The 71,915-nt window shown below is 40.3% G+C and overlaps 2 protein-coding genes and 1 pseudogene across 5 annotated transcripts; all 3 read left to right on the top strand.

Moving 5' to 3' along the window:
• Positions 1–1,386: 1,386 nt before the first annotated feature.
• On the top strand, positions 1,387–16,630 carry LOC105485137 (schlafen family member 13). 3 transcript variants are annotated; one of them, XM_071082740.1, is made up of 6 exons: positions 1,387–1,446; positions 2,073–2,389; positions 5,775–6,853; positions 7,849–7,980; positions 9,478–10,201; positions 10,398–16,630. In XM_071082740.1, the coding sequence occupies exons 3-6, from the start codon at positions 5,788–5,790 to the stop codon at positions 11,167–11,169; spliced, it is 2,694 nt and encodes an 897-aa protein (XP_070938841.1). In that variant the 5' UTR covers positions 1,387–1,446; positions 2,073–2,389; positions 5,775–5,787; the 3' UTR covers positions 11,170–16,630. The 3 variants fall into 3 exon arrangements, with proteins under 3 accessions (XP_070938841.1, XP_011745644.2, XP_070938842.1); XM_011747342.3 differs by lacking the exon at positions 1,387–1,446 and having other exon boundaries at positions 1,958–2,389; XM_071082741.1 differs by lacking the exons at positions 1,387–1,446; positions 7,849–7,980 and having other exon boundaries at positions 1,958–2,389.
• A 1,663-nt stretch (positions 16,631–18,293) lies between these two features.
• LOC105485139 (schlafen family member 12) lies at positions 18,294–54,628 on the top strand. Of its 2 annotated transcripts, none has more exons than XM_011747343.3 (5): positions 18,294–18,588; positions 29,212–30,290; positions 31,555–31,662; positions 46,232–48,700; positions 49,089–54,628. In XM_011747343.3, the coding sequence occupies exons 2-4, from the start codon at positions 29,252–29,254 to the stop codon at positions 46,825–46,827; spliced, it is 1,743 nt and encodes a 580-aa protein (XP_011745645.2). In that variant the 5' UTR covers positions 18,294–18,588; positions 29,212–29,251; the 3' UTR covers positions 46,828–48,700; positions 49,089–54,628. The 2 variants fall into 2 exon arrangements, with proteins under 2 accessions (XP_011745645.2, XP_070938843.1); XM_071082742.1 differs by lacking the exon at positions 18,294–18,588 and adding an exon at positions 18,706–19,329.
• On the top strand, positions 50,228–54,628 carry LOC139359563 (tRNA-uridine aminocarboxypropyltransferase 2 pseudogene; annotated as a pseudogene).
• Positions 54,629–71,915: the final 17,287 nt, after the last annotated feature.

Raw genomic sequence — 71,915 nt, 5'->3', positions numbered from 1 at the left:
CATCATACAGGAAAAGGAAACAAGGAAAGTATGCAGATTACAAAGGAAGACATAAAACTCTCATTATGCACACTTAATATTATTGTGTTCTTAGATGACCTAAAAGAACATAAAGACTGATCGTCAAAATTAACTACAAAGTTTAGCAAAGTTGGTAAAAAAAAAAAAAAAAAAAAAAAAAGCATACAAAGTCAATTGCTCCTCATTCTTTTGTGTAGATCTGAGTTTCATCCTAGTATCATTTTCCTTCAAAATAAAGAACTTTATTAGGCGGGGGGCAGTGGCTCACGCCTGTACTCCTAGCACTTTGGGAGGCTGAGACAGGTGGATCACCTGATATCAGGAGTTCAAGACCAGCCTGGCCAACATGGTGAATCCCCGTCTCTACTAAAAAGGCAAAAATTAGCTGGGCCTGGTGGCGGGAGCCTGTAATCCCAGCTACTCATGAAGCTGAGGAAGGAGAATCGCTTGAACCTGGGAGGTGGAGGTTGCAGTGAACCGAGATCACGCCATTGCACTCCATCCTGGGCAACAAGAGCAAGACTCCGTCTCAAAAACAAACAAACAAACAAACAAACAAAAACCACGTTAATGGTTTTTGTAAAGATCTGCTGGTAATAAATTTCCTAAGTTTTTTTTTTTTGGGGGGGGGGTTCTGAATAGGTCATTATTTTGCCTCCATTTTGGAGGACTTGTTTTGGTTTTGGTGGTCATAGAATTCTAGATTGACAGTCTTTTTTTTCCAGCGCTTTACAGATGCATAGTTCTGGATTCAGCACAGGTTTGCACAACGTATAAATCACATTTTAAAGAAAAACGGAAAAACTGGAATATGATAATATGAAGATTTACTGAAATGGAAAGGTGGAAGTCATTGAAAAAAGCAGGTTAAAAACAGTATGTACAGTGTGACTTTAATAAAAATGTATTATATATACGTTTGTGTAATGTATATGTATGATCCGTGAAGATATATACAATAAGGTGTTAATAGCGATAAGTGGTAATCTCTGGGGCGGAGGGCGGGGGGATAGGAGTACGTTTTATTTTCTCACTTTAGCCTCCACTGGAGCTTATATTAATCAGCCTGGTGTTAACCGCCGCTTCCACTCTTGGGCTACTCCGCATCAGTGAGAACTGTGCCGGTGCGCGGTGCTTGGTCAACCCCGGTAACCGTCACGCTGCTCGCGTTACAAGAAAACCAGCCAGGGTTCTGCTGGTTCTGTGCCTTTAGCACCTGCCGGAGTCCGGAGTATTTGGATTTCGTAGTCCTCCTCTCCAAGGGGTTGACCGAGCGCAGCGCACCGGCCGCCGCCACATCCCACTCTGGCGCCGGGTCTGCGGAGCCACAAATCCAGCCAGGAACCGAGCGCCGCCCGATCCGCGCATCCGTCGCATTTTGACCTTGGGTTCCCGGGTCTCAAGGCCCACTTTCTGGGGCAGACGGTGGGGAGAGAAGCCCAGGTTGGGGTCTGGGCAATTCCAGTGCGGTGGAAGGGGAAAACCCGGGCGAAAGCTTGGCTGGACCCTCAGAGGAGAGATCCGGGGAAGGCGGGACCTCAGGCTGCGGGAGAGGAGAGAGAGATAGGGACGGAGCCGGGCGGAGTGGGAGTAAGAAAGAACTAAGAACCACCGAAAGCATCAGAAAACTGGGCGCTTCCGGACAATTTCTTTCTTTCTCTTTCTCTTTCTCTCTTTCTTTCTTTCTTTCTTTCTTTCTTTCTTTCTTTCTTTCTTTCTTTCTTTCTTTCTTTCTTTCTTTCTTTCTTTCTTTCTTTCTTTCTCTCTTTCTCTCTTTCTCTCTTTCTCTCTTTCTCTCTTTCTCTCTTTCTCTCTCTTTCTCTCTCTCTCTCTTTCTTTCTTTTCTTTTCTTTTCTTTTTTTTTGTGACAGGCGCTCACTCCGTCGCCCAAGCTGGAGTGCAGTGGTGCGATCTCGTCTCACTTTATCCTCTACCTCCTCGGGCTCAAGTGATCCTCCCGCCTCAGCCTTCCGGGCATTTGAGACTACATTTGAGCCCACAGACGCGCGCCACTAAGCCCGAGTAATTTGTTGTTGTTGTTGTTGTTGTAGAAACGGGGGTCCCACTGTGCTGCCCAGGCTGGTCTCGAACTTCTTGGCTTAAGCCATCAACCCGCTTAGGACTCCCAAAGTGCTGGAATTTCATAGGCCCGAGCCACCCACCAGGCCTTCTAGGCAGCGTGGTAAAGTGTTGCCGGACTTTGCAGACACTCCCATTGGCGCCTCCATGCCCTGCGTGGGACCCACTGGTTCGTTCATCCCCTGAGTGGGGTGTGCTCAGGGAGGAGCCAACCATTGGTTATAAGGACCGGACCTTGGTGCCTCCAGGGAAACGCGGTGTGGCCTTCCGACGCGTTGGAGCTTGAGAGGTAAGAGACCGTCCCTGCTCCTACCGGGGCTGCTGTGCTCCCGCTTGTACCCACGCCCCAGGGTATGGTCCAGCAGGACCCTGGACTGGCGATGACTCGGATGGGGAGCAAGCTAGGAGAGCCACCCCCGCCCCCCAGCTCCAGCCCAGGTGGGGAAATGGGGGCATTTGTGTGCTGCTCCCCTGCCTTTGGAGTCCAGCTAGTTTGCTGAGCAAATTCCCTAAAAGGCTGACTATGAGGACTTGATCGCGGCGCGGGTGGAGGCGGGGCGGTGGGGAGGGACGGTGCGGGGAGCGAAAGGGGTTGGAAGGCGTCGCCGGCGGCTTGGCTGGCCTTACCTGTGTTCCTGTCCGGGCTGCAAAACAGAAAGCCCCTGCCCAGCGAGCAGTGGTTTCCTTGGGGGCGGAGCAAACAGGCAGAGCCGAGTGCGTCCTGGAGGCTTCCACCGTCGCGAAGTTGGGCCCTTTGTTTCAGGGTTCTTGGCATTGACTCACTAACCACCGTAAATTATTGTTCTTAATCTAAGAGTTAAAAAACAGAATTAGGCCTGGTGCGGTGGCTCATGCCTGTAGTCTCAGCACTTTGAAAGGCCAAGTGGGAGGATTACTTGAGCCCCGGATTTCGAGACCAGCCTGGGCAATGTAGGGAGACCCTATCGCTGTGAATAATAATAATAATAATAATAATAATAATAAATTAACCGGGCCTGGTGGCGCGCACCTGTGGTTCCAGCTTCTCCAGAGGCTGAGGTAAAAATCGTCTGAGCCTGTGATCGCGCCACTGCACTCCAGCCTGGGCAACACAAGAAGACATTGTATCAAAACAAAAACAAAACAAAACAAAACAACAAAACAGAATTAGAATTGCCATTATCCTGTACCGCTGGCAATTAGAATTGCCAAAACCCATTACCCTGTGATTACCCTGTAATCTAGACAGGGGACAAATGAGAAAAATGAGAAAAATGTCTCCTTCCCAACAAAGTCTGTAAAATACAGAGACGCTATCTGAGAAGGACAAAGAGCTCCGTGTTTTAGTTTCCCAAGAGGGGGCTTCTGTCGCAACTGTTTCCTTCAGTTTCGTTTCTGCCTGAGACTAGCCAGTTCCCACCCAGTTTTCCTCAGTGGACTGGGGGGGGAGGGGCTTGGGAGTGGATGGGAGGATTTATGTTGTTCTGATTTTACCTACAGTATACCTGTGTAGGAAGTGAAACTGTTCATCAATTTCCACAGAGAAGCAAGGGCAAGAATTATCTCGAATTACTCCGATCGGTGCATGTGTGCAGGCTGTTACCCAACAGCCATCCATTGCCCCCAGGGGCTTCTCATAGGACCCTCTCCACCTCCATCCTCCCCCTACCTCCTGTTTCCTGGATTCTAGGGTATTATTTCTACGTTTAACTAACCAACTGTAGTACTGTATGTTTACTTTGTGTCAAGTAGCATTTTAAATGCTGTACATATACTACCTCATTTACTTCTCACTATAACTCTGTGAGGCAGCTTTTATGGCTATCACTGTTTTGCTTAGGTACAGAGAGGTCAAGTAAATATCCCCAAACCACACAGCTAATAAATGGCAGAGCCGGTATTTGAACTGAGGGGGTTCAAAGAAGTCTGAATCGACCCCTGAACTGTGCTGCCTCTCTCTACATGTTTCTGCACACAGGTCCTTCATTCAGGACTGATTTTGGTGGAAGAAGACAGCAGGTGGCGGGCATTCACTGTGCTGGTGGGAAGTCTGGTTATATTAAGAAAGGGATTCTGGCAAAGTTATTCTGTAAATAAAACAGAATCAGTTGTTTTTGTTAAATATATTGGTAAACTTCCTGATTTTTTTTTCCCCCTGAATTCTCAATTTGTTATTGAATAGTTCAATTTTATTTAGGGTTTCAATTTTATTTAGGAAACAATATCTCTACCTTACAAAGAATCTGCCAGTGGCACTGATTATAATACCTTTATACCCAAAGGAAGAGCTGGGATAGAGTTCCCTAAGACTTTTCTGCCTGCAAAAGATATGGGTGGGGTTGCCATTTGAATACAGTTACCAATGAAAAACTATCAGCGTATCTAGGCTTTAACAATAAAGTTCATGGGGGTAAAGAGAAAAGATTTAACTTTGAAGTCCCCATATATCAAAAAGAATATTTTACAAGTAACTTGACAAAGATGTTTCGGTGGTCTTGGAATGCAAGACAGAATCCTGGCAGTAGAAATTTCTAGACAAGGGTCTAAATTAGGCAAAGTGGTAAGATTGTGAATGTCCCAGCCTTTATTTCTGAATCTTGACCTCTGAACTCTGCTGCCTCTCTCTACACATGTTTCTGTGTACAGGTACTTCAGGACTGATTTTGGTGTAAGAAGACAGCAGGTGTATACTTAATGCTATTTCCTTACCTCTCATTCATTCCTCAACCCATTGTAAAATAATGTCAATTAATGTAGATTACCTTACTGAACACCTGTGAACCAAAGCATAGTTTTAAATGCTTGTTGTAAATTATCTGAGTTAATCTTCATAGTAACAGTCACAGGTGGCTGCACCATGTTTTATAGTAAGAAAATAGAGTTAGAAAGAGTAAATATCTAGATTAATAACAGCACTAAATGACAGAACTGGAATTCAAGCCATCTTCATTGACTCTATTCTCCAAGACCTTAGCCCCTGGTTTATTGTCTCCTGATGCCCATTTCCCAGGTGTCTGAACAGCATTTTTCAAAGTTACTGTTAACCTTAATTTTACTAAACCTAATAACACTTTCCAGTCGTTACCTAGCTGTATCTGTCAGCAGTATTAGACATCTTAAAACCTCAGCAGGTGACCTTGTTCCAGGCTTTGTTAATACCAAATACCCTTGATTTTTCTCCTACTTCTTTGATTTCTCATACTCAGACCTTTCTACAGTCTCCTTTTCAATGTGTTCTTCTTTTACTTATCTTCTAAAGTTGATGTTCATGGAGAATCTGTTCCAAACCTAGATGTTCTCATGCCGTGGTACACATGCCCCTCAGGTGATCCACTACCTCCATGTTTCAATGCTGATGACTTCACCTGGCCAGTTCTAGTGCATCCTTTAGGTCTTGGCTTAAATGGAACCTACTTCCAGAAGTCTTACTGAACCATGGTCTCCAGATTAGTTCAGATACCCTATTCAATGTGTTTTCCCTCTTAGAGGCCATATCACACATGATGGTAAAGGCTAATTTCATTAGTTCCCTTCCCTGCCAGCCAGTCAGATCCTGAAGAGACTACACCTGTCTTTCTTGCTATTGTCTTCTACCAGCATATATTAGACAGGTTTTAAATATTTTCTAGTAAGTGAATTGCAGGCCTGTAACAATTTTTTAATCAAAAATGAAACAACTTTTCTAATACTTTAAGGTGCAAGTTCAACATGGAGGCAAATCACTGCTCCCTGGGTGTGGATCTATCTTACCCAGACCTGGTCATCGATGTCGGAGAAGTGACTCTTGGAGAAGAAAACAGAAAAAAGTTGCAGAAAACTCAGAGAAACCAAGAGAAGGCGAGAGTTATACGGGCTGCATGTGCTTTATTAAACTCAGGAGGAGGAGTGATTCGGATGGAAATGGCCAACAAGGATGAGCGTCCCGTAGAGATGGGACTGGATTTAGAAGAATCCTTGAGAAATCTTATTCAGTATCGATATTTGCAGGCTTTCTTTGAGACTAAGCAACAAGGAAGGCGTTTTTACATTTTTGTTAAATCTTGGAGCGGTGACCCTTTCCCTAAAGATGGTTCTTTCAATTCCCGCATTTGCAGCCTTAGTACTTCATTATACTGTAGATCTGGCACCTCTGTGCTTCCCATGAATTCAAGACAGGCATTCGATTTCCTGAAGACCAGAGAAAGACCGTCCAAATATAATCTGATTAATGAAGGGTCTCCACCTACTAAAATTATGCAAACTGTATACCAGAACATATCTGACCCAAATCCTGCGTATAAAGTTTTCCAAACCGACACTATTGAATATGGTGAAATCCTATCTTTTCCTGAGTCTCTATCCATCGAGTTTAAACAGTTCTCTACAGACCACATCCAACAATATGTAGAAGATACAATTCTAGAGTACATCCCTGCATTTGCAAACACTGAGGGAGGCTATCTTTTCTTTGGAGTGGAAGATAAGAGTAGGAAAGTCCTGGGATGTGCCAAAAACAACGTTGACCCTAACTCTTTGAAAAATGTAATTGCAAGAGCAATTTCTAAGTTGCCCATTGTCCATTTTTGCTCTTCCAAACCTCCGGTAGAGTGCAGCACAAAAATCATAGAAGTGTTTCGCGGGAAAGAGTTGTATGGTTATCTCTGTGTGATTAAAGTGAAGGCATTCTGTTGTGTGGTGTTCTCGAAAGCTCCCAGGTCATGGATGGTGAAGGAGAAGTATGTCTGTCCCCTGACAACTGAGGAATGGGTAGAGAAAATGATGGACACAGATCCAGGTAAGAGGGAAGCAGATTCTCCCTCCCTAACCTTTCTACCTCTTCCCCAATATCACTTCCTTCTTTATTCTCTAAGCTTGACCTTCTCACACCCACTGAAATTTACTTTCTCTAAATCTCCATGCTTTTCATAGATGGTAAGTTTTATTGCGTGAGAAAAAACCAAAATGAGATATTTTGTGAATGGTGATTTCCCACAAAGGAAGAAGTAAAGGAAAACCCTGGAAATTGGTTCCTATAATAAAATCATTGAATTGGAATTTGCTGGAGCCTCATAATAATGATTAGCTCATACCTCAATTTAGCATAAAGTCAACTCTGGGAGACAAGGGCTAGTGTTGGTTGAGGTTTGTTTAAGTGGGATTAGTGGAGGTGCATGCACAGGGATATAAAAACCTGATGATTAGGACTTAAAGAGAGTGTTTTTTTTTTCACTGCAATTCAAGCAAAGAACTATTCAAACATGGAAGAGGGAGCATTATATTGCATGGGGAAACATCACTCAAAGTTCAAAAAAGGGCTTTTAATGATGAGTCTTTGGGAACCTGGACATAGAGTCAAGAAAGAGTAAAGCGCCAGGCACGGTGGCTCAAGCCTGTAATCCCAGCACTTTGGGAGGCCGAGGCGGGTGGATCATGAGGTTAGGAGATCGAGACCATCCTGGCTAACCTGGTGAAACCCCGTCTCTACTAAAAAATACAAAAAAACTAGCCGGGCGAGGTAGCGGGGGCCTGTAGTCCCAGCTGCTCCGGAGGCTGAGGCAGGAGAATGGCATGAACCCGGGAGGCGGAGCTTGCAGTGAGCTGAGATCCGGCCACTGCACTCTAGCCTGGGCGACAGAGCGAGAAAAAAAAAAAAAAAGAAAGAGTAAAGCATCTGACTTCGTGGCCTGACTTGTACCATGTTAGATGCAATTTAGACACAGCCTTGAACAGACTATTGCAGTAGTGAGACATGAAATCAAGTAGTGTAAATTAAAATGTTCTTTCTTTCAGAGTTTCCTCCAGACTTTCCTGAGGCCTTTGAGTCTCAGTTGAGTCTATCTGACAGTCCTTCACTTTGCAGACCCGTGTATTCTAAGAAAGGTCTGGAACACAAAGCAGATCTACAACGACATTTATTTCCAGGTACTAACTGCCAGTTTTTACATCAGGACAGAGGGAAGTCATTTAATACATTTCGTGGAAAACAAATCCATGAAAGATTGTGTCCTGCAGATCCAGGTGTATACAGTGACAATGTCACAAGCCTCTCGGGGATGAGTTTCAGGTACCTTTAGAAATCATCAGGCCCATTGGTTACCACATCTGGCTGATTATTAGAAATGCCATAGGAGGTAGTTAAACATGCAGATGTCCAGGCCCACACCAAGAACTTATAAATGCTTAATTTCCAGAGATAAGGCCTGGCCATGTGCATTTGTGCAAGCTTCCCAAATTATTCTGATGCCCTGCTGGGTTTGGAAACCAGTGATCTAGTACAACTACAGGGGCACAATGGAATAATCAGCCACTTCTGGTCTACTTTTCTAGGATGGAGGAATTATGTCTGTAAAAGGAATAAAAATGTTCACCTGGTAGAATATAAGAATACAGAAAAACCACAAATAATTTTCCTTTGGAAGAGGCTAGAGGAAACAGCTCACTAATGCTTCAGAGGTAGCACCAAATAATAATTCAAGTCCATAGACAATGTTAGGTAACCCCTCTCCCTGCTGCCCAAACATTGTTTTAGCAAGGTTTTTTTTCTCAGAGTTCCTACTTACAAAATGAAACTTAAATTTCTCAAGGAGGGAAATGGCTTAACTTCACATATTGAATATATTAAGTATAAGATTTGACAGAAGAATATGATACACAAATATCCTATGTATGTCCAAACATTTATCAAGGGCAAGGTAATTCATATATTAGACCTGCCTTAGGTCTGTTTACCACCAAATAGTTTCTTTACTTACCTGAGATCTTTATAGTCATTAGCTTATCAGAAAGGTTTTTAAACATTCCACATAAGAATCCAAGATGCAAGAGTAATTGAATATACGGCTTTCACTTTCTCAGGCTCAGTAAATTACATTTCAGTTGACATGCTCCACTGTCCATGAGATACATAGAAGGGTGACATCATTTGTTTTACCAGATTTGTAGGGTGTGGGTTAAAGAGAGATGCACCAGGCCGGGCGCGGTGGCTCACACCTGTAATCCCAGCACTTCTGGAGGCCGAGGTGGGTGGATCATGAGGTCAGGACATCGAGACCATCCTGGCCAACATGGCGAAACCCTGTCTCTACTAAAAATACAAATAACAGCTGGGCGTGGTGGTGGGTGCCTGTAGTCCCAGCTACTCAGGAGGCTGAGGCAGGAGAATGGCGTGAACCCAGGAGGTGGAGCTTGCAGTGAGCCGAGATTGCGCCACTGTACTCCTGCCTGGGTGACAGAGTGAGACTCCGTCTCAAAAAAAAAAAAAAAAAAAAAAAAAAAAAAAAAAGAGATGCACCAGAAGGAATTTCTGTTAAAGTGTACGATTCTTTGGGGGGCTTTCCTCTCCCTTTTAAACATAACATGTGATTCATACAAAATCACACAAACACAGTGAAAACATCTTTCTGTTTTCTTCATGTCTAGTCCCACCAGGACATTTGCGATATACTCCAGAGTCCCTCTGGAAGGAACTGTCCTCACAGCATGAAGGACTAGAGGAGTTAATAAACATGCAAGTGCAACCTTTCTCCCAGGGAATTGTGATCCTCTCTAGAAGCTGGGCTGTGGACCTGAACTTGCAGGAGAAGCCAGGAGTCATCTGTGATGCTCTGCTGATAGCACGGAACAGCACCCCCATTCTCTACACCGTTCTCAGGGAGCAGGATGCAGAGGGCCAGGACTACTGCACTCGCACCGCCTTTACTTTGAAGCAGAACCTGGTGAATGTGGGGGGCTACACCGGGAAGGTGTGTGTCAGGGCCAAGGTCCTCTGCCTGAGTCCTGAGAACAGTGCAGAGGCCTTGGAGGCTGCAGTGTCTCCGATGGATTACCCCGCGTCCTATAGCCTTGCAGGCACCCGGCACATGGAAGCCCTGCTGCAGTCCCTCGTGATTGTCTTGCTCGGCTTCAGGTCTCTCTTGAGTGACCAGCTCGGCTGTGAGGTTTTAAATCTGCTCACAGCCCAGCAGTATGAGATATTCTCCAAAAACCTCCGCAAGAACAGAGAATTGTTTGTCCACGGCTTACCTGGCTCAGGGAAAACCATCATGGCCATGAAGATCGTGGAGAAGATCAGGAATGTGTTTCACTGTGAGGCAGAGAGAATTCTCTATGTTTGCGAAAACCAGCCTCTGAGGAACTTTATCAGGTAAGCAGCTGGATCTTCCGTCTTTAAGTATTGTTTAATCTGGATTTAATATTCTCTGCTAAGTCACCTTCTTCTTTGATAATTGAGTGGTTAAATGATCTGTGATAACATACTGTGCTCAGAGGAACATGATACAATCATTTTCTCCCCTTGTTTTTTTAGAGAAAACCTGAGTGTGTTCTTTTAATTTTTACAGTGATAAAAAAATCTGCCAAGCAGAGACCCGGAAAACTTTCATGAGAGGATACTTTGATCACATTCAACACATCATCATTGACGAAGCTCAGAATTTCCGTACTGAAGATGGTTACTGGTATGAGAAGGCAAAAACTATCACTCAGAGAGAAAAGGATTGTCCAGGAGTTCTCTGGATCTTTCTGGACTACTTTCAGACCAGCCACTTAGGTCATAGTGGCCTTCCCCTTCTCTCAGCACAGTATCCAAGGGAAGAGCTCACCAGAGTAGTCCGCAATGCAGATGAAATAGCCGAGTACATACAACAAGAAATGCAACGAATCATAGAAAATCCTCCAGTTAATATCCCCCATGGGTATCTGGCAATTCTCAGTGAAGCTAAATGGGCTCCAGGTGTTTCAGGCAACAAAAAGATTATTAAAAACTGGACTATGGAGCAAATAGTGACCTTTGTGGCAGACACCTGCAGGTTCTTCTTTGAAAGGGGCTATTCTCCGAAGGATGTTGCTGTGCTTGTCAGCACCACGAGAGAAGTGGAGCACTATTGGCATGAGCTCTCGAAAGCACTGAGGAAGAAAAGGGTTGTGGGTCTCAGTGATGCGTCTGATATGTCGGGTGATCGCATTGTTTTGGACAGTGTCCGGCGATTCTCAGGCCTGGAAAGGAACATAGTGTTTGGGATCCATCCGAGGACAACTGATCCAGCTATCTTACCCAATATTCTGATCTGTCTGGCTTCCAGGGCAAAACAACACCTATATATTTTTCTGTGAAGTGACTATTAGGAAGAGCTCCAAACCAAAATGCTATGTAAATGTCTATGGGTGATAGTCTGCTGATGGTAGAAACCTTTCTTTTTAGTTCACAAGTCGGTTAGAGATTTGGACAGAGCTGACACAAAGAGTTTGGAGCTCCCCCATTTCTGGCTCTCCTTTCGGGGATTCCTCCCCCAGCTCTTTTCACCAGCGGTGGTTGCCCCCCATTCTGACCCCTGACTCTTCCAGCCAGAAAGATGGTGGTTTTCTAAAGGAACTTTAGCTGCCCTGCACAATGCAGATCTGTGTCTTGCACTCTGGGTAAAAGCCATAAAAATAAGAAACTCAGCCTGTGACCTTTCCTCCAAGGCTGGAGTTCTTTTTTTACGTGACTTCATATAGTTTGTTGCTTTTAAAAATTTGTGCAGAATCGTTTTCTGCAGAAGCATGATCTGTTAGTAGCTTACAGGCCTAGCAGAAGCGATTGTTTCCTGAATTCTTGACATTTATCTTTGCTGTATTCATTTAGGGCTTGGGGGAGTCCCAAGATAATTCAGTCACTGTCAGATTAATAATTTTGTCAGAACAAAGAATATCGTTATGATTACTTAATCCTTAAAATTGTAATCTCCAGAGCTTGTTCTCAGAATGGCCCAGACCCAGGCTTAATTGTAATAGTGAACATTAATGATACATTTACAGAGAAATTATAGGCCAAGAGAAAATCCTGGCTTTTAGTAGAAGTTAATATTAGAGACCAAAATCTGGTTCTGAAGGTGTATATCAGCCCTAAGGTGAACGAACTTGGGAAAGATTGTCTTTAAAAATCAATGAATGTTAGCCGGGCACGGTGGCTCACACCTGTAATCCCAGCACTTTGGGTGGCTGAGGCAGGTGGATCACCTGAGGTTGGGAATTCAAGACCAGCCTGGCCAACGTGGAGAAACCCCGTCTCTACTAAAAATACAAAAAGTATCTGGGCGTGGTGGTGCATGCCTGTATCCCAGCTACTCGGGAGGCTGAAGCATGAGAATCACTTGAATCTTGGAGGCAGAGGTTGCAATGAGCTGAGATCATGACACTGCACTCCAGCTGGGGCAACAGAGTGAGACTCTGTCTCAAAAAGAAGAAGAAGAAAAAAAGCAGTGAGTTTATGTTATTAAGTTGTAACATCTCAGCTTAGCTCTATGCATTAATCTATAGCATACCTACTTAAGTTTTATGTCATTCTTGAATTGTGATTTTTTTTTTTCTATCTGCTCTCATAGTTTGGTGGGCCACTGTTATGGACTGAATGTGTCCCACTGTCACCCCTAAATTCCCATGTTGAAGCCCCAACTTTCAGTGTGTAGCTGGGGCTGCTAAGGAAGTAATTAAGGTTACACATAGTCACAGTGGAGAATCTGATCTGCCAAGATTGGTGTCCTTATAGGGAGAGACCCCAGATAACTTGTTCCCTTCCTCCCTGTGCACACAGACAAGAGGGCATGGGAGCACACAGAGAGATGGCAACCACCTACAAGCTAGGAGGGGAAGCCTTATAATGAACCACCCCCCGCTGGCACCTCTGTCTTGGACTTCCAGCCTCCAGACTGTGAGAAATAAATTTCTGTTGGCTCAGCCGCCCAGTCTGTAGTGTTTTGTTATTGCAGCCTGAGAACACAGCTGTGTGATCATTCATCAAACTAAAAACACTGATACTTAACAATGCTAATGCAATTACTTATTTGCTTTTCAGTCTCTACAAAACATTCTAAAACACTAATCTAAATACTAACAATAAAATATTTGCATAACTAATGAAAATTAAGAAACTACATGCCCAGTATTCCATTTATGAGTAATCCTATTTGACTGATTTCCCTCCATATTATAAGTGTTGAACTCTTCTGCCGGTCTTCCTCTTATTTGTGTTAACTCATGGAATTCCAGTTATCTAGCCTTGAAATTGTAGGCTCTTCTAACTTGAGCAAAAACTGACAGATCAGCAAAATAAGGAGAAAAATATTTCTTTCTTCTGGCTGCATTAAATGAGATATAGCCCAGCACCAAAACTCTATCTTTGTAAATGTTCTTAGTAAACTCCCTGGTCTTTGGAGTTATTTCAGCCTTTGAGAGTAATTCTTTAAAAGTCTAATTCTGACTGGTTGAGTCTATATGATTTATTGGCCTAGTAATATTTGAAACAGTATCATATTTTAAAATGTATAAACACTTTTGAATTTTTGTTTAGACCAAAGAGGATTACTGATGCTTTCTTTTTTCATATTAATGAGGAAATGTTTAGCTTATATGTTTATTGCATTTCTGTTTTAAATAAAAAATTGAGAGTTTGTGTCTCATTAAACTGAAAAAAAACGGTTCTGTAAAATAAATGATTAAATGGAGGAAAAGGAGAAGACTGAGGCCAGCAACTCCATGACATAGCCAAAAATGAGCCAGTAATAGGTTAAGCAAGATTAACTTTAAATTTTTTTTAAAGAGAAAAGGTCTCACTATGTTGCCCAGGCTGGAGGGTAGTGGTGTGATCATAGTTCACTATAGCCCTGAACTCCTGGGTTCAAGTGATCCTCTTGCCTCAGCCTCCCATTGCTGGGATTATAGGCATGAGCCACTATGTCAGGTTAGGTTTTGATGGGTGCTTGCCTATCTCTGTAATCTGGCTCTAATCATACAGGACCTGCTTCATTAAAGATCTGAAAATCTACCCAGCCATTGTAAAATGAAACAAAATGCTTTTAAAATTTAAATTAGCCTTTTATTTTAGTTTAGAAGAACAGAAAAGTTGCAAGCATAGTACAGAAAGTTCCTGTATACCCTCACTTAGCTCCCTCCTTTTTAAAACAAACAAACAAACAAACAAACCTAGATTATTTCCATTAAGATTTCTGAGAATTCCAGGAATGCTTCCATGTTTCACAGATCTGTCCTTGTAGTCTCCGGCCACTTCTTGCTATGGAGTGCTGTACCAAGACCTCTGCTAGTTTCTAGTTGGCTTGACATAATGACTTTACTAAACTACTTCTGCTCCTCTGAATCTCAAGCGTGGAAAGAGGTCACATCTTTTGTTTCACAAATTAACAGTCAACACCTGGGCCTACTTTCAACAAAGCTTAGTAAAGCCTTGAGAATAGTGAAAGACAAATATTGAAGTTATAAATTAGTAGGAGACTGAGGTGGGAGGATCATAGAGGCCAGCCTGGGCAGCATAGCGTGACTGCCCCCCCACTCCCGCCCACTCCGGAAGACAACAACAAAAAATTATCTGGGTGTGGTGGTGTGCTCCTGCAGTCCTAGCTATTCCAGAGGCTGAGGTGAGAGGATCGCTTGATTCCTGGAGTCCAAGGTTGTAGTGAGCGATAATCATGTCACTGCATCCTAGCCTGGGCATTAGAGTAAGACCCCATCTCTAACAAAATAATGATAAAACAATCAAAAATTTAAAATTAGTTATTAGATGCCAGTGTGCCCAGAGGCCTTTGACCACAGATGATCTTGATGCGGCCTTCTCTTGCCTTGTCCCTGTGCCTCCTTCTACCATTTTTCTTCCTGAGATATTTGAAAGTAAGTAGCGGACAGGGCTCCCATTGACCTCTAAATACTTCAGTGGGTATTTCCTAGAAGGATATTTATAGTACCATCATCAAAATCAGTAAATTAACACTATTATCTAATCGATAGACCTTATTGAATTATATCAGTTGTGCCACAAGTGTCTTTATGGCACAAGAGAAAAAATTCTGGTCCGGGATTTGATCTAAGATGATGCGTTGTATTGAGCTTTTATTTCTTTTACGTCTCATTTAATCTGGAGATGTTAATCAGTCTTTGTCATATCCTTGACACTATTGAAGAGGATTGGCCTATTATTTTGCAGAGTATCTGATTTTGGGTCATTCCATGTGTTCTCATGATTAGATTCAGGTTATGCATTTTTGGTACGAATACCATAGAAGGGCTGTTATGGTTCTCAGTCCATGGTATTAGAAGGCATTCGATAGTGATTAGTTCCATTCCTGATGATGTTAACTCTAATCATTTGGATAAAGTGGCATCTGCCAGGTTTCCCTACTGTGCAGTTACAATTTGCTTTTTGTAATTAGTAACTTGTGTGTGTGTGCGTGTGTGTGTGTGTGTATGTGTGTGTGTGTATGTGTGTGGGGTGTTTTTGCTTCTGAATGCATAATATTTGAGATTTTCTTCTAATTAAAGAGTAATTATTCAAAGAGTTCAAAGAACTGATACCGATCACATTCTTTGACCCCACATGCAAATACATTAGAAACTAGTAATAAAACAGTAACTAGAAAAATGTTCATATCTTTTGGAATTAAAAAAGTGTTTAACTCATGGATCAAAGCAGAAACTCTGTAACCATTGTCACAGCGAGTTCTAACTAGCAAGTTTAAGGAGGAGAGAATTTCAGTCTCACTCAAATGTTTTCCTAGAAAGAGGAAACAGTTCCTAACTAATTTCGTGAGGCTGGCATAATCTTGATAACAAGTTTGGTAGGTAAGTATGAAGGGAAAATTGCAGGTCATTGTCACTCAAATATCTACATGAAAAATTCTAAACAAAGTTTTAGTAAAGGAAATCCAACAATATGTAAAAGTGATAATACATCATGACCAAGGTGGTTTAAGTCAGGAATTCAATGTTGTTTTTGGCATTAAAAAATCAATCATCAGGCCCAGAGAAGTGGCTCACTCCTGTAATCCCAGACTTTCTGGAGGCTGAAGGAGGAGAGATCCTTCAGGCCAGGAGTTTGAGTCTGAAGTGAGCTATGACTGCATCACCGCACTCCAGCCTGGGTGCCAGATTGACACCGTCTCAAAGAAAAAAAAAATTAATCAGTGTTATTCACCACAGATTAAGAGTTCAAAAGAGAAAAATCACATGATCATCTGAATAGACGAAAAAGCTTTTGATAAAGTTCAGCATCCATTCATGATAAAGGCTCTTAGCAAATTAGAAGTATAAAACACTTTTGGAAATCAACAAAGGGAATTTACGGCATAAACAAACAGCAGGCCAGCATGGTGGCTCACACCTGTAATCTCAGCACTTCCAGAGGCCAAGGCAGGAGAATCACCTGAGCCCAGGGGCCTTGGCAACATAGCAAGATCCTGGCTCTACAAAATAAAATAAAATTTAAAAATTAGCTGGGTTTGGTGGTGTGTGCCTGTAGTCCCAGCAATTGGGAGGCTGAGGTGAGAGGATCACTGGAACCCAGGGGGCTAAGGCTGCAGTGGGTTAAAAAAACCCAACTCCTCCGCCCCTCCAAAAAATAAAGAATAGCAACACAATGTTCAATGTAAACTTTGATATGGTGTTTTACCTCTGAGGAGAGGCTTATTGTTAATATTCTTTAGCCATGTAAGGGGTTGACAGACGTTCATGCTTTTGTTCTTTATACCTTATATGTATTCTATAAATATTATCTTGTTTCTACTCAAATTAATAAAAACATAATTTAAAAGTTCTGTGAATGGTTTTACTCTTCTCACTTCTGAGGGGTCTTTCGGGATATGCATTTTCCATTCCAAGTTGATCTGATATGTCATGCCTGCCACACACATTCTCATGGGAACAACTTCTTAATCTTTTTTGTTTCTGCCTTGGAAGCCATCCTGGTATTCTGGGAAAATCCCTGCACTAGCATTTTCTTTTTTCTTTTCTCTCTCTCTTTTTTTTTTTTTTTTTGAGATAGAATCCCTTGCTCTGGGATGGAGTACAGCCCTGTGATCTTGGCTCATTGCAACCTCTGCCTCCTGGGGTCCAAGCGATTCTCATGCCTCAGTGCTCCCACCCACTCCTCAATCCACCACAGTAGTTGGGACTACCGGACGCGCACCACTATGCCCTCTCACCATATTTTTCAGGCTGGTCTCAAACTCCTGAGCTCGGGCAATCCACCCACTTCGGCCTCCCAAAGTGCTGGGATTATAGACGTGAGCTACCGCACCTGGCCTGCTCTAGCTTTTTCTTTTTTCTTTCTTTTTTTCTTTTTTCTTTTTTTTCCCCAAGACAGAATTTTGCTCTTGTTGCCCAGGCTGGAGTGCGGTGGTGTGATCTTGGCTCACTGCAACCTTCGCCTCTCGGGTTCAAGTGATTATCCTGCCTTAGCCTCCCGTGTAGCTGGCATTACAGGGGTCCACCACCAAGCCCGGCTACTTTTCTTGTATTTTTACTAGAAACGGGGTTTCACCATGTTGGCCGGGCTGGTCTCGAACTCTTGACTTCAGATGATCCACCCACCTCGGCCTCCCAAAGTCCTGGAATTATAGGCATGAGCCACTGCCCCCAGCCTACACTAGCATTTTCTAAGCCAATGACTGAAGAATAGTTTTTTCTCTTCGGTAAGACTGTATCCGTAGAGCTGGTGTCTAGATCAGATGAGATGAAGAAAAGCACAGCTATGTGCTTTCAATGTTTACGTTATTTAATGTGAATAGGTACTCTTCCTAGGTACCTTAAGATTTTAGAATAGGCAGTAGGGAGTTAATGCAGTCCAGAGTGGGGTAGGTGGAGCTTGCGGAGAAGGAGCAACTCAGCCTTGCAAATTCCCCTGTGATGAGTCATTTTGGCCTGTGTACATTTCAAAAGCTATGTATTGAAACACCAATTCTTAGACAAGTGAGCAGAAAAAACATGTATTACCATAATTACCATAATAAGGGGACTAAAGGAAAGCAAAGTGGCAGGAGGTCTGTATCCAGCGAGACCAACCCTTGGAGCATCCCAACTAAAGGAATCTCCCAAATGACCTCAAGATGCTCCCTACACTGCCAGGGTTAGGTATTTGAATCTGTCTCTCCTGGAGCAATCCGCTCCTTGCACCTTTGTCTTCTTCTGTTCATCCACAGCTGGTCTGACTTGGTTCCCGGTGGCCACCGTGCTTTTAAAAAAGCAAGAGGGCGTCAGGGCTGCTCTGGGAATGCGAGGAAAGCTGGAAAGGTTGAGTCACCCCTTTAAGGGCATGGTAAGAAAGCCTGGTATTTCTTCAATTTTGATGAACCAAAATAGTGACAATTGCGCAAAGGTGCAGAGTCGATAATAAAGAATGTGGACACTTCCGGAGCGCCAACTGCCCAATAGAAATGCAGGCCACTCTGGGAAATGGGCAGCCGGAGGGCGGGACGAGGAGGGCTGGAAAACAGAAAAGGATTCACATTCTTTACACTCTGTGGAGAGTGAGCCGACGGACTGTAGCCTGCGCCTTGACAAGTTCCTTTGTTCTTTGTTTTCTTTAAATTACCTTTTTTCCTTTTTGTCTTAGAAAATACTCATGGAAGAAAATGAAACGAGAGCGCCCTAGAGATCACTCAGAGCTGTTCTCGTAGGTTTTTAACTTCCCGTTGCTCAAGGGCCCACGCTGGCATCTGGGGTGTGCTTGCACCTGCAAAGAATCCAGCTTCTAGGGAGCAGCGCGAGCTGGTAAGTTGATCCTGCTCCATCGCTAAACCTTCCAGCCTTAGTTTTTCATTTCTGGGGCGTCTGCTGGCTCTGGAGGAGGTGGGGCACCGGTAACACAGCCCCACCACTCCCGGGAAGACCCCCCCACCCCTATCCCGGGCTGCTTTCTCTCCCTTCTGGGGCAGAAGAATAAGGTTCTGGAGGAAAACCCCAACTTTCCACACTCAAGTAACAAAAGGACCAGAGGCTACTTCCTTTGCGACCCCTCCCTTCCTAAGTGACAGATGAAAAACTGAAAATATCTCTGATTGGTCCCCTCCCACAACCAATCAGGCTACTCTCCAGGGCCAAGTCTTCATTTGCATAGGAGTGTAACTTTGTAACTTCGCTTTCTGCAACCAATCAGATGTTTGCACAGGGCATAACTTTGTAACTTCACTTCAACTTGCGATTGATCGTTTTCTGCAACCATTCAGACTGATCTCGGGCTCCTACTTCATTTACATTGTGTGCACACCAAGTAACCAGCGGGAAACCTTTAGAGGGTATTAAACCCCGGGAAATTCTGAAACCGGGCTCTTGAGAGCCCCTATCCTCCGGCCTGCTCCCACCCCGTGGAATGCACTTTCGTTTTCAATAAATCTCTGCTTTTGTTGCTTCATTCTTTCCTTGCTTTGTTTGTGTTTGTCCAATTCTTTGTTCAACACGCCAAGAACCTGGACGCTCTTCACTGGTAACATATTTTGGCAAGCCAGCCAGGAGGTAAGCCCGAAGTCTGGGATTTATTTTTCTTCTTTCCCTTTTCCTTTCTGCTCCATACAGGGGAATCTCTCTCTTTTTCTTTTCCTTTCCAACTTGGGATCCTTGGTGGGCAGCGCCTAGACACGCAGGCGACTGCAGGTTTCTGGCCAGGGGCTACTCTCCAGTGCTGCCTTGAAGGCCAAGGCGTGAATGGGGATAGTTGCCCTGCCCAGAAGCAGGAAGGACTTTTTAAATTTATTTATTTATTTATTTATTTATTTATTTATTATACTTTAAGTTCTAGGGTACACGTGCACCACATGCAGGTTTGTTACATATGTGTACATGTGCCATGTTGGTGTGCTGCATTTACATTAGGTATATCTCCTAATGCCATCCCTCTCCACCCCCCCTCCCCACAATAGGCCCCGGTGTGTGATGTTCCCCTTCCTGTGTCCAAGTGATCTCATTGTTCAATTCCCACCTATGAGTGAGAACATGTGGTGTTTGATTTTCTGTTCTTGCGATAGTTTGCTGAGAATGATGGTTTCCAGCTGCACCCATGTCCCTGCAAAGGACTCGAACTCATCCTGTTTTATGGCTGCATAGTATTTCATGGTGTATATGTGCCACATTTTCTTAATCCAGTCTGTCATTGATGGACATTTGGGTTGATTCCAAGTCTTTGCAATTGTGAATAGTGCTGCAATAAACATATGTGTGCATGTGTCTTTTCTGTCTTTTCTGGTTGTGGTCCCTGATCCCTATGTGTGACACAGCTTCTCCAGGGCGAACTCACACGTGTTTCAGGTGACTTAAACCTTCTTTCCTTGTGTTAAATTCTTCCCTTCCCCTACTCTACTGGCTAAGGACAAAAGAAGCCCACCTAGCCTCCATTTCCTATTATTAAAGTTCATGGCTATCACTCTAGTGGAATGGGAACCATGGGAAAGCATGGGCTTATCAAATTATAAGGATGCTAGAAGTCAAGGCCTTCATCCAGAGACAAAAGGAAACCTCATAGTAGGCCATTGCCTCTGGAGGGAAAACATGTAAAGTGGCACTGGTGCTCACCTAAGGTCAGAGACGTCTGATGCTCTAAGATTGGACCCTAAAGGGGGATGCTCTGGGGGATCCTCTGGACCTCAGCCTCTCCAAGGGGGATTCCTTTGGTAGAGGTTCTTAGGCCTAGTACTAAGCCCTCCTTAGAATTTTCTCTTGCAGTTGTAATACTGTTTGGCCCCAATATTGTTTGGAATCTGGAGTTTGCAGTTGAATAGGAAAGTGGGAAGGGTTTGCATGTGTGCAGGCTCTTGTGCTGCTGTTCTTAAGCAGGGGGTCTGGTTGGCGCTGTTTGGCCCCAGTGTTCTTTGAAGTCTGAGGAAGTTTGACTTTTAAAAATCAAGCTACCATGGAAACTGTTGACTTATAAATTGCGAAAGTAGTTTATAACCAATGTTTGGTTTTTCAAATTCATATTCCTGGGAAGACAATCAAAGCTTCAGGTACATTTGGCTACCCGATGGGCCATTTAAGCATTTACAAAGGGGTTTTGTTCAATGTCATTTTCAATGCATGTTTTCTTGTTGTATAAAAATTTTTACCATGATTATGCTACAGTGTACTTTCACCAGGTAAAGAAAGTTTTTTTATGGTTCACTGAGAACAATTAACCCCTTCACAATGTAAAACCCATAGGTTAGATATTTTCAGAACATCTACTGTTAAGGCCGTAGTTACACAACAGACTTTAAATTCTTTTGAGAAAGTTATGATAGAATTGACCGAACAGAGAAGTATCTGTGCAACTGCTGGCACTTGGAGTCTATGGAGAAATACATTAAATGAAGATTAAGAGATTCAGTTGTAGGGGATTAATGAAGAGATTGTTTACTTAAGTTAGTAGATTCTTTATTAAGTTCATTATTTGATCTATTTAATTTTAGATGGTTTGGTTTATGGGGACCCTGGGCAAGGAGCATCCTCCAGACTCTCAGTATTATCCTCCCAATAGTCATCATAATAATAGGCTCCCTGGTGCGCTGTATTCTCTCAAAGGTTTTCAATGTTTGCATGCAGCCATCTCTAGAATGTCAAATGGTCTCTCTTCAACTGGAATGGTAAGAAGTGAAATAAATATGCGATCATGAGGACACCGTAACCTATGAATGATATGCTGAGACTGGAAACCCAAAATGATGGTAACTGAGAGCAGCGCTAAGGCCTTACGCTTTGGTTACACGCTCACCTAAGTGAGAACCTGAACAAAAAGGGGGAATTTTTAAAAACAAAATTATGAGAGGCCAGTGTTTTGGACTGAGCTCATGTGCTAGGCCCCAACGGATCAAACCAAACCAAAATGGAGTTGCTCATTCTAAGACTTTAAGGAAACACACAGATTCTAGAATAGATCAAGTTTTTGTTTTTCTCCTGCAAACAGAATGTTTCAGTGACCAGCACAACCTCCACCGGTAACACTTTCCTGTCTCTGTAGCAACTTCTGTCAAAACTGCAGGCTGTTGAGGACTTAGGAATGGTGGACTTGGAAGCTATAGGTTGGGTGGAACTTTTGCTCCTGCATGGGCTGGGGAGCACCTGAAAGAGCTGTGGGACCAGTGAGCCGGGGATCTGCAGTGTTCGAGCAGAGCTAGAGAGGCAGGGAGGGCAGAGTGCTCTATGGTCAGGCTGGGCTTGGTGGGTGTCCAGAGCTCCCAGGGTTGCCCATCCTCCTGGAGTCCTGAACATGCGGGGAGTTGGGGAATAGGTTCTTTAGATGAAACGTGACCAGGCACTGACGAACTTCATTGCTAGATCCTAAAAGAAAAACCAAGCACCCTCATACTCTGCTGGTTTATCATCTAGAAGGTGGGAAGGATGAGAGCAGTGCTGTCCTGAACTAAATGCAAAGTGACATCCTAGGAGGGCAAAGAGTGTTGCATGATTTTTGTTTCCCAGGAGGTAGCTCTTACAACTTCTGTCCCACCCTGTGTGCAGTTCCTACTAACCTGCTGTTCTGACATAACTCTAAGGAGATCTGAATGCCGTCTCCTTTCCCATTAAAGAGAGTCAACAACATAGCCTAAATAGTGAGTGCAGGTCTGATAGAATTTCCCCTATAGTCAAAAGTATAAAGGATTTCAGTGGAAACATCTAACCTGTAAACCTAGACCCAAAGTTTAAGAGAGGCCAGTAAGTTTTAGGCCCTAGGGATTTGGTAAGCTCAATCCCCAGCTAATTTTTTAAGGATTGTGTTCCAGATGTATGCTTGAAGGCAGTGATTTTGAACTATGGAAAGTTTTACACAGCTGCAGGTGTTGGACTGGGGTGGCCAGGATCCCAGGCTAGTCCACAAGCACTGGGTCCTCTATAAGGTGGCTCAACTGCAGCTCCCATGGGTTCCAAGTTTCCCAGTGGTATGGGCACCCTCCTTAATCAATCTGAGGGTGAGATGTGATTTCTGTCCCCTTCTGTGTCTGGTGGGTTAGCCAAAAAAGTTCACACAGAGCTGGGCCTGATGTAGACAGTGCAAAAACGTGGGTTGGGAGGAAAGGGGACAGGATTCTAGTTACAGAGGCTGCAAAAAGAATTGGGGAGCAGAGGCTGCTTGGTGAGGCATTACCAGAAAATTGTAGGACTGGGGCTGTGTGCCTGGCTAGAAGCAGAACTGATTCTCCTGCAGCCTTTATGGGTAGAGATGGAGAATCTCTTCTGTCTGATCAACAGGGAAGGGACTTGCCTTTGGGGCAGCCTCGTGTGTAAGAAATGTGAAGAAATTGGGTCTAAAGAACACAAATTGTGCTATAATACTATGGAGAAAGCTCAGCATGGCAGAGATATACATCTTCCTCTGCTTTCTTGCGTAATTATGCCATATTGAGACTATTATTGAGTTTTAAATTTAAACTTCAATGATTGTGCTTACCTGGCTTCACTGTTGTTCAACTACCAGGAGTCAAGTCCTCCTCCCTTAGATTCTCTTTTTTTGGAATCTCTCTGGGTCATGTTCAAATGCTTTCTTCTATGGACCCAGGCCCAGGGAGCCTATTTGAATGAATGCTAGGTCCAATATCTCTTAGAAGGCAGCCCTCTCTTGGTTCCCTCTGAGTTTTCAGGAAACACTGAGGGAAAGATGCTGCTTTCTAATAGCTTTTATACCACATCCTCTTCCCCCTAAAAGGTACAGGGCAAAGTGCTGTAATCACCACTAAGATAAATTTGCTAGAGAAAAATCTGACACAATTATTTGGGAAAATATTTGACAATATATATCAAAATCTTTAAACTTTTTGTCACTTAATACAGTAATTTAACTTTTACGAACTTCTGTCTCTCTCTGTGTGTATATATACACTCTATATACTTACATAATTTCAGGTTAATTATGTACCTAAGCCACAAGTTCAAGTATAACCTTATGTTTCACCATGAACCTTTATTTCCACAGATTCAGACTCTTTCTTCTCTTACATAATTTTTCCCCTTCAAGGTTCTATTTCTTATATCCTGAAATCTGGCTTCTTTTCTGTCTGCCTCTTCTGGCCTCCCATACTCGATTTAACCATCTTTATATATATCTGAACCGTATCTGTATATATAATTGAAGCGCTTTGCCAGGGCACTCTTAGACTCAATGAAAATTAGACTATGTGATTAGCATACCCAAGCATTGAAATAACAGAGTCAAGATTCTAGTACAATTATATTGAATGATTGAAAGCAACTTCAATGTTCAGTTGTAGGGTAGTAGTTAAATAATGGTACATTAATACCATGCACGAAATTATGCAGTTAATAAGGTTTTTAAATAATAGCTAATTATTATTTTGCAAAACTGATTGTATATACTATATTGATATATGGAAAAGCAAGATTCAAATTGTATATTTTAGTTTTGGGCAGTATGGCCTACCATGACCAACTCTCTCACTGCAAAAAGGTCCTCATACTGCTAAAATGTGAAATAATAGAAATGCAGCTTACATCCCCAACTTATTTTATGAAGCTACTTGATTTGCATTACCTGTCAACAAGAATAGGAGAAAGGGACATCGTGGGTACAAAATCTTAAAAATATTATCTAATTGCATTTAATATAAAGAAATGGTGACAGGAATGATGCCAGAAAAATAGTGGATTAGGAAGCTTCAACTCTGTTTCTCCATGGAAACATCAAAAGCAACCCAAAACTGACTGAACTAACAACAAAGATCTGTTGCAACTAAATGAATGCCCGAGCAAGAAAAAGCAACATTCAAAGCTGTAGGCAATTTCATGATGTTTTTATTCACCCTTACCCAACCTTTTGCCCTGCGTGGCAAGGTCTTAGTCTTGAGGAGGCAGCATCACTGCTCCTAGTTTCCTCCCTGGAACTGATGGGGCATAGTAAAACTTATTTTCAATGTTGTAACCTGTCTGGGGACTGCCTGAGGGATTCATTTCTGTATCCCCTAACTCAGATCTCAAGTGAGGAGAAGTGACAGCCACTGCTCAGGAAAGCTGCAAGGAGACTATGGACCCCCAGATGTCTTAGGCAAGAGATTATAGCTAGAGACATAGAATAACCATCTAAGGCTCACAAGAGGAGCTGGGGTGAGATTCTTTGGGAAATTAAGACATTCAAAAGCAGCCATGTATGTAGAGGAATCAAGAAAGCCCCACTCAATCCAGGCAGGACAAATGCTCAGAAAAGACCTGAGAAGACCTTAAACTTTTTCCTCAAGCTGATCCCTAAGATCAGAGTATACTTAGCCAATCATTGAAGGTTTGCCTTGCCATAGCATTTGTCTGCAAAGACTATGAGAGATCACTGTTTTTTCAAATACCCAGTTTCCAACAAAAATTCATAAAGCATACACACAACAGAAAAATATGATCTATCCAAAAGAAGAAAGTAAATTGGCAGAACACGTCTCTGAGGAAGGCCAGATACCACACATATTAGACAAAGATTTTAAAACAACGTTCTTAATATCCACATGCAGAAAATGAAATTAGACCCTCATCTCACACCAAATGCAAAAATCAACTCAAAATCGATTAAAGACTTAGATGTAAGAGTTGAAACTATAAAACTACTAGAAGAAAATATATTAAAAAGATCCAAGACGTTGGCCTGGGCAGTGATGTTTTGGATGTCATCCCAATGGCGCACAGGCAATGAAAGCAAATGTAGACAAATGGGATTACATCACACTAAAAAGCTTCTGCATAACAAAGCAAAAACATCAACAGAGTAAAACAATAAGCTATAGAATGAAAGAAAATATTTGTAAACCATAGATCTGATAAGAGGTTAATATCCAAAATATATAAGAAACTCAAACAACTCAATAGTAAGAAAAAAACAGATTAAAAAATGGGCAAAGGATCTGAATGACATTTCTCAAGAGAAGACATTCTAATGGACAACAGATATACGAAATAATGCTCAACATTACTAATCATCAGGAAAATGCAAATTAAAACCACAATTGGAAATCACCTCACACATGTTAAAATGGCTATTACAAAAAAGACAAGAGATAAAAAGAGATGGCGAAGATGTAGAGAAAAGAGAACCCTTGCACACTATTGGTAGGAATTTAAACTAGCATAGCCATTATGGAAAATAGTATGGAGGTTTCTGAAGAAAAAAAAGAAAGAAAGAAAAAGAAGGAAAATAACCACCATACGATTCAGCAACCTCACTCCTGATAAATATCCAGAGGGAATGAAATCAATCTATCAAAGAGATATCTGTACTCTCATGTCTATTGCAGCATTATTCACAATAGGCAAAATATGGAAGCAACCTAAGTGTTCACCAACAGATGAACGGATAAAGAAAAAGTGGTACATAGAGATAATAAAATACTGGTTAGCCTTGGCCGGGCGCGGTGGCTCAAGCCTGTAATCCCAGCACTTTGGGAGGCCGAGACGGGCGGATCACGAGGTCAGGAGATCGAGACCATCCTGACTGACACGGTGAAACCCCATCTCTACTAAAAAATACAAAAAACTAGCCGGGCGAGGTGGCGGGCGCCTGTAGTCCCAGCTACTCAGGAGGCTGAGGCAGGAGAATGGCGTGAACCCGGGAGGCAGAGCTTGCAGTGAGCTGAGATCTGGCCACTGCACTCCAGCCTGGGCGGCAGAGCGAGACTCCGTCTCAAAAAAAAAAAAAAAAAATACTGGTTAGCCTTAAGAAAAAGAAGGAAATCCTGTCATTTTTGATAACGTGGATGAATCTGGAGGACATTATGTTAAGTGAAATAAGCCAAGCAGAGAAAGACAAATACTGCATGATTTCACTTATTTGTAGAATCTATCAAAGTTAAACTCATAGAAATATACAGTAGAATAGTGGTTACTGGGGAAAGATGGGCTTTGGGGAAATGTTGGTTAAAGGATACAAAATGTCAGTTAGATAGGAGGAATAAGTTCAAGAGCTCTATTGTACAATATGATGACTATAGTTAACAATATATTGTATTCTTTATTATTTATTTATTTATTTATTTATTTATTTGGAGATAGGGTCTTTCTCTGTTGCCCAAGCTGGAGTGCAGTGCCATGATCATAGCTTACTGCAGCCTTGAACTCCTGGATTCAAGTGATCCTCCCACCTCAGCCTTTTAAGTAGCTGGGACCATAGGCACAAATCACTGTGCCCAGCCAATTCTGATTTTATTTTATTTTACTTTTCTGTAGAGATGTGGTCTTGTTTTGTTGTCCAGGCTGGTCTTGAACTCTTGGCTTCAAGCAATCCTCCCACCTCAGTCTCCCAAAGTGCTTAGATTATAGGCATGCGCCACTGTGCTAGGCCTGTATTCTTGAAAGTTGCTAAAACAGTAGCAATATTCACCAGAAAAATGATAAGTCTGTGAAGTAGTGCATATGGTAGTTAGCTCAACATAGCCATTCCACAGTATATACATGTTTCAAAAAAACACATTGTAAATGATCAATATATAGGATTTTATTTATAAATTAATAAAACAAAAAACAAACACTGTCTTAAATATCTTCAAAGAGCTAAGAGAAAACATGGACAAAGAACTAAAGGATTCAACCCCAACTGTCCAAATAGTTTGGGGCTCCAATGTTAACATTGTTTACATGTGATCAGGAATTTATATGGACACAGGTGGTATCCACAACCTTAGCTGAGTATCTGCATGATATTGGTCTAGCAGTGGACAGGAATATTCTGATCCCCTTTACATTCCTTTTCTAGTATAGTAATTACAACCTATGATGGACTTTATTCTTAATTGTCTCTATGCCACTTGGAAAACCTACACTTCTTAAGTTAAACTTCTTAACTTAAAAGTTATACTTAAGTTACACTTAAAAAAAGTTAAACTTAAGTTATGCTTCTTAACTTAAAAGTTACACTTAAGTTACACTTTAAAAAAGTTATAAAAAAGTTACACTTTGGCTGGGCACAGTGGCTCACGCCTGTAATCCCAGCACTTTGGGAGGCTGAGGGGGGCGGATCATGAGGTCAGGAGATCAAGACCATTCTGGTTGACACGGTGAAACCCCGTCTCTACCAAAAATACAAAAAATTAGCTGCGCATGGTGGCAGGCGCCTGTAGTCCCAGCTACTTGGGAGGCTGAGGCAGGAGAATGGAGTGAACCCTGGAGGCAGAGCTTGCAGTGAGCCAAGATCGCGCCACTGCACTCCAGCCTGGGCAACACAGCCAGACTCCATCTCAAAAAAAAAAAAAAAAAAAAAAACAAAAACAAACAAACAAACAAACCAAAAAAACTTCTTAACCTAAAAGTGACACTTAAGTTACACTTAAAAAAAAGTTGAACTTAAGTTACACTTCTTAACCTAAAACTTTCCATTTAGAGCAACGCAGTGATCCCAATAGATTTTAAGGGAACAGAGCTAATGGATTAGGGATACACAGACTAAAGCACACTGTCTTAATTTGTTTAGGCTGCCATAACAAAATACCACAAACTGGGTGGCTTACAAGTAACAGAAATTTATGACTCACAGTTCTGGAGGCTGAGAAGTTCAAGATTAAGATGCCGGCACTGCTGGGTTCTGGTGAGGGCCCTTTTCGTGTCGCAGACTGCCTACTTTCTTGCTATGTTCTCACATAGTGGAAGGGATGAGCTAGTGTTCTGGGGTCCTTTTTAGGAGAGCACTAATCTCATTCATGAGGGCTTCACCCTCGTAACTTGATCACCTCCCAAAAACCTCATCACCTTGGGAGTTAGAATTTCAACATACGAATTTTGGGGGAACACAAACATTCAAAGCGTAGCACAGGTGTTTTGTATATAAGAATTTTCCTTATTGAAAATATGCGAATATTAGATTTTAAAAAGGCACAATGACTTAGCCCACTTTGCTTAAGATCAATGGCCAAAATTTGTAAATCTAATTCATTCTTACAAGAAGGAAAAATAATTAACATGACATATTGCTGGATGTCGTTAGACCTTAACTGGAAATCTTCCAAAAGATTTATCACCATAAGTGGAGATAATTAAGGTAAAAGCTGAAATTGTTAAAATAAAAAGAAAAGTAGAAATAATATGTATAACTAAAGCCTGGTTCACTGAGAAGATAAAAACATAGACTCACTCCAGGTGTTGTTTAAGAAAAGGAGAGAGAAAACAGGTTGTACAATATTAGGGACTAGAAAGGAGAAAAAGGCAGATAAAGAGATTACATAATTAGAATACATTATATAAAACTATAGTAACAAATATGAAAATTCAGTAGGAGTACAATTATAGTCTTAGCTCAAAATTTGTCAGTTTTCAGTTTCTTCATACCCATATACTTACCAGTCTAGTGGAATATATACTGCACAGGATTTTTTTTTTGCATTTGCCTCATAATACAGAATTTGCTATCTTTCTAGTTCAGGTCCTATTCTAATGGCTCTGTCTATTTTACAGAAAAGGATTTCTGCTTGGACACTGCATAGCTGCTGGGAAAATGAACGTCAGTATTGATTTGGAAACGAATTATGCCGAATGGGTTCTAGATGTGGGAAGAGTCACTCTTGGAGAGAACAACAGGAAGAAAATGAAGGACAGTAAACTGAGAAAAAAGCAGAATGAAAGTGTCTCACGAGCTGTGTGTGCTCTGCTGAATTCTGGAGGGGGAGTGATCAAGGCTGAAATTGAGAATGAAGACTATAGTTATACAAAAGATGGAATAGGACTAGATTTGGAACATTCTTTTAGTAACATGCTGTTATTTGTTCCTGAGTACTTAGACTTCATGCAGAATGGTAATTACTTTCTGATTTTTGTGAAGTCATGGAGCGTGAACACCTCTGGTCTGCGGATTACCACCTTGAGCTCCAATTTGTACAAAAGAGATATAACGTCTACAAAAGTCATGAATGCTGCTGCTGCACTGCAGTTCCTCAAAGACACGAAAAAGACTAGACGGAGATTGTACTTAAGACCGGAATTGGTGGTAAGGAGGCCCCATGTTGATATACAAGAAGAAAGTAACATGAAGGCCTTGGCTGGGGTCTTTTTTGACAGAACAGAACTTGATCGGGAAGAAAAATTGACCTTTACCGAATCCACACATGTTGAAATTAAAAACTTCTCGACAGAAAAGTTGTTACAACGAATTAAAGAGATTCTCCCTCAGTATGTTTCTGCATTTGCAAATACTGATGGAGGATATTTGTTCATTGGTGTAAATGAAGATAAAGAAATAATTGGCTTTAAAGCAGAGATGAGTGACCTCGATAAGTTAGAAAGAGAAATTGAAAAGTCCATTAAGAAGATGCCTGTGCATCACTTCTGTATGGAGAAGAAGAACATAAATTATTCATGCAAATTCCTTGAAGTATATGATAAAGGAAGTCTTTGTGGATATGTCTGTGCACTCAGAGTGGAGCGCTTCTGCTGTGCAGTGTTTGCTAAAGAGCCTGATTCCTGGCATGTGAAAGATAACCGTGTGATGCAGTTGACCAGGAAGGAATGGATCCAGTTCATGGTGGAGGCTGAACCAAGTTGAGAGCGGGGGATTCGCAACAGAAATGCATTTGGCTTGGGTGGCAGGGAGGTTTTCTCTTTGGGATTTGGGGCAAGATCAATAGTCCTCAAATTTCAGCACCTAATCTATTAATCTCTGGTGGATACGGTCAATAGTTCCCTGCCTCGGCCGGGTGCAGTGGCTCACGCCTGTAATCCCAGCACTTTGGGAAGCCGAGGCGGGCAGATGACCGGGTCAGGAGACACAGACCATCCTGGCTAACATGGTGAAACCCCGTTTCTACTAAAAATACAAAAAATTAGCAGGGTGTGATGGCACGTGCCTGTAGTCCCAGCTACTCAGGAGGCTGAGGCAGGAAAATCGCTTGAAGCCAGGTGGCGGAGGTTGCAGTGAGCCGAGATTGCGCCACTGCACTCCAGCCTGGGCAACAGAGCAAGACTCTGTCTCAAAAAAAAAAAAAAAAAAAAAAAAAAGCTTCCCTACCTCTCGTTTTCTTCTACACCCTTAGAAGAAGATAGATATTTCATAAAATAAGCACATGATCTACTTTTAGTAGCCCTACCTGGTGCAAAGATCCAGTTAAACCCGGAAGTTTCTTCCCTACCACGTCTTTACTAGCTTTGAAGGAAAACCCGTTTAATCCTTTTCCTTTTTGTTTCTGAGCTCTATTTCAGTAAGTAACCATTGCTTTCTTTCAGGAACACTTGCCTCTTTTACTTACTTGCTCCTTCATGTTTCTTGTTCCCTTTCTGTTTATTTCCTATAAAATTGCTTCCTTTTTCTTCTCACATTTGTGAGCCAAATGGTAGCCCTAATTTGTACCAATAAGGAAGGAATCATGCTGGTATTTTTATCTGGTTTTGGAAAAAGAAACCCTCAAATGAAATTGTACCAGTACTAGCAACTTATAAAATGTCTGAAAATGTAAACTTCTTCCTCAGAATCTGCACAAAAGTCCACTTTCCTTCACTAGCCATCACGTCTCATTTTAACTGCTTCAAAAATAAACCCAATTATATGGTAATGTATTAAATACTATTAATGCATTTTTACTGTGAATTTTCATTCGAAATATACAGTGTGTCAGTGGCAACAAAAGTTAATTTTGCAATTTGTATCTGACCTAAGAATCTAACCACAATATCTAACATTAATATTTTGTTTTTTTTTCCAAAAACAAAATCAGTTACAAATAGACTTTTAATATATAATACTATGCATTCGTTAGTTGGGGTCTCCCTTCTGCCAAATTAAGAATGTGATTTTTTTTGTTTTCTAAGAATTTTCCAGGTCATATGAAGAGCTGATCTCTCAAATAAATATGTCATCACCTACTCCCCACAGTTGGCCTCATTTGGAAAGGCAACGGCAGAGACATCACCGTCCAGGTAGTTTCATTCCGGCTTCTTTGGATTTGTTGGTGTGGCTGTATTCAAACCTCTTTCTCTTCAAACCAGCTCAGTCTTGAAATTTGCTCTGAAAGCACATTCTTGTGTTTATGGGAATTCTTTGTTGTTTTAAGTCATTGAATCTGTCCAATTCTATTTCTTTATATTTGGGTTAGAATTTTCTTGGTGCAATACAAACTCATTTACTTGAAAGTAAGAGCAACCCAAGTCAGTTTAGTTTAAACAAACAAAAAAAGGAAGCATATACATAATGTCACTGAACAGTCTAGATTGAGGCCCACCTTCAGGCATGGCTATGTTCAGTTACTGAAGAAATGCCATCAGTACTCAGGATCTCTGACTGATCTTTTTTTTTATCGTTGTTGATGATGGGCAATTGAGCTATTTCCTGCTTTCTGCTACATGAACACTGTTACCTTGAACATTCTTAGTCTTCTAGCGCATATGTGCAAGATTTTCTCTTGGGTGCCTAAGTAGGAGTAGAATTGCTGGCTCAGGAGGTGTGTGAATATTCGAGTAATAAGATAATGCCAAATTGTTTTGAAAGTAGATAGGTCATGTTACTGCCATCAGCAATATATTAGAAATGCCACATCTTCTCCAATTGTCAAATTTTTCTTATTTACGCTTCTCCTTCTCTTAACCTCCTTCTTCTCAATCAAATGTGTATAAAATGGTTATCTCTTTGTAATGTGTGTTTCCCTGTTATGATTAGGTTGAGCATCTCTCCATACACTTACTGGCCATATATATTTCATCTTTGTGCAGTGTCTATTTTGTCTTTGCCCATTTTTCTAATAAGCTTTGTCTTTTTCTTCTTGATTTATAGGAGTAATTTAGAGATTCTAGAATGAAATCCTCTTTTAGTCATAGGTATTAACGATTACCAATGTCTTCTCCAAGCTGGTGGCTTGCATTTTTTCTTTTCTTAAGGTATACTCTCATAAGTAGTCATTTTAAATTTTAATGTAGGCAAAACTATCATTTAAAATGTTGTGGTTTACTGCTCTTTGCGCCTTGCTTAAGAGATCCTTCGATACCCCAGGATTATAAAGATATTTCTTTTAATTTTCTCCTACAAATTTTAAAGTTTTGCACTCAACATGTAATATGTAAATACACAATCCAGAGGTGGGTGGATAACTTGAGGCCAAGAGACCAGCCTGGCCAACATGGTGAAGCTGTGTCTCTACTAAAATACAAAAATTAGCCAGGGGTGGTGGTATACACCTGTAGACCCAGCTACTCAGGAGACTGAGGCATAAGAATCGCTTGAATCCAGGAGGCGGAGGTTGTAGTGGGCTGAGATCACACCACTGCACTCCAACCTGGGCAACAGTGTGAGACCTTGTCTAAAATAAATAAATAAATAAATAAATAAATAAATAAATAAATACACAATTCATCTATTCAATAGACAGTAATGTAGCATGCTATTTCATTTTATTCCATGTGGATAACCACTTTCCCAGCTGCAATACTGAAAAGTCTCACTTTCACCATGATATGCCATGCCACCCTCAGCATATTACTAAGTACAATTCACCTTTGAACAAACCTGTATGCAGTCGAAAGTCTGTGTATAGCTTTTGACTTTCCAAAAAGTTAACTACTAATAGCCTACTTTTGACCCAAAGCCTTACCAATAATGTAGTCAATTAACACATATTTTGTGTATGTATCATACACTATATTCTTACAAAGTAAGCTAGAGAAAAGAAAATGTTATTAAGAAAGTCATAAGAAAGAGGAAATATATTTTCTATCCATTAGGTGTAAGAAGATCATTTAAAGGTCTTCATACTCAATGTCTTCACGTTGTGTAGGCTGAGGAAGAGAAGGGTTGGTCTTGCTATCTCAGGGTGGCAGAGGTGGAAGAAGATCCCGGCATAAGTGGATCCATGCAGTTCAAACCCATGTTGTTCAAGGATCAACTGTATATCTATAGATAACCCTCTTTTTAGAATCTTTATTATGTTTCCTTGACCAAGTCGTCTGTCCCTGCCATTGTAATGTTATACTAAGTATTGACATCTGGTAGGGTAAGCCCTTTAGGTTTTCTTTGAGCGTGTCTTGGCAATTTTTAGTCATTTAATCTTCTATACACATTATAGAATATGCTCAAGTGCCAAAAAAAAATTCTTTTGGGATTTTGATTTGCATTTACAGTGCATCTCTAGATAGATTTGGGAAGAAATGGCATATTTATATCAGTAAGTTGTATCCTTGAGCATAGGAAATCTTTCTACTTATTTATATCTTCTTTATTGCCTTTATAGTTTCATAAATTTCTGTGTACACGTTTTGTACACCTTTTATTACACTCATGTCTAGGTTCCTTAATTTTTGTTGTAAAGATATTTTTCTTTAAAAGTTACATTTTCTTGTTTATTGCTGATGTGTAGAAATGCAGTTGATTTTTACATAATGAGTTGATATAAGGCCACATTGTTAGGTTTCCTTATTATTTTAAATAATTTGTCCACAGATTATTTACATTTCGTATAAACAAATATGCAGATCATAAAATGTTTTGTCTTTTCCTTTCCAGCCTTTATGCCTTTAACGTCTTTTTTTCTTGTCCTAATGAACTGATGAAGACTTTTAGACAATTCTTAATGCAAGTAGTCTTAGTTCAGATTTTAAAGAGAGTATGTCTATGGCTTTCCCATTTAAAGTGAGGTTTGCCCAACATGGAACATGTGTACCTATGTAACAAACCTGCACATTGTGCACATGTACCCCAGAACTTAAAGTATAATAAAAAATAAAAATAAATTGAGGTTTGCCTTAAGTACTTTGAATATACTATTATCAGCCTAAGGAAGTTTAATGATATTTCTAGTTTACTAAATGTTTTTTCTTTTTTTACATGGATGAATACTGAATTTTATCGAACGCATTTTCTACTTCTGTTGACATGATTATATGTTTTTCCCTTTAATCTGTTGATTGGCAAATGATGTTTAATATTTTCTATTAAGCCATTTTTGCATTCCGGGAACCAACTCAGTTGGGTCTTGCAGTATTATCTGTTTTACTCATTTTTATTTAGCTGCTAATTCTTAATTTAGAATTTCTGCATCTAAATCCATGAGTGACAAGGTCTAAGGGTAGTTTTCTCTCTTTGTCTAGTATTTGTATTAAAATTGTGCTGAACTCAGAATGAGTTGGGGATTATTTCCTCTTTTTCAATCCTTTGAAAAAATTTATATGAGATTAGAATGATATGCTTGATATTGTGGTGGAATTTGCCTGTACAATAGTTTGTCTTCCCTATGTGGGAAGACTCCTAGTTCTTTTTTGAATCAGGAACTGGCTCTGTCACCCAGGCTGAAGTGTAGTGGTGTGATCATGGCTCACTGTAGCTTCAAGTTCTTGGGCTCAAGTGATCCACCTGCCTCAGCCTATCAAGGCGCTAGGATTACAGGCTTGAGCCATTGTGCCTGACATATTTCTGGTTTTTTAATAAAAGGATTGCCTACACTTTCTGTTTCCTTTGGTGTTAATTTTGGTAAGATATTTTTAAAGAATCCTAAATTCAATAGCTGGCATCTCAATATTAGTCTGACTTATATTTCAGATACTTATTTCAGGCTATTTTTATTTTCTTGTGAGAACAAAGCAGATTGGTTTCAAAAATTTATTTATTTTGTGTAGTGAGTGCTTTTCCTAGGTATCTTATATGTTAATTTTTAAAATATTTATTTCACTAGTTTTTGGGGAATAGGTGGTTTATGGTTACATGAATAAGTTCTTTAGTGGTGACTTCTGAAATTTTGGTGCAGCTATCACCCGAGCAATGTACACTGTACCCAATGTGTAGTCTTTTGTCCCTCATTCCCCTCCCACTCTTCCCCTTGAGTCCCCAAAGTCTGTTGTATCATTCTTAGTCTTTGTGTCCTCATGACCTAGCTCCCACTTATAAGTAAGAATATTTGATATTTGGTTTTCCATTCCTGAGTTACTTCACTTAGAATAATGGTCTCCAATCCCATTCAGGTTGCTGCGAATGCCATTATTTCATTCCTTTATATGACTAATAATATTCCATGGTGTATATATACCACATTTTCTTTATCCACTTGATGGTTGATGGGCATTTAGGCCGGTTCCATATTTTTGGAATTGGAAATTGTGCTGCTATAAATGTGTGTATAAAGGTCTTTTTCATATAATGACTTATCTTCCTCTGGGTAGATACCCAGCAGTGGGACTGCTGGAGCAAATGGTAGTTCTACTTTTAATTCCTTAATGAACCTCCATACTTTTTTCCATAGTGGTTGTAATAGCTTACATTCACATTAGCAGTATAAAAGATTTCCCTTTTCAGTGCACACGTGCCAACATCTATTATTTTTTGACTTTTAATTACGGCCATTCTTGCAGGTGTAAGATAGTCTCATTGTGGTCTTAATTTTCATTTCCCTGATCATTAGTGATGTCGAGCATATTTTCATGTTTGTTGGCCATTTGTATATCTTCTTTTGAGAATTGTCTATTCATATCCGTTGCCCACTTTTTGATGGGATTCTTTGTCTTTTTCTTGCTGATTTGTTTGAGTTCCTCATAGATTCTGGATATCAGTCATTTGTCAGATGCATAGGTTGCAAATATTTTCTCCCATTCTGTGGATTGTCTTTTTACCCTGCTATTTCTTTTGCTGTGCAGAAGACTTTTAGTTTAATTATGTCTCATCTATTTATTTTTGTTTTTGTTATATTTGCTTTTGGGTTCTCGGTTATGAACTCTTTGCCTATGACTAGAATTGTTTTTCTGATGTTATCTTCTAGAATTTTTATGGTTTCAGGTCTTAGATTTAAGTATTTGATTCATGTTGAGTTGGTTTTTGTGTAAGGTGAGAGATGAGGATCTGGTTTCATTCTTCTACATGTGGCTTGCCAATTATCCCAGCACCATTTTTTGCATGGGGTGTCATTTCCCCACTTTGTTTTTGCTTGCTTTGTTGAAGATCCAATTGAACTGCAAGCATTAGGCTTTCTTTCAGAGTTCCCTATTCTATTCCATTGGTCTACATGTCTATTTTTATACCAGAACCATGCTGTTATGGTAACTATAACTTTGTAGTATAGTTTGAAATCAGGTAATGTGATGCCTCCAGATTTGTTCTTTTTGCTTAGTCTTGCTTTTGCTATGTGCACTCTTTTTTGGTGCCATAGAAATTTTAGGATTGTTTTTTCTAGTTCTGTGAATGATTATGGTATTTTGATGGGAATTGCATTGATGTAGATTGTTTTTGTCAGTATGGTCATTTTCACAATATTGATTCTACCTATCCATGAGCATGGGATGTGTTTCCATTTGTTTGTTTCATCTATGATTTCTTTTAGCACGGTTTTGTAGTTTTCCATTTAGAGATCTTTCACCTCCTTGGCTAGGTATATTGCTAAGTATTTTATTTTATTTTGCAGCTGTTGTAGTAGGGATTGAGTTTTTGATTTGATTCTCAGCTTGATCACTGTTGCTGTATAGCAGTGCTAATTTGTGTACATTGGTTTTGTATCTTGAAACTTAATTGAATTCATTTATCAGATCTAGGAGCTTTTTGGATGAGTCTTTAGGGTTTTCTAGGTATACAATCATTTTTCTATCAAAAATGACATGGGAATTTTGATAGGGTTTTCATTGAATCTGTAGCTTACTTTGGGTAGTTTGGGCATTTTAACAATATGATTTTTTCAATCCATGAACACAAGCTATCTTTCCATTTATTTGTGTCTTTTCCAATTTCCTTCATCAGCATTTTATAGATATCAGCATAGAGATCTTTCATCTCCTTGATAACATTTATTATCAAGTATTTTTTGTAGCTATTATAAATGGGAGTATGTTCTTGATTTCTTTTTAGGATAATTTTTTTTTAGTGTATGGAAATGCTACTGATTTTTGTATTCTGAAAATTTACTGAATTCTTTTATTTGTTCTGATTATTTTTTTGGTGGCATCTTTAAGGTTTTCTATATATAAGTTCACATTGTGGACAAACTGTGACAATTTAATTTCCTATTTTCCAATTTGGATCCTTTTAATTTCTTTTTCTTCCCTAATTGCCCTGGCTAGGACTTCCATATTGAATAGAAGTGGTGAAATGGGCATCCTTGTTTTGTTCCTGATCTTAGATGAAAAGCTTTCAACATTTCACCACTGGGTATGAAGTTAGCTGTAGGTTTTTTATATATGGTCTTTGCTGTGTTGAGGTGCATTCCTTCTACATCTAATTGGTTGAGAGGTTTTTTAAAATTACAGAATGCTGAATTTTGTCAAATGCCTTTTCTGTATCCATTAATATGAACATACAGTTTTTGCCCTTCATTTTATTAATGTGGTATATCACATTTATTGATTTTCACATGTTATACCGTGCTTGCATCCCAAGGATAAATCCCACTTATTATGGGATTTTCTTTTCTTTTCTTTTTCTTTTTCTTTCTTTCTTTCTTTCTTTCTTTCTTTCTTTCTTTCTTTCTTTCTTTCTTTCTTTCTTTCTTTCTTTCTTTCTTTTTTTTTTTTGAGACATGGTTTTGCTCTTGTTACCCAGGTTGCAGTGCAATGGCACTATCTTGGTACCCTGCAACCTCCACCTCCTGAGTTCAAGCGATTCTCTTACTTCAGCCTCCTGAGTAGCTGGGATTATAGGCGCCTGCCACCATCTCTGGCTAATTTTATGTATTTTTAGTAGAGACAGGGTTTCACCATGTTGGCCAGGCTGGTCTTGAACCCCTGACCTCAGGTGATCCACCCGCCTCGGCCTCCCAAAGTACTGGGATTACAGGTGTGAGCCACTGCACCCAGCTGAATGATCCTTTATTTATTTATTTATTTTTTATTATACTTTAAGTTCTAGGGTACATGTGCACAATGTGCAAGTTTGTTACATATGTATACATGTGCCATGCTGGTGTGCTGCCCATCAACTCATCAGCACCCATCAACTCGTCATTTATATCAGTTATAACTCCCAATGCCATCCCTCCAGCCTCCCCTCTCCCCATAATAGGCACCGGTGTGTGATGTTCCCCTTCCCATGTCCAAGTGATCTCATTGTTCAATTCCTTCCTATAAGTGAGAATATGCGGTGCTTGATTTTCTGTTCTTGCCAAAGTTTGCTCAGAATGATGGTTTCCAGCTTCATCCATGTCCCTACAAAGGACACGAACTCATCCTTTTTTATGGCTGCATAGTATTCCATGGTGTATATGTACCACATTTTCTTAATCCAGTCTGTCACTGATGGACATTTGGGTTGATTCCAAGTCTTTGCTGTTGTGAATACTGCCGCAATAAACATATGTGTGCATGTGTCTTTATAGCAGCATGATTTATAATCCTTTGTGTATATACCCAGTAATGCAATGGCTGGGTCATATGGTATTTCTAGTTCTAGATTCTTGAGGAATCGCCATACTGTTTTCCACAATGACTGAACTAGTTTATAATCCCACCAACAGTGTAAAAGTGTTCCTATTTCTCCACATCCTCTCCAGCACCTGTTGTTTCCTGACTTTTTAATGATTGCTATTCTAACTGCTGTGAGATGCTCTCTCATTGTGGTTTTGATTTGCATTTCTCTGATGGCCAGTGATGACAAACATTTTTTCATGTGTCTGTTGGCTGTATGAATGTCTTCTTTTGGGAAATGTCTGTTCATATCCTTTGCCCACTTTTTATGGGGTTGTTTGTTTTTTTCTTGTAAATTTGTTTGGGTTCTTTGTAGGTTCTGGATATTAGCCCTTTGTCAGATGAGTAGATTGCAAAAATTTTCTCCCATTCTGTAGGTTGCCTGTTCACTTTGATGGTAGTTTCTTTTGCTGTGCAGAAGCGTTTTAGTTTAATTAGATCCCATTTGTCAATTTTGGCTTTTGTTGCCATTGCTTTTGGTGTTTTAGACATGAACTCCTTGCCCATGCCTATGTCCTGAATGGTATTACCTAGGTTTTCTTCTAAGGTTTTTGATGGTATTAGGTCTAACATTTAAGTCTCTAATCCATCTTGAATTAATTTTCATATAAGGAGTAAGGAAAGTATCCAGTTTCAGCTTTCTGCTTATGGCTAGCCAATTTTCCCAGCACCATTTATTAAATAGGTAATCCTCTCCCCATTTCCTGTTTTTGTCAGGTTTGTCAAAGATCAGATGGCTATAGATGTGTGGTATTATTTCTGAGGGCTCTCTTGTGTTCCATTGGTCTATATCTCTGTTTTGGTACCAGTACCATGCGGTTTTGGTTACTGTAGCCTTGTAATATAGTTTGAAGTTAGGTAGTGTGATGTGTCCAGCTTTGTTCTTTTGACTTAGGATTATCTTGGCAATGCGGGCTCTTTTTTGGTTCCATATGAACTTTAAAGCAGTTTTTTTCCAATTCTGTGTAGAAAGTCATTGGTAGCTTAATGGGGATGGCATTGAATCTATAAATTACCTTGGGCAGTATGGCCTTTTTCATGATATTGAGTCTTCCTATCCATGAGCATGGTATGTTCTTCCATTTGTTTGTGTCCTCTTTTATTTCACTGAGCCGTGGTTTGTAGTTCTCCTTGAAGAGGTCCTTTACATCCCTTGTAAGTTGGATTCCTAGGTATTTTATTCTCTTTGAAGCAACTGTGAATGGAAGTTCATTCCTGATTTGGCTCTCTGTTTGTCTGTTACTGGTGTATAAGAATGCTTGTGATTTTTGCACATTAATTTTGTATCCTGAGACTTTGCTGAAGTTGCTTACCAGCTTAAGGAGATTTGGGACTGAGATGATGGGTTTTTCTAAATATACAATCATGTCATCTGCGAACAGGGACAATTTGACTTCTTTTCCTAACTGAATACCCTTGATTTCTTTCTATTGCCTGATTGCCCTGGCCAGAACATTCAACACTATGTTGAATAGGAGTGGTGAGAGAGGGCATCCCTGTCTTGTGCCAGTTTTCAAAGGGAATGCTTCCAGTTTTTGCCCATTCAGTATGATATTGGCTGTGGGTTTGTCATAAATAGCTCTTATTATTTTGAGATACGTTCCATCAATACCGAATTTATTGAGAGTTTTTAGCATGAAGGGCTGTTGCATTTTGTCAAAGGCCTTTTCTGCATCTATTGAGATAATCATGTGGTTTTTGTCTTTGCTTTTGTTTATTGGCTGGATTACATTTATTGATTTGCATATGTTGAACCAGCCTTGCATCCCAGGGATGAAGCCCACTTGATCATGATGGATAAGCTTTTTGATGTGCTGCTGGATTCAGTTTGCCAGTATTTTATTGAGGATTTTTGCATCGATGTTCATCAGGGATATTTGGTCTAAAATTCTCTTTTTTTGTTGTGTCTCTGCCAGGTTTTGGTATCAGGATGATGTTGGCCTCATAAAATGAGTTAGGGAGGATTCCCTCTTTTTCTATTGATTGGAATAGTTTCAGAAGGAATGATACCAGCTCCTCCTTGTACCTCTGGTAGAATTCGGCTGTGAATCCGTTTTGTCCTGGACTTTTTTGGTTGGTAGGCTATTAATTATTGCCTCAGTTTCAGAGCCTGCTATTGGTCTATTCAGGGATTCAACTTCTTCCTGGTTTAGTCTTGGGAGAGTATAAGTGTTCAGGAAATTATCCATTTCTTCTAGGTTTTCTAGTTTATTTGCATAGAGGTGTTTACAGTATTCTCTGATGGTAGTTTGTATTTCTGTGGGGTCAGTGGTGATATCCCCTTTATCATTTTTTATTGCATCTATTTGATTCTTCTCTCTTTTCTTCTTTATTAGTCTTGCTAGCAGTCTATCAATTTTGTTGATCTTTTCAAAATACCAACTCCTCGATTCATTGATTTTTTGGAGGGTTTTTTGTGTGTCTCTATCTCCTTCAGTTCTGCTCTGATCTTAGTTATTTCTTGCCTTCTGCTAGCTTTTGAATGTGTTTGCTCTTGCTTCTCTAGTTCTTTTAATTGTGATGTTAGGGTGTCAATTTTAGATCTTTCCAGCTTTCTCTCATCTGCATTTAGTGCTATAAATTTCCCTCCTCACACCGTTTAAATGTGTCCCAGAGATTCTGGTATGTTGTATCGTTGTTCTCATTGGTTTCAAAGAACATCTTTATCTCTGCCTTCATTTTGTTATGTACCCACTAGTCATTAAGGAGCAGGTTGTTCAGTTTCCATGTAGTTGAGCAGTTTTTATTGAGTTTCTTAGTCCTGAGTTCTAGTTTGATTGCACTGTGGTCTGAGAGACAGTTTGTTATAATTTCTGTTCTTTTACATTTGCTGAGGAGTGCTTTACTTCCAACCATGTGGTCAATTTTGGAATAAGTGTGATGTGGTGCTGAGAAGAATGTATATTCTGTTGATTTGGGGTGGAGAGTTCTGTAGATGTCTATTAGGTCCGCTTGGTGCAGAGTTGAGTTCAATTCCTGCATATCCTTGTTAACTTTCTGTCTCGTTGATCTGTCTAATGTTGACAGTGGGGTGTTGAAGTCTTCCATTATTATTGTGTGGGAGTCTAAGTCTCTTTGTAGGTCTCTAAGGACTTGCTTTATGAATCTGGGTGCTCCTGTATTGGGTGCATATATATTTAGGATAGTTAGCTCTTCCTGTTGAATTGATCCCTTTACCATTATGTAATGACCTTCTTTCTCTCTTTTGATCTTTGTTGGTTTAAAGTCTGTTTTATCAGAGACTAGAATTGCAACCCCTGCTTTTTTTTGTTCTCCATTTGCTTGGTAGATCTTCCTCCATCCCTTTATTTTGAGCCTATGTGTGTCTCTGCATGTGAGATGGGTCTCCTGAATACAGCAGACTGATGGGTCTTGACTCGTTATCCAATTTGCCGGTCTGTCTTTTAATTGGACCATTTAGTCCATTTACATTTAAGGTTAATATTGTTATGTGTGAACTTGATCCTGTCATTGTGATATTAGCTGGTTATTTTGCTCGTTAGTTGATGCAGTTTTTTCCTAGCATCGATGGTCTTTACATTTTGGCATGTTTTTGCAATGGCTGGTACCAGTTGTTCCTTTCCATGTTTAGTGCTTCCTTCAGGGTCTCTTGTAGGGCAAGCCTGGTGGTGACAAAATCTCTAAGCAGTTGCTTGTCTGTAAGGATTTTATTTCTCCTTCACTTATGAAACTTAGTTTGGCTGGATATGAAATTCTGGGTTGAAAATTCTTTTCTTTAAGAATGTTGAATATTGGCCCCCACTCTCTTCTGGCTTGGAGAGTTTCTGCTGAGAGATCTGCTGTTAGTCTGATGGGCTTCCCTTTGTTGGTAACCCGACCTTTCTCTCTGGCTGCCCTTAACATTTTTTCCTTCATTTCAACTTTGGTGAATCTGACAATTATGTGTCTTGGAGTTGCTGTTCTTGAGGAGTATCTTTGTGGCGTTCTCTGTATTTCCTGAATTTGAATGTTGGCCTGCCTTACTAGGTTGGGGAAGTTCTCCTGGATGATATCCTGAAGAGTGTTTTGCAACTTGGTTCCATTTTCCCCCTCACTTTCAGGCACCCCAATCAGACATAGATTTGGTCTTTTCACATAATCCCATATTTCTTGGAGGCTTTGTTCTTTTCTTTTTCCTCTTTTTTCTCTAGACTTCTCCTCTGACTTCATTTCGTTCACTTGATCTTCAATCATTGATACTCTTTCTTCCAGTTGATCGAGTCGCTTACTGAAGCTTGTGCATTTGTCATGTATTTCTCGTGTCATGTTTTTTTATCTCTGTCAGTTCGTTTATGGTCTTCTCTGCATTGATTATTCTAGTTATCCGTTCTTCCATTCTTTTTTCAAGACTTTTAGTTTCTTTGCACGGGTTACATAGTTCCTTCTTTAGCTCTGAGAAGTTTGATCGACCAAAGCCTTCTTCTCTCAACTCGTCAAAGTCATTCTCCATCCAGCTTTGATCCATTGCTGGCGATGAGCTGCATTCCTTTGGAGGGGGAGATGCGCTCTGATTTTTTGAATTTCCAGCTTTTCTGCACTGCTTTTTTCCCATCTTTGTGGTTTTATCTACTTTTGGTCTTTGATGACAGTGATGAACTGATGGGGTTTTGGTGTGGGTGTCCTTTCTGTTTGTTAGTTTTCCTTCTAACTGTCAGGACCCTCAGCTGTAGGTCTGTTGGAGATTGCTTGAGGTCAACTCCAGACTCTGTTTGTCTGGTTATCAGCAGCAGAGGCTGCAGAAGATAGAATATTGCTGAACAGTGAGTGTTGCTGTCTGATTCTTGCTCTGGAAGCTTTGTCTCAGGGATGTACCCCACCATGTGAGGTGTGAGGTGTCTGTCTGCACCTAGTGGGGGATGTCTCCCAGTTAGGCTACTCAGGGATCAGGGACCCACTTAAGCAGGCAGTCTGTCGGTTCTCAGATCTCATCCTCCATGCTGGAAGATCCACTGCTCTCCTCAAAGCTGTCAGACAGGGTCATTTACCTCTGCTGAGGTTTCTGCTGCTGTTTGTTTAACTATGCCCTGTCCCCAGAGATGGAGTCTACAGAGACAGGCAGGCCCCCTTGAGCTGCGGTGGGCTCCACCCAGTTTGCGCTTCCTGGCAGCTTTGTTTACCTACTTAAGCCTCAGCAATGGTGGGCGCCCCTCCCCGAGCCTTGCTGCCGCCTTGCAGTTAGATCTCAGGCTGCTGTGCTAGCAATGAGGGAGGCTCTGTGGGCATGGGACCCGCCCAACCAGGTGTGGGATATAATCTCCTGGTGTGCCGTTTGCTAAGACCCTTGGTAAAGTGCAGTATTTGGGTGGGAGTTACCTGATTTTCCAGGTGTTGTGTGTCTCAGTTTCCCTTGGCTAGAAAAAGAGATTCCCTTCCCCCTTGCACTTCCCAGGTGAGGCGATGGCTCGCCCTACTTCAGCTCTCGCTGGTTGGGCTGCACCAGCTGACCACTACCGATTGTCCAGCACTCCCCAGTGAGATGAACCTGGTACCTCCGTTGAAAATGCAGAAATCACCTGTCCTCTGTGTCACTCGCGCTGGGGGCTGGAGGCTGGAGCTGCTCCTATTCGGCCACCTTGCTCCGGGATCCTGAATGATCCTTTTAATGTGCTGTTGTATTTGGTTTGCTAGTATTTTGTTGAGAATTTTTGCGTCTAGTTTCATCAGTGATATCGGCCTGTAATTTTCTTTTTTATGTGGTGTCCTTGCCTGACTTCATGATCAGGGTAACGTTAACCTCATAAAATGAGTTTGGAAGTATGTCCTCCTCTTCAATTTTTTGGAAGAGTTTGAGAAGGATTGGTATACTCTTGTATTTGTGAGCGATATCTTTAATCAACTTTGAAAAAACTATAATTGTTTATCTCTTCAAATATTGCTTATCTTAGTTTTCTCTCCTTTCTCTTTGTGGGACTCATATTATAAATTTTCTAGAATTTTGACAGTTTCTGACATGTCTCTTATCTTCTGTTTTTACCTTTTTTTTTTTTTTTTTTTTTCCATTGAGTTTGAGTTCGGACTTTTGCTACCATCCTGTCTTACTATTGATTAGTCCTGTTTTCTGCTATGCTCTGTCTGCTGTTAAACATTATCAAACAAGTTCTTAATACCACATACTGTGCTTTTCAGTTAAGGAATATCCACACTATTTTTATTCATCAATTTTAGTTTTTCTAAGCCTGTAAGAGAATAAAGACATCTTCATCTTTTCGTCTTTTTATTATTTTTTTGTTTTTAAATATATTACAGTTATTTTAAAGTCTCTTTTTGATAATGACAATATCTGAAGCACTTGTCAGTCTTTTTCTCTGATCTGATTTTTCTCCTGTTTTCTAGTAATTCATTCTGATTTTTATTGTCTCTCAATTTTTCATTGTATCATGGATTACAAATTGTAGAGACTTTGATAGATATTACATTTCTCCAAAAACGGCTATATTTACTTCTGGCAGGTCGATAGAGTACCACCCATTGCTTTTATTCCTTTGAAGATTTTTAAAATGCTTTTCTAGGTATAATAGTTTTTAATTTTGCCCTTACTACCAGATCATGGCTTTTCTAGTGCCGTAATGTCTCTGGTGTTTACCAAGATCCCTCCATTCTTTTGGGACTGGAATTTTTGTCTGTGGTTCCTGAGCATCATGAGGCTGAAGAAACTTACATTCAGCTCTTTAGTCTCCCAGTTGATATTTTCTTCTGTGTTTCCAGCATCTCACCTGTATTAGCCAATGAGTTCAGGGAAATTAGTGCATAGACTTTGGCTTCTCTGCAGTTTCATTTTCTCTGAGATTTTACTTCTCATATTCCAGCTCTTCTTACTTCTTTTCCTCAGAAATAATAAGACTGATTATTTCCCCTTGGACTTTATTTACCTATGCCATGATATGGAAAATCTACTTAGGGAAAAAGCAGGAGTGAATGTGAAGCGACTTCCTGTGTTTCACATCTATTAAAGACTGTGGCACTTCAAATCCTGCTTTTATTTGCACTTTCTAGTTCTTTAAATTATTGTTTGATATATTTTATACAACGTTTAAAGTGTTTTTGATGGTCTTTTACAAGCTACTTTGCCATGGCTTAAACGGGAAGTTCCTACTGTTTTATAATTTATTATCATTATTTCCTTATTTAGGGCTATCAGGAAGGATAACATACACTCCAGAAAACCTTTGCAGAAAACTGTTCTTACAACATGAAGGACTTCAGCGATTAATATATGAAGAAATGGGCTCTGTCAGTAAGGGCTCACTAATTTTCTCTAGAAGCTGGTCTTTGGATCTGGGCTTGCGAGAGAACAACAAAGTCCTCTGTGATGCTCTTCTGATTTCTCAGGACAATCCTCCAGTCCTATACACCTTCCACATGGTACAGGATGAGGAGTTTAAAGGCTATTCTACACAAACTGCCCTAACCTTAAAGCAGAAGCTGGGACAAATTGGTGGTTACACAAAAAAAGTGTGTGTCATGACAAAGATCTTCTACTTGAGCCCTGAAGGCAAGACAAGCTGCCAGTATGATTTAAGGTTGCAAGTAATTTACCCTGAATCCTACTATTTTACAAGCACTCAAACAAGGAAAGACTTGCTGAAAGCCCTTTTTAAAGCCTTAAAGAGACTTGAGTCTGTGAGAGACCAGTTTGCCTTTGCCAGTGTCTCCCAGATAATCAGTATAGATTGCTTTCAGAAGAATGATAAAAAGATGTTTAAATATTGTCGAATGCTCACCTGATGGAAGATGGACTGGGCTACTGAGATATTTTTCATTATATATTTGATAACATTCTCTAATTCTGTGAAAATAGTCTTTGAAAACTTTGCAAGTTAAGCAACTTGATGTGATGTTGGAAAATTGGGTTTAGCCCATCTTTACTTCTCAGATATTGTTTGAGGGATATTAGGAAAATTAATTTGTTAACTAGTCTGTGCACAGTATTACTTTGAATGTAGTTCCTGAATAAATTTTCTTCCATGCTTGAACTGGGAAAAATTGCAACACTTTTATTCTTAATGATGACAGTGAAAATCTCCTAGCATATGTCTAGAAAACAATGATAACTTACAAAAGATTATCCATGATGAAACTCAGAATTTCCACAGTGGGAATGAATAAGAAGGCAAAACTCATTTCCTCAAAACAAAAACTCCAGGAATTATCTGGATCTTCTTGAGCTACCTTCACACTATTTTCTTGGAAGGGTTGCGGATTTTCTAATTGGTCAGCTAGCACCTTTAAAGAACTCACAAGAATGGTTACTTGATTTTTCTACAAGCAGTTCTGAATAAAGAAGCTAAGTTGACAAAATGTGGAAAATCCTCTCTAACTAAGATTTGAAGGAAAGCAGCCAAAGTATAAGTAGAAAATCTTTTAGACAATGAGAGTTTACATCAACAAGAGGAAGGAACACCAGGGTTTGGCATTTCCCACTCATCCAAGATGAGCTAAGGGACCGAGACGAAGCTCAGTGGAGTGGGATACACCCTTGACTGGGTGTTCTGAATTCATGCCTAAGATGTTCAGTGGGATCTTGGAACAGAGACGTTCAGTGAGATCTTGGAACAGAGAATAGAGCCTAAATTACCCATCAGGGCCTCTGCCTTCTCCACCACTGTGCCCAATGCCAGACAAAGTGGATCAATGCATTCAGCATTCTGAGAAAAGTTTTACTAACACATATTTTGCCAAACCGAGATGATGTTTGACTACAAAGGAAACAGGCAGACATTCTTATCAAAGGATATAGGGAACATAGTTCTCTTCTACCTTCTTGAAAACTATGCTGCAATGAAATCCAGCCAATGAAGAGAATCAAAACGAAGAACTTAAAACGAGAGCATACTTGCACTCCTGGAGTCTCTCTCCAGCCCTGAACTGTGGCCAGCACAGTGTGTCAGTCTGTACCGGCTGCTGGTATGGGTGACCTGGACACAGGCAAGACCATCATCATCACACACTGTGTGCACCAGAACTACTCCTGGCATCTCCAAGCCAGTTCACCATTGTGTGAATTGTGCACTGAAGGAGCTCCACTGGGACTCAGAGGCCTTGGCGCACCTGCAGCTGTGGAACATTGCAATGAGGAAAGATTGGGGAAATGACAAGAACCTGTTGTCTGGAATTTATAGGTGCATTGATTGTCTTCAGTATCACCAGGCCAGCCCCATTTGAAGCACATTCAAAGTGGAAAAATGATTTGGACTAAATGTTAACTCATGGCAGATCAGTTTCTGTGGTTCTGTTGGCCAAGAAATGTGACCATGGGAGGGTGAATGCAGAAACAGTAGCCTCAAGATAGGCCAGATCTACATGGAACATAGTTTTGTAGGATGAGTTGAAACATCAGCAAAGGAAAATGTGAACTTGATGAAGCCTCCAGGTGCCTGGATGCCAAATAGACAAATACAGAATCTAAGAAAACACAGTTAAGAGCCGTTGGCCCCGTTCCTATTTGGCATCATTGTAAGAAACCTGAGGTAGTGATAGTGGATGTATTTAGAGAGTGAAGCATAAGCTGACCTAAACAGCCTAGAAAATGTTTTACTATGAGAGTAAGAAGGAAGAACACAAGTGGATATATGAGGAGTCCTTGCAGGCTGGCCCATCAGTAAGTTTTTCATTTGTATGTCATTAGTCAAGAAAGTAGATCTGAAATTTTGGGGGGTCTTTAGTATAATCTTGGGGGAGTTGTAAAGTGGGTTAAAAGTCTGAATTATACATACATCAAGGCGGCAGGTCTGGCAGTCATATCGTTGAAGGGTATGGCTAATACATTAATAATGTATGTGTAGATTAGCATATGTGTGTATAACCAAGGGCAAGGGGTGGTCATGGTCAGAGACATAAGACAAGAGGTCGGCAGGGGGGAAGCTTGAGGGAGTGGTAGGGGAGGGCACTGGGGAGTGAGTGGGTCAAGGAGTTGACTAATAGGAAACAACTACCTCCAGGAGAAGGCAATAATCTCCATTAATTATTATTATTATTATTATTTTCAGGGACAATGTCTTGCTCTGTCGGCTGGGCTGGATTGCAGTGGTGTGATCATAGCTTACTGCAGCACTGAACTCCTGGGCTCAAAAGATTCTCTCACCTAAGCCTCCTGAGTAGCTAGGACTACAGACACATACCAACTCATCTGACTAATTTTTAAAATTTTTGTAGAGATAGGGTTTCACTATGTTGCTCAGGCCAGTCTCAACTTCTGGGATTAAGCAATCTTCCTATCTTGGCCTCCCAGAGGGCTCAAATAGGCAAAATTGAGCCATTAAATGGAGAAGCAGTAAGGATGATTATCCCTTTTCATAATGAGGTTCTATATAACAAGTCTTAATCCTTGAAGGGCCTATTCTAAATTAAATTGTGCCATATTAACTATTTTAAAGAGGGATTTATAGGGTTCCATTTTATCAAGCCATTTTTTAAGTCCCAAAATTTTAACTTTAATTTATTATTTGTTATGTCAGAGTCTGTGTCCAATATGAGATACTTTAAAGCAATGGGTACAGAACTATGGGAAATTCAACCAAGGCAGTAAAGTGAGGGATATTCATTTTTTTTTTTTTTACTTAGTTACCTTTTTAAGATTAGAGGGAGTACAATATTTAAATTTAGTGAGAACCCCAAGTATAATATATATTTTTTTGAGAAGGAGTTTCGCTCTTGTTGCCTGGGCTGGAGTGCAATGGTGCTATCTCAGCTCACGACAACCTCCGCTTCCCGGGTTCAAGCGACTCTCTTGCCTCAACCTCCCTAGTAGCTGGGATTACAGGCACCTGCCACCATGCCTGGCTAATTTTTGTATTTTTAGTAGAGACAGGGTTTCACCATGTTGGCCAGGCTGGTTTTGAACTCCTGACCTCAGGTGATCCACTCGCCTTGGCCTCCCAAAGTACTGGGCCCCAAGTATAATTTGAGCCCCAGTATTGATTGAGTCCATGAAGTATGTCAGTTTGTATATTTTAGCAAATACTAAAGTTAATTTTAGATCTTATGTTGTAGAGACAAAAAACTCAATCAGTGTCCTATTTATCTTTTTGTAATATAAATTCTTTGGTATATACATTCTGGATTTATAATTGGGCCAAATTATGGACCTTTGTTTTAATTTAGTTATATATGTTATATCCGTATCTATATGTACATATACGATCTATTCCTTATGTCTATATTAAAATATTATATTGATGGCCTGACCAAAGTGTCCGCCATGGAGTCGCAGAGAGAGGCGGGAACACTCCAGGAACCCGTCGCTCGGCCGGCTGGGGCCTCAAGGTCTCAGACGCCAAACGACTAGGAGCTGCGGGAGGGCGGCGCAGTGCTGGCCAAGGCTGCCCTGGGCACAGAGGCGGACGACGCTGGTGCGGACTGGCTATGGGAGCCGCAGGTGCAGCCGGCCGAGCGGAGGCCCGAGTGCAGCCGCTGCAGCTGGCCTCAGAAAGTGTGTTTGTGTCCATTTCTCCCAGCGCACCCTTTGCATATCTCTACCCACTTGTACATAATTCAGCATCCAGCAGAGGAAAACAAAATGTTGTAGACAGTTCCTCTACTAGCAGCATGCCTCCCTCAGGACAAGTGCAAAGTAAAGATTGGTCGTCGCTTCAGTGAAGAAAAAGATCCTGAACTTTCAACTGTTTGCCGGAAATTTGGTACATTAATATTATATCCAGGGGCTGAAGCTGCTAATTTGGAAGAATTTATGTTAGATTCTCCTGTTTATCCTTCACAATCATCATCATTGATGGTACACGGAGCCAGGCTAAGGACATTTTCTGTAAGAATTCCTTGTTCTGACACCCCAAACAGGTGCAGTTAAAAACTAGCATTTCGGCTGGCACGGTGGATCACGCCTGTAATCCCAGCACTTTGGGAGGCCGAGGTGGGCAGATCACGAGGTCAGGAGATCGAGACCATCCTGGCTAACACGGTGAAACCCCGTCTCTATCAAAAATACAAAAAATTAGCCGGGCGTGGTGGCGGGCGCCTGTAGTCCCAGCTATTCGGGAGGCTGAGGCAGGAGAATGGTGTGAACCTGGGAGGCGGAGCTTGCAGTGAGCCTAGATCGGGCCACTGCATTCCAGCCTGGGCGACAGAGTGAGACTCCGTCTCAAACAACAACCACCACCACCACCACCAGCACCACCACCTAGCATTTCTAGTCAATGTGTAATTCGGATGCAGCCAACTAATAGAGGTCTTTCTACACTGGAATGTGCAGCTGTTGCTCTTTCCATCTTGGAGAAAAATAATTACATACAAGAGACTTTGTTTTGCCCTCTTGAAGCTTTATGCTCTTTCCAACGTTAGCATGGTGCCCAAATTCGCCTCAGGAAGGAACACCTTCTGAAAAATGGATTATATCCAAAACCAGTGCCAAAGAACAAACACAAACTCAGGAAAATGTAACTGTTAAAGAATAGCGTTAAAATTTAGTACAGTTGTTCTTTTGGTGCTAGCTTACCTGTCTTCATCTAACAATACCAAGTTAAGTTTTCATATAGTTTAGGTCTGTAGGTTTTTGACTTGCTAAAGTAGAATGAGAATTGCATACTAATCTTGCCCAGAAGAAGGAAGTAAACCCAATACCCATAGAAACAAATAAACAAACGAAAATTCACTGACTCACTGAAAAGCAAGATTTCATACTGTACTTGTTTTTAAAAATGTGCCTCTAATAATACATGTTTTCAAACTCAAATTTAAAATGTGATTTGTTGTTGAGCTGGGTTAGAAGTTCTTGCTTGTAAAATAGAAGGAAATCGTGGTAGATTGAAACAGTATTGTTTTCATTAATGTTTATAAATAAGTAGGTGTAGACCAATAATATAAGATACCTACATCGATTTGCAGTCCTAACTTTATAGTTTGAAATAAGTAGCAAAAGAAAATTATGATAATCAAGTAATTCATTATTTTGTAAAATAGTATAAAGGGATAAGAAAACTTTATTGTTAAGGGCTAAATTTGAATTCAGCTAATATGATTTAAGTATTCTATTAATTGTCCTGCTTTTTAAAGAAGTACATGTAATTTTGAAACAGCACACATTTTCATTTGCAATTGCTCTGGATAAATTTTTATTTTTCAGTGTTGATTGAACAGGTTTATTGACTATGGTAAACTTATTTTATTGAAGTTTTCAAATGGAAAATAGTAAGTGAAATATGATACAACTGTTATTTTCAGAACATATTTCTTTAGGGCTATTTAAAATAGCCTTTTTAATGGGCAAAAACTTTCAACTTGAGAGAACAAATTCCTCTCCTCTGTGGGAAAATATTTGCTGAGATTTTGTATAGAATAAGAGACATGTAGGTAACATATATTTATATTCAACATAAGTCTACTGCAATCATGAACACCTCTTGGCAAGAAGAGGGGATTTTGTTTTCAGTCTTTGTTTATGACTTCTAGAGTTTCCTGCATCATACGTGTTAAGTTGTAAGGAAAAACTAAACATGCAATTTAAAGGTAAACTTGATAACTATTTATGGAACATAAGCATACACTGATGGTTATTTCTCACAGTTTTCATGCTCATTTGTTTATTATTTACTTGGATTAGACTCATTAAAAACCATAATGGTGGTCACAATTAGAGTGCTAATATTTGGGGAAACTATGCAGAAAATATTTTAAAATATTAAAAGTTAGAGTGCTATCTTCTGTTGTTGATTTATTTTTGGATTTAAAAACAAATTAGGGCTGGGCCCAATAGCTCACACCTGTAATCCCAGCACTTTGGGAGGCTGAGATGTGAGAATTGCTTGAGTCCAAGAGTTTGAGACCAGCCTGGGCAACATGGTGAGACCTCATCGCCACACAATTTTTTTTTTTTTTAAATAATTATCCAGACGTGATGGTGTGCACCTGTGGTCCCAGTTGCTTGGGAGGCTGAGGCAGAAGGATTGCTTGGGCCCAAGAGGTCGAGGCTGCAAGAAGCTGTGTTCATTCCACTGCACTCCAGCCTGGGTTACAGAGTGAGACCTGTCTCCAAAAATCAATAAATAAATAAGCTCATTTACAATGTAAAACACCTAATATCAGATGATTATTTGGCGTACTAGAAAAGAAATAGCATATAATAATATATAATAGTTTCTTAACAAGTGGGGCTAAAATCATTTTATAGTAATTTTTCACATTGATGTTAAACTTCATGAGTTTCCTTTAGTCACTAGTATTTTTTAAAAAGAAAACTCCCCCTATCCCTAATATACCATTTTGTATCTCAAAATTTTACTTTGTTGATTTTTAAAGAGTAATTTCTACTTTTATCTTTTAAATAAAACATTTTTGAGTATTTTTGAAGACTTAAAAAGCTTAACATTTAGTATTTTTGGAAATGTATAACATTTTCTTGAAGTATGTAGTTTTCCAAATTATTTTACTGACCTGTTAACTCACTTTACTTGTTTTTTACCTATATTTTCCTGACCTCTTTACAAGGCAAGTCCATTTAATCATCTGTGGTACAAAGTGCTTCTCTAGTCACCTGTTCTCATTAAACAGTTTTAAGTAAGTTTTAAAGCCATTATTTTAATTACTAAAAGTTCTCAAAGTGTGTAGTATTATGTGAGTATTTTAACTGAAAATTTAATCAGGGTTTTAAAAAGTACTTTTTTATTGTATTAGTTGGCTTTTAAATTCAGATTCTTTATATTTGCTTGATTTTCCTGGAAGTTCCAGGCTTTATGAATTTGTAGCTGATAGCAGGTTTTGCTTGTGTACCCCAGCTGCACTTTGATGTAGGGTAGATGGTTTTGTGAGTTATTTGAACCGTGTAACTCAGAGAATAGTATTTCCTTATACATAAAGTGACTTCAGTTTTAATCAGCCCATTATAGTATGTTGAAATCACTGTGTGTAATGAGAGATATTGAGAGTTTCTAGCATAAAGGGTTGAGAACTATATTATACAAAGTAAGTCACAGTGCATGGCAACTTTCTACAGGTTGGATTACAAGACTTCTTATGTGGAGTAGGATAATTATATTGGGAAAAATTATTTTCGCTAACTTTAAGACTCCAGAGACACTTTTCTCAGCCATGACCAGTAATGTTTTAAAAAGATTTTGGAAGGAATAAACTCCTCACTATACCACCAGTTCGTGATTTTAAGGGAGGAGACCACCCTTCATATTGTCTTATGCCCAATTTCTGCCTCCAGAGAAAGAAGAAGTAAAAACTAAAAGGCAGAAATGAAACCCACAAGCAGACAGCCCAGCGCCACACCCTGGGCCTGGCAGTTAAAGATCGACCCCTGACCTTTAACATAACATCAGTTATGTTATCTATAGATTACAGATATTGTATAGAAAAGTACTGTGAAAATCCCTGTCCTGTTCTGTTCTGTTCAAATTACCGGTGTATGCAGCTCCCAGTCACGTACCCCCTGCTTGATCATGACCCTCTCATGAGGAGCCCCTTAGAGCTGTGAGCCCTTAAAGGGACAGGAGTTGCTCACTTGGGGAGCTCAGTTGTAGGAGATGTGAGCCTTGCCGAAGCTCCCGGCTGAATAAAGCCCTTTCTTCTTTAACTTAGTGTCCGAGGGGTTTTGTCTGCGGCTTGTCCTGCTACAATTTATTTATTTTAAAGAGACAGAGTCTCCTTCTGTCACCCAGTTTGGAGTGCAGTGGTATAATCATGGCTCACTGCGGCCTCGAACTTCTGGGCTCGAGTGTTCCTCCCGCCTCAGTCTCCCAAGTAACTAGAACCTCAGCCCCATGCCACCACACTCAGCTAATTTAAAATTTTTGTGGAGCTGGGGGTCTGACTATGTTGTTTAGATGGGTTCTGAACTCCTGACCTCAAGAGATCCTTCTGCCTTGGCCTCTCAGTTAGTAAATTATATAGAACACTTCTGTATAATTTATTCAGCTTATTCATCACATATTTCCAACTGTTGCCCAAATAGGTTTAAAAATGTGATCATGTTATTAGAAAATCCTCTCCACTGAATTTCAGGGATGCTGAATTTTAGGGAGCTAAATCATTGACCCTTGTATGTAATTGCTATTGGTACAGAAGTAAATTTTATTGATGCTACAAGTAAAAAATTAGATCTGACTTAGTAAACTCAGAAGTTTTACATAACTATATTTTACTATGTAGATGTATTTCTTTAACATAGCTACAGATGGGCATTTTTATGAATAAATAATATTGCATTATAGATGGAAAAATTGTATCTACATATAATTTAGTTGGTTATTATTTTCTCCCTGTGCTACAATTTTAATGTTTGTCTCCTCCAAACCTCATGTTGAAATTTAATCCTCAATATCGTTGGTGGGGCCTAATGGGAGGTGTTTGGATCAAGGAGGAGGATCCCTCATGAACAGATTAATGGCTTTCCTTGGGTGGGAGTGAGTTCTGACTTTACCAGTTCCCGTGAGAGCTGGTTGTGAAAAAGAGCCTGGCACCACCCCCACTTTGCACGCATTGGCTCCTCTTTGTCTCTCTTCAGGAAGCAGCCTGAGGCTGCAACCAGATGTAGGTGCTCAATCTTGAACTTTTCTAGACAACAGAATAGTGTGCCAAATAAACCTTTTTTTCTATGTAAATTATTTAGCCTCAGGTATTGGTATACAGCAACACAAAATGGACTAACACACTAGAATTCAGGGTTTCTTTTTCCTCTTCCTCCCCCTGCCTCTTTACAAGAAAAACCTGGGACTGTAATGCCCCTTGAAACTGGGCCTCCAAACTGGGAAGGAGCTGAGAAACGAAAGAATGGCACAGACAAGTAAAGCCTGGTGAGTAGATGAGTTTACTAGGACTTACATACAGGGGGCTCCTGTGTGGCAGCAGGACAGCTCCAGAGATCTGTCCAGCTACCCGTCTTTAAGATGCTTTTAGTTAATTTTCTGGCTTGTTGACTACTGCATGTAATGAGACTGTTTTCCTTAATATGTTCCCAGATATATTCCAGGATATTTGGGTTCTCAGGGACACCTGCTCCTTGGCTGGGCACCATGGTCTTGGCTTACTGCTTGGCCTTCGGGGTTCAAGCAGTGGATATACACTGGAGGAGGATGGATCACACTACCCCTCCATGCCATTTTAGGCTGTTTTGGTTTTTGTCTCTGGATGACGAGAAGAAAGGACGGTAGAAGAAAGGGGCCCAGTTTCTCTAGGCAGTGCCTTTCCGTGGACAATCCCCTCCAGCCCCCTTTCTCCCTTTTTTTTTTCTTTGTTAAACAAAATCTTTTAGAATGGCTGGTATCTCTAGGGTAAAATTTTCCTCGTCTCTCACACCCTTTTTGTCTCCTCTTTCCCAACCATTTTTTTTTTTCCTTTTTCTCATTTGAATATTTATCCGATACCTCAGGTATCAGATCCAAGAAGCTGATGAAATCCCAATTAGGATAAACCCAACAAAATTTGTGCCAAGACACATTGTAATTGAATTTCTAAAACTAAATTTAAATGCCAAAAATCTTTAATGCTACCAGTGAAAAATAACACCTTCTTCATAGGGAACAACAATTCGAATAACAGTGGAACCATGGAGACCAAAAGGAAGTGGTACAATATTTTTCAAACGCTGAAAGATAAGGACTCTCAACCTGGAATCCTATGCACAGGGAATATATTCTTCAGAAATGAAAGGGAAATCAAGACATTCTCATATGAAGGAAAAATAAGAGAATTCATCACCAGAGGACCTACCCTAATAGAACAGCCAAAAGAAGTTAGCTAAAGAGAAAAAAAAAGGCAAAAAGAAGGAGTCATGGAACATCAGGAAGGAAAAAGAACACAGTAACTACAAAAAAAAGTACACTTTCCTTCTCTGCTTAAGTCTTTTAAATTATGTTTGACAGTTGAAACAAAAATTACAATACTATCTGATGTGATTCTACATGTTTATAGAGGAAATAGTTAACACAATATTATAAACAAGTTAAAATGATTAAAGAGACATAACTGGAGGTAAGATTTCTATATCCTACTAGGACTGGTAAAATGATGACACCAGTACACTGTGAAAAATTATATATACATAATGCAATATCTAGAGCAACTGCTATAAAAACTATACAAACAGATACACTAAAAACATAATAGAGACATCATAATGGAATTCTAAATAATATTCACATAACCCACAGGAAGACAGGAAAAAGTAAAGAAAAACAGAAAGAAGAAATATAAATCAAAAAATAAAAGGGGATACTTAAGCCCAAACATATAAATAATTACAGAAAGTGTAAATGGTCTAAATACACTAATTAAAAAATATATTGGTAGAGTATATTTAAAAACATGACCCAACTAGATGCGGTCTAAAGAAACTCACTTCAAATGTATGGAAATTGAAAGTAAATGGAAAAAGAATTATGCAAGCAAAGGAAAGCAGGAGTGGCTATACTAATATCAGATAAAGTTATATCTGATATTACTTTAGGTAAGATTTTACTTTTAGTAAAATTGCCAGAGACAGAGAGGGACATTATATAATGATGAACATCAGTCCATCAAGAAGATATAGTGATTATATGTGTATGTGTTTCAAATAACAGAGCTGCAAAATATGTGACACAAAGAGTGTTAGAACTGAAATGAGAAACAGACTCTACGATTATAGTTGGGGACTTTAACACCCTTCTATCAATACCTGCTAGAAAAAGTAGACAAAAAATATGCAAAGGGAGCCTGGGCAACATAGCAACACCCCATCTCTACAACAACAACAAAATTAGCTGGGGAAGATGGTGTGCACCTGCAGTCCTGGCTACTTGGAAGGCTGAAGCAGGAGGATCACTTGAGCCCAAGAGGACGAGGTTGCAGTGAGCTCTGATTATGCCACTGCTCTCCAGCCTGTGTGAGAACCTGTCTCTAAAAAAAAAAAGAAAAATATATAAGGATATAGAAGAACGTAACACCACCAGTCAACAGAAGTCAACATGATCTAATCGACATATACAGAACACTCTACCTAACAGCAACAGAATATACATTCTTTTCAAATGCCATGGAACGTATACCAAGATAGACCATAACCTGAGCCATAAAAGAAACCTAAACAAATTGTAAAGATTAAAATTTTAAAGATTAAAATTAAACTCAAAGGGTGTTCTATGGCCTAAATGGAATCAAACTACAAATCAATAACAGAAAGATAACAGTAAACTCTCCAAACACTTAGAAACTAAAAACACACTTCTAAGTAATCCATAGATCAAAGAGGAAGTCTCATGGGAAAATTTAAAAATGCACTTAAGTGAGTGAAAATGGAAATACAGTATATCAAAATTTGTGAGACATAGGTAGTGACAGTAAGGAGATTCAGTGATGAGAGTGAAATTTAAGCACCAAATGCACAGATTAGTGTGGTAGGCTGAATTATAGGCCCCCTAATGATGTAAATCTCCTAATCTCTAGTACCTGTGAATGTGTTGCCTTAACACAGTAAAAGGGACTTTGTAGATGTGACTAAATTCACACTTTTGTGATAAGATTATCTTGGATTATCTAGGTGGATCCAGTATTATCACAAGGGTCCTTATAAGAGGGAGTCAAGAGAATCAGCCACAGAAAGAGGAAATATATAAGGATGGAAGCACAGGACAGAGCCAAGAGAAAGTGCTATGCACTTCTGGCTTTGAAGATACAGGAAGGGGCTACAAATCAAGGCATGCAGTCAGCCTCTAGAAGCTGGAAAAAGCAAGGAAATGGATTTTCCCCTACAGCTCCAGAAGGAATACAAGCCAGCTGATACCTTGATTTCAGCTCAGCGAAACTGATTTTGGACTTCTGATTTCCAGAACTGTATGATAAATTCATGTTGTTTTAAGCTGCTAAATTTGTGGTAATTCGTTGCAGCAGCAATACGAAACTAATACAATTAGAAAGCAAGAGGCCGGGTGCGGTGGCTCACACCTGTAATCCCAGTATTTTGGGAGGCTGAGGCAGGCAGATCACTTGAGGTCAGGAGTTTGAGACCAGCCTGACCAACATGGTGAAATCCTGTCTCTACTAAAAATACAAAAAGATTAGCCAGGTATGGTGGTGCGTGCCTGTAGTCCCAGCTAGTCAGGAGGCTGAGGCAGGAGAATGGCTTGAACCCGGGAGGCAGAGGTTGCAGTGAGTTGAGATCACACCACTGCACTCCAGCCTGGATAACAGAGCGAGACTTTGTCAAAACAAAAAAGAAAAGAAAAGAAAAGAAAAGAAAAGAATAGTTGCTATGCTGCCCCTTTAAGATCATAGAAAAAGTAGAGCAGAATAAACCCAAAGCAAGCAGAAAAGAAGGAAATAAACAGCAAAAATCAATAAAACTGGAAACAGAAAAATAGGAAAATCAATAGAACAAACAGCCAGTTATTTGAAAAAAGACCCATAAGACTGGCAAATATCTTGGGAGATTTACAATGAAGGAAAATAGCATATAAACTACCAATATCAGGAATGAAGTGGGGAATATCAATACAGACTGTTAGTCTAAACAGCACCATTTTGTAAGTCCCCCTCCATTTCGCAGACCTTGGTGAAAGTGAAATATTCCATGGGGGTTGGAGCCATGAGACACAGCCTGCCTCATATTCTGCTGGGAGCAAATGCAAGGAACACCATATTCTGCCGGTACAAGGGCCAGAACCACCTCATCCTGGGAACACATTATCGATGTTCTCCATGGCAGCAAGCCGTACTGCCCAGACCCCTTCCACCCATACCTATAAGTAACCCAACCTGTAAGCAACAGTGGCCACTGGCATTATGCTGGTTCCCCACTTCTGTAGGTCTTATGCTGGACATAAAGCCTGCATTTGCTGTAGAGCCGCCACTTTCTCTGTGTCTTTCTTTAACCCTTGCCTTCCCTTCAAAACCTAACACAGACCATGTAGACATCCAAAGGATAATGAGGGAATACACAAACAACTCTGCATTCATAAGTGAGACAACATGAAATGAACTACTTCCTCGAATTGAATTTGTCTTTTACAAGCTCCCAAAAAGAAGTATCTGTGCCTGAGTGATTTCACTAGAGAAGTCTGCCAGACATTTAAAATAAGTTAACATCAATTATACATATTCTTTTCCAGAAGACAGAAGAGAGACCGCTTCTCAATTCATTTTGTGAATTCATTTATGGTATTACCTAATATCAAAATCAGACAAAGACAGTACAAGAAAAGAAAACCACAGGCCGATAGCCCTTATAAATATGAATGTAACAACACTTTTTTGTTGTTATTTTTTTTTTTTTTTATTTTTTTTTTTTTTTTTTTTGGAGACGGAGTCTCGCTCTGCCGCCCAGGCTGGAGTGCAGTGGCCGGATCTCAGCTCACTGCAAGCTCCGCCTCCCGGGTTTACGCCATTCTCCTGCCTCAGCCTCCCCAGTAGCTGGGACTACAGGCGCCCGCCACCTCGCCCGGCTAGTTTTTTGTATTTTTTAGTAGAGACGGGGTTTCACCATGTTAGCCAGGATGGTCTCGATCTCCCGACCTCGTGATCCGCCCGTCTCGGCCTCCCAAAGTGCTGGGATTACAGGCTTGAGCCACCGCGCCCGGCCTGTTGTTATTTTTTTGAGGCAGGGTCTCACTCTGTCACCCAGGATGGAATGCAGTGACATGATCACGGCTCACTGTAGCCTCAATCTCCCAGACTCAAGCCATCCTCCCACCTCAGCCTCCCAAGTAGCATGGGTCACCATCCCTGGATGTTTCTTTTCTTTTTTTTTTTTGGTAGAGACAAAATCTCACTATGTTGCCCAGGCTGGTCTCAAACTCCTGGGCTCAAGTGAGCTTCCCACCATAGCCTCCCAAAGTGCTGGGAATTCAGATATGAGACGCCATGCCTGGCCAAAAACTCTTGATAAAATACTAGCAAATACTATCAGCAATACATAAAATGACTTATATACCAGGATTTATTCCAGGAATGCAAGGTTGGCTCTATTATTTGAAAATTGATCAATGTAATCCACCATATATTACCAGGCTAAAGAAGAAAAATCTACATGACCTTGCATTTGGTGATTACTGTTCAGATGCAACACCAAAAGCATAATTCATGAAAAAAAAATAAGCCATTGGGTTTCATTAAAATTAAAAATTTCTGCCCTGAGAAAGACACTATTAAGATAATGAAAAGATAAACCACAGATTGGGACAAAGTATTTGGTAAACACACATCTAATAAAGACTTGTATCCCAAATACACAAAGAGCTCTAAAAACTCAATAACAAGAAAACAATCCAACTGAAATGGGCAAAAGATCTGAATAGACACCTCATCAAAGTGATTTATGGATGGCAATTAAGCATAGGAATAAATGGCCAACATTATGTGTTGGTGATTTTTAAAATTTATTTATTTATTTATTTTTGAGATGGAGTCCCACTGTTGTCAGCCCAGACTGGAGTGTAATAGCATGGTCTCAGCTCACTGCAACCTCTGTCTCCTGGGTTCCAGCAATTCTCCTGCCTCAGTCTCCGGAGTAGCTGAGATTACAGGCACCTACCACCACGCCCGGCTAATTTTTGTATGTTTTAGTAGAGACGGGGTTTCACCATGTTGGCCAGGCTGGTCTGGAACTTCTGACCTCAGGTGATCCACCTGCCTCAGCCTCCCAAAGTGTTGGGATTACAGGCATTAGCCAACACACCCGGCTGGTAATTTTACATTAAAACAATGAGTTACGACTATACAACTCTATGGCTAAAATCCAAAAAAATAAATAAACAAAACCTCACAAAAAACCTGGCAATACCAAATGCTGGTAAGGATGTAGAGTAACAGAAACTCTCACTCATTGCTGCCTGGTGGCTTCTTACAAAAATAAACACAGTCTTACCATATGATTTAGCAATCACACTCCTAGGTAGTTACATAAAAGAGTTGAAAACATATATCCACATGCAAACCTGCATGCGGATGTTTATAGCTGCCTTATTCATAATTGCCAAAAACTAGAAGCACTCAAGATGTCCCTCAATAGGTGAATGAATAAACAAACTGTGGAATATCCAATGGAATATTATTTCTGAGATGACCGGATAGCAGCTGCCACCTCTCAGCCTGGACCCTGTCAGGACCCTGCCAGGACTCTGCCAGGTGCAGATTTTCAGGCCCAACACTGCTGGGCCTAGAGGAAGCCCTGTGTGCCACCTGGATGCAGCGCCTCTGGGTGACACCGGGTATGGTGGGCGCGAAATATTGTGGCCGCTGGAAGGTTGCAGAGGCCATTCATAGGGTATGAAGGGTCCAAGAAGGCAGGTCTATGGACGCAGGCTCGGCAGCCTGTTTAGGTCATGGAGCCACACAGATCCGGGTCCTGGGGTGACCACCTTGTCCCAGTTGGGCTAGACCTACTTAGTCCTGATGACACTGGACAAAGGCCTTAACCACAGGAAGGTGAGTGGAGTCCTCCAAGCATGATGGGTGGAACGGTTGGCACCCATTGGTGAGGGCTGGTCTTGGTTCTACCTACCAGACGTTGAAGCTGGAAGAATGGTAGAATAACATGGTAGAATAACATGCCACATTTGACCCACTGAAAGGCCCATCACACTTTGGGAAGATTTACTGGCCATTTATAGAAGTCCTGTGTATTTAGATGAAAAAGCTGTTCTCAACTTTCCTGCCAACCTTTTATAAGAAAACATTTGCTAAATCTGGCCCTCCTAGATGTAAAGAGGTTCCCAAGGTATGACAGAGTTAGAAATCACACATCTTGCATATTCCCATTTGTTTAAAAAGAAATCATAGAAAATAAATGTCTTTTGTAGATGACTTTTTGAAATGGAGTTGTCAGACCACCTCTGGAAGCGACACCAAGAGTGACAAGTCCACATTTATTCAGGGGCTTAGAGGACATGGAGTGGAAGACCTGAGAAGGAAGAGAAGGTTCTATGCCTGACTGGTTATATTTAGAAGACATTTTCATATTCTAACCATTGTTATGTGTGTGTGTGTTTTATTCACCACTACTCTATACATAGCTGACAATGCTAAGAACTTTTTTGAAATATTAATATCTAGTCTTTCTAGATGTTCTGAAGTGCCTGACATTTGTTAAGATTAGAGGTAGTAAAATAACACATTTTGGTAAACGTGTCTGGTGTTAAAATTCATGTGAAATGTTGTTTTTGGGAGGAATGGCCAAACCACATCTTGTGTAATACACATTGTGTTTGTGTACTACTTTGGTGGGGAGGCAGAAGGAGAAGTGTATGAGCTCTATGCCAGGGTGTTTACAGTGAGGCAAGATTAATCATTGTCTCTTATGTCTGTGCATTTTGTTTTATTTATCTGTGTATGTAAAAGACAAATGACTCCTAATTTACAACATATAGTCTTTCTTGAGAGTTGAAGAGGTTGCCAGGGTATGAAAAACATAGAGTTAGTAAACTAACATATTTAGTTTACATTTACATTTTATGATTTACATTTTGTAATTTACATTTGCATTTTGTTTTAAAATTCCTAAGAAAGATTGTCTTCTGAAAAGTTCAGCATTATTGCTCACTGGGTTGATGGAGATGGGAAGGGTTTTAAGTCCAAATGTTCATGTTTGGAAGGTTCTATCAAATTATAAAGGGAACTGCCCTTTATAAAACCCTACAAGCCACTCTCCTTTATAAAATCTCTACAGCCACCCCCCATTGGGGCTATCAAGCCAGTAGCAGCTTGGCAGCTCTCTGGGACAGAGCTCCAAGTGGGAGGGGTAGGTTGCTGTCTTGCAGCCCTCGCCCTTGCTGTCTCCAGGATCTGGAGACTCCTTGGTGGTCAGGGGCCGGTCTAGACCCCCAGCACAGAGCACCCACCTCATGGAAAAGTGGCCGTATTGTTCTCCATGCAGGTCCTGGTCCTCACTTCTCCTCAATGGGCAGGGCCACCTGACCTGGGACTCCAGCACAACCACCCTGCCCCTGCCTGGTCACTTCAATCAGATGCATCTCAACATTCTTTTGAGGAGGAAATCCCAGAGTCAACCTGCAATTCCTCTACCACTGCAGTTGCAGTGTTACCGACCTAGCAAGACCTCAGGCTGGAGAAAGAAAAAAAGCACCTAGTCACTATGCTGGCAAGACCCAATGGTACTCTGTCTCCAAGACAACCATTTCTCAAGCATCCATTGGCTAAAAAAAAAAAAAAAAAAAAAAAGGGATGGAGGAAAATCTACCAAGCAAATAGAAATCAGAAAAAAGTGGGAGTTGCAGCCCTAAGATCAGACAAAACAGACTTCAGGCCAAAAAAGATAAAAAAGACAAAGAAGGTCATTACATAATGGTAAATGGTTCAGTTTAACCAGAAGACCTAACCATCCTAATATATATGCAACCAACATAGAAGCATCCAGATTCATAAAGCAAGTTCTTAGAGACATGCAAAGAGACTTAGACTCCCACACAATAATATTGGGAGACTTCAACATTCCACTGACAGTATTAGAAGATCCTCAAGGCAGAAAATGAACAAAAATATTCAGGACCTGAACTCAATATTGGACCAAATGGATCTGATAGACCTCCACAGAACTCTCTACCCCCAAAAACAGAATATACACTTTTCTCATTGCTACATGGCACATACTCTAAAACTGACCACACAATCAGACATAAAACAATCCTCAACAAATGCAAAAGAACCCAAATCATACCAAACACAATCTTAGACCACAGTGCAATACACATAGAAATCAAGACTTAAAAAAATTACTCAAAACTATGCCATTACATGGAAATTAAATGACCTGCTCCTGAATGACTTTTGTTAAATAAGAAATCAAAGCAGAAATCCATCAGTTATTTGAAACTAATGAGAACAAAGATACAACATACCAGAATCTCTGGGACACAGTTAAGGCAGTGTTAAGAGGGAAACTTATGGCCGGGTGCGGTGGCTCATGCCTGTAATCCCAGCACTTTGGGAGGCCGAGGTGGGCAGATCACAAGGTCAGGAGATCGAGACCATCCTGGCTAACACGGTGAAATCCCCTCTCTACTAAAAACAGTGAAACCCCATCTCTACTAAAAATACAAAAAAAATTAGCCAGGTGTGGTAGCGTGTGCCTGTAGTTCCAGCTGCTGGGGAGGCTGAGGCAGGAGAATGGCATGAGGCGGAGCTTGCAGTGAGCCGAGATTGTGCCACTGCACTCCAGCCTGGGTGACAGAGCAAAGCAAGACTCCATCTCAAAAAAAAAAAAAAAAAAAAAAAAGGGAAATTTATAGTACTAAAATCCCACATCCAAAAGTTTGAAAGATGGCAAATTAACAACTTACTGTGAGAACTAAAAGAACTAGAAAAGCAAGAGCAAACCAACCCTAAAGCTAGCAGAAGATAAGAAATAACCAAAATCAGAGCTGAACTGAAGGAGATGCAAGACATGAAAAACCATTCGAAAGATCAATGAATCCAGGGGTTGTTTTTTTAAAAAAATTAAAAGATAGGCTGCTAGCTAGACTAATAAAGAAAAGAAGTCAGGCACGGTGGCTCATGCCTAATCCCAGCACTTTGGGAGGCTGAGGCAGGCGGATTACCTGAGGTCGGGAGTTCGAAACCAGCCTGACCAACATGGAGAAACCCCGTCTGTACTAAAAATACAAAAATTAACCGCGTGTGGTGGCGCTTACCTGTAATCCCAGCTACTTGGGAAGCTGAGGTGAGAGCATCACTTGAACTGGGGAGGCGGAGGTTGTGGTGAGCTGAGATCACACCATTGCACTCAAGCCTGGGCAACAAGAGTGAAACTCCATCTCAAAAAAGCAAACAAACAAACAAACAAACAAACAAAAAAACCCGAGAAGAAAAGATAGAAGACCCAAACAAACACAATCAGAAATTACAAAGGGGATGTTACCCCTGATCCCACGGAAATGTAAATAACCATCAGAGACTAACCTATATGCACAAAAACTAGCAAACCTAGAAGAGATGGATAAATCCTGGACACATACACCCTTCAAGACTGAACCAGGAAGAAGTTGATTCCCTGAACTGACAAATAATGAGCACTGAAACTGAATCAGTAATAAATAGTCTGCCAACCAAAAAAAGCCCAGGATCAAATTCACAACCAAATAATACCAGATGTACAAAGAAGAGCTGGTACCATTCCTAATTAAATTATTCCAAAAAAATTGAGCAGGAGGGACTTCTCACCAACTCATTCTATGAGGCCAGCATCATCCTGATACCAAAACCTGGCAGAGACACAATGACAAAAATGGAAGCTTCAGGCCAATATGCTTGCGAACACTAGTGTGAAAATACTTTACAAAATACTTGCAAACCAAATCCAGCAGCACATCAAAAAGCTAACCCACCATGATCAAGTAGACTTTATAACTGGGATGTTAGGTTTGGTTAACCTATGGAAATCAATATATGCGATTCATGACATAAATAGAACTAAAGACAAAAATTACATTATTGTTTTAATAGAAGCAGAAAAGGCTTTTCATAAAATTCAACATCCTTCATGTTAAAAACTCTCAATAAACTAGGTATTGAAGGAATATACCTCAACACAATAAGAGCCATCTATGACAAACCCACAGCCAATATTATAATATTGATATTGATATGAATGGGCAAAAGCTGGAAGCATTCTCCTTGAAAACTAGCACAAGACAAGAAAGTCCTCTCTCACCACTCTTCTTCAAGATGGTATAGGAAGTTCTGGCCAGAGCAATCAGGCAAAGGAAAGAAATAAAGGCATCCCAATCGCAAGAGAGGAAGTTAAACTATCCCTGCTTGCAGATGACATAATTCTATACCTAGAAAACCCCATAGTCTTGGCCTAAAAGCTCTCTCAGCTGATAAACAACTTCAGCAAGTTTCAGGATACAAAATCAATGCACAAAAATCACTAGCATTTCAATACACCAACAACAGCCAAGATGAGAGGCAAACAGGAATGAAATCTCATTCACAATTGTCACAAAAAAATAAAATACCTAGGAATACACCTAACCAGGGAGGTGAAAGAGCTCTACAATGAGAATTCCAAAAAAAAACTGCTTGAAGAAATCAGAGATAACACAAATGGAAAAACATTCCATGCTCATGAATTGAAAGAATCAGTATGATTAAAATGGCCATACTGCCCGAAGCAATTTACAGATTCAATGCAATTCCTGTCAAACTACCAATGACATTTTTCACAAAACTAGAAAAAAACTATTTTGAAATTCATATCAAACCAAAAAAGAGCCCAGATAGCCAAGGCAATCCTAAACAAAAAGAACAAAGCTGGAGGCATCACATTACCCAACTTCAAACTCTACTGCAGGGCTACACTAACCAAAACAGCATGGGACTGGTACAAAAACAGACACACAGACCAATGGAACAGAATAGAGCCCATAAATAATGCTATACACCTACAACCATCAGATATTTGACAAAGCTGATGAAAATAAGCAATTAAAGGACTCCCTATTCAATAAATGGTCCTGGGATAGCTGGCTAGCCATATACAGAAGATTGAAACTGGACTCTTTCCTTACACCATATACAAAAATCAACTCAAGGAAGATTAAAGACTTAAATGTAAAACCAAAGCTATATAAACCTTGGAATACAACCTAGGCAACACCATTCTGGACATAGGAACTGGCAAAGATTTCCTGACGAATATGCCAAAGGCAATCACAACAAAAGCAAAAATTGACAAATGGGATCGAATTAAACCAAAGAGTTTCTGCACAGCAAAAGAAAATATCAACAGAGTGAGCAGACAACATACAGAATGGGAGACAATATTTGCAATCCATCCATCTGACAAAGGTCTGATATCTAGCATCTATAAGGAACTTAAACAAATTTACAAGAAAAAAAACAACCCCACTAAAAAGTGGGCAGAGGATATGAACAGACACTTTTGAAAAGAAGACATACATTAAGCCAAGAGGCAGATGAAAAAAATTAAATACTATTTGTCATTACAGAAATGCAAATCAAAACCACAATGAGGGCCAGGCACAGTGGCTCACACTGTAATCCCAGCTCCTTGGGAGACAGAGGTGGGTGGGTCACTTGAGGTCAGGAGTTTGAGACCAGCCTGGCCAACATGGTGAAACCCCTTCTCTATCAAAAACACAAAAAATTAACTAGAGGTGGTGGTGCACGCCTGTAGTCTCAGCTACTCTGGCGGCTGAGACAGGAGAATTGCTTGAACCCGGGAGGAAGAGGTTACAGTGAGCCAAGATCGTGTCATTACATTCCAGCCTAGGTGACAGAGTGAGACTCCATCTCAAAAAAACAAAAACAAAAACAAAAACAAAATGATACCATCTCACACCAGTCAGAATGGCTATTATTAAAAAATCAAAAAATAACGGATACTGGCGAGGTTATGGAGAAATGGGAACACTTATACACTTTTGGTGGGAGTGTAAATTAGTTCAGCCATTGTGGAAAGCAGTGTGACAATTCCTCAAAAAGCTAAAAACAGAACTACCATTTGACCCTGCAATCTCATTACTGAGTATATACCCAAAGAAATATAAGTCTTTCTACCATAAAGACATAGATGTACATGTTTCTTGAAGCACTCTTCACAATAGCAAAGACACGGAATCAACCTAAATGCTCATCAATGGTAGACTCGACAAAGAAAATGTGATATATATACACCATGGAATACAATGCGGCCATAAAAAAGAAAGAGATCATGTCCTTTGCAGGAACATGAATAAAACCGAAGACCATTATCCTTAGCAAATTAATGCGGGAGCAAAAAACCAAATATGGCATGTTTTCACCTATAAGTGGGAGCTAAATGATAAGAACACATGGACACAAAGAGGGGAAGAACAGACACTGGGGCCTACTTGGGGCCTACTATAGCTGATGCTTTCTGGAAAGTGCTACCTCCTGGCAGAAGGCCAACCAGCACAAAAATAGAGCATTAAACCACCAAAGCTCAGAACCCTCATGGAGTCCATTGCACCCTGTGCCACCTCCACCAGAACAGGTACTAGTATCCACAGCTGAGAGACCCATAGATGGTTCACATCACAGGACTCTGTGCAGACAAACCACAGTACCAGCCCGGAGCCAGGTAGACTTGCTGGGTGGCTAGATCCAGAAGAGAGATAATAATCACTACAGCTCAGCTCTCAGGAAGCCACATCCATAGGAAAATGGGGAGAGTACTACATCAAGGGAAAGCCCATGGGACAAAAGAATCTTATCAACAGCCTTCAGCCCTAGACCTTCCCTCTGACAGAGCCTACCCAAATGAGAAGGAACCAGAAAACCAACCTTGGTAATACGATGAAACAAAGCTCTTCAGTACTCCCCCAAAATCACACTAGTTCACCAGCAATGGGCCCAAACCAAGAAGAAATCGCTGATTTACCTGAAAAAAAAAAAATTTTTTTTCAGGAGGTTAGTTATTGAGCTAATCAGGGAGGGACCAGAGAAAAGGCAAAGCCCAATGCAAGGAAATCCAAAAAATGATAAAAGAAGTGAAGGGACAAATATTCAAGGAAATAGATAAAGAAAAAGACAATCAAAAATTCAGGAAACTTCGGGCACCCTTTTAGAAATACAGAATGCTCTAAAAAGTCTCAGCAACAGAATTGACCAAGTAGATGAAAGAAATTGAGAGCTCACAGACAAGGTCTTTGTATTAACCTAATCCAACAAAGACAAAGAAAAAAGAATAAGAAAATACGAACAAAGCCTCCAAGAAGTCTGGGATTATGTTAAATGACCAAACCTAAGAAAAATCAGTGTTCCTGAGGAAGAAGAGAATTCTAAAAGCTTGGGAAACACATATGGGGGAATAATTGAAGAAAACTTCCCCAGCCTTGCTAGATAACTAGATATCCAAACACAAGAAGCACAAAGAACACCTGGGAAATTTATTGAAAAAAGATCTTCGCCTGGCACATTGTCACCAGGTTATCTAAAGTTAACATGAAGGAAAGAATTTTAAGAGCTGCGAGACAGAAGCACCAGGTAACCTATAAAGGAAAACCTATCAGATTAACAGCAGATTTCTCAGCAGGAACCCTACAAGCTAGATGGGGTTGAGGCCCTATCTTCAGCCTCCTGAAACAAACAATTATCAGACAAGAATTTTGTATCCAGTGAAACTAAGCATCACATGCGAAGGAAAGATACAGTCATTTTCAGACAAACAAATGCTGAGAGAATTTGCCATTACCAAGCCACCACTACAAGAACTGCTAAAAGGAGCTCTAAATCTTGAAACAAATCCTGTAAACACATCAAAACAGAACTTCTTTAAAGCATAAATCACAGAGGACCTATAAAACAAAAATACAAGTTAAAAAGCGAAACCAAAAAACAAAGTTCACAGGCAACAAAGCACAATGAATGCAAAGGTACCTCACATTTTAATACTAACATTGAATGTAAATGGCCTAAATGCTCCACTTAAAAGATTCAGAACCACAGAATGGATATGAACTCACCAATCAACTATCTGCTGCCTTCAGGAGACTCACCTAACACATAAGGACTCACATAAAGTAAAGGGGCAGAAAAAGACATTTCATGCAAATGGGCACCAAAAGCGAGCAGGGGTAGCTATTCTTACATTAAAACAAACTTCAAAGCAACAGCAGTTAAAAGGGACAAAGAAAGATATTATATAATGGTAAAAGGCCTTGTCCAACAGGAAAATATCACAATCCTAAATATACATGCACCTAACACTGGAGCTCCCAAATTTATAAAAACAATTATTAATAGACCTAAGAAATGAGATAGACAGCAACACAATAATAGTGGGGGACTTCAATACTCCACTGACAGCACTAGACAGGTCATCAAGACAGAAAGTCAACAAAGAAACAATGGATTTAAACTATATCCCAGAACAAATGGACTTAACAGATATATACAGAACATTTCATCTGACAACCACAGAATATACCTTCTATTCAACAGCACGTGGAACTTTCTCCAAGATAGAACATATGATAGGCCATAAAACGAGCCTCAATAAGTTTAAGAAAATTGAAATCATATCAAGCACTCTCTCAGACCACAGTGGAATAAAACTGGAAATCAACTCCAAAAGGAACCTTCAAAACCATGTAAATACATGGAAATTAAATAACCTGCTCCTGAATGAGCATTGAATCAAAAACGAAATCAAGATGGAAATTTAAAAATTCTTTGAACTGAATGACAATAATGACACAATTTATCAAAACCTCTGGGACACAGCAAGGGTGATGCTAAGAGGAAAGTCTGAAAGAGCACAGACAATTTAAGGTCACACCTCAACTGGAGAAACTAGAACAAACCTAACCCAAACCCAGCAGAAGAAAGGAAATAACCAAGATCAGAGGAGAACTAAATGAAACTGAAACAAAAAAATACAAATGATAAATAAAACAAAAAGCTGGTTCTTTGAAAAGATAAATAAAATTGATAGGCCACTGGCAAGATCAACCAAGAAAGGAAGAGAAAATCCAAACAATCTCATTAAGAAATGAAACAGGAGATATTATAACTGACACCACTGAAATACAAACGATCATTCAAGGCTACTATTGTAGCAGGACAACTGCAGACAAAACCCCTCAGACACCGAGTTAAAGAAGGAAGGGCTTTATTTGGCCGGGAGCTTTGGCAAGACTCATGTCACCAACAACTGAGCTCCCCAAGTGAGCAATTCCTGTCCCTTTTAAGGGCTCACAACTCTAAGGGGGTCCACGTGAGAGGGTCATGATCGATTGAGCAAGCACAGGGTATGTGACTGGGGGCTGCATGCACCAGTAATTAGAATGGAATAGAACAGGACAGGGATTTTCACAATGCTTTTCTATACAATGTCTGTAATCTATAGATAACATAAGCAATTAGATCAGGGGTCGATCTTTAACTGC

This window comes from Macaca nemestrina, chromosome 17 (genome assembly GCF_043159975.1).
Source record: "Macaca nemestrina isolate mMacNem1 chromosome 17, mMacNem.hap1, whole genome shotgun sequence".
NCBI lineage: Eukaryota > Metazoa > Chordata > Mammalia > Primates > Cercopithecidae > Macaca > Macaca nemestrina.
This window is presented reverse-complemented; position numbering and strand designations above follow the sequence as displayed.

Coding starts and splice junctions, on each gene's coding strand:
- LOC105485137 (XM_071082740.1), top strand. CDS start 5,788: ATGGAGGCAAATCACTGCTCCCTGGGTGTGGATCTATCTTACCCAGAC. Junction 6,854..7,848: donor AATGATGGACACAGATCCAG/GTAAGAGGGAAG, acceptor TCTTTCTTTCAG/AGTTTCCTCCAGACTTTCCT. Junction 10,202..10,397: donor CCTCTGAGGAACTTTATCAG/GTAAGCAGCTGG, acceptor TAATTTTTACAG/TGATAAAAAAATCTGCCAAG.
- LOC105485139 (XM_011747343.3), top strand. CDS start 29,252: ATGAACGTCAGTATTGATTTGGAAACGAATTATGCCGAATGGGTTCTA. Junction 30,291..31,554: donor CATGGTGGAGGCTGAACCAA/GTTGAGAGCGGG, acceptor TTGTTTTCTAAG/AATTTTCCAGGTCATATGAA. Junction 31,663..46,231: donor GCAGAGACATCACCGTCCAG/GTAGTTTCATTC, acceptor TTCCTTATTTAG/GGCTATCAGGAAGGATAACA.